The sequence below is a fragment of the Hemicordylus capensis genome, chromosome 1, assembly GCF_027244095.1.
Source record: "Hemicordylus capensis ecotype Gifberg chromosome 1, rHemCap1.1.pri, whole genome shotgun sequence".
Lineage (NCBI taxonomy): Eukaryota > Metazoa > Chordata > Lepidosauria > Squamata > Cordylidae > Hemicordylus > Hemicordylus capensis.
In genome coordinates, this window is record NC_069657.1 from 247,638,649 (window position 1) to 247,710,737 (window position 72,089).

Genomic DNA, 72,089 nt, shown 5'->3' on the forward strand with positions numbered 1-72,089 from the left:
GACCCTCCTCAGATGACCTTAATGTGTGGTGGGGATCATGTAAAAGAAGGCGCTCTCTAAGATATCTCAGCCGTTCAGGGCTTTAAAGGTAATAACCAGCACTTTGTATTTTGCCCGGAAACATATCGGCGCAGGTACAGGTACAATGTACAGGTGTACATTGTACAATGTACAATGCAGGTACAATGTACAGGACAGGAGAACCTTGATATTCATGGGGATTCCATTTTGGGCTGCATCCGTGGATATGGAAACCGCAGATATCAAGTAACTGAATCCTATGGGATCATAGGGGTTGGGTTCCTGGTTGGCTGAAAACTGGCCAAATTTCGTGTGTGTGTGTGTGTGTGTGTGTGTAGGTTCTTACTATGCTCTGCTGCTCCCATTGAGTCGTGCTGTGCCCCCAAATTGGCTGAAAAATCGGCATTCCCCCCCCCCCTCTATTTTTTTTTTTTTAACAAGGACAGGAGCCATTTTGTGGCTCCATCGAAGAAAGTGGCAGCCAGAAATGACCTCCACGGTCATTTCTGGCCACCTCCAACTCACAGATATGCAAGGTCAGGATGTCCCCACCTTTTCCACATATGCCAAGGTCATGTGTCTTTGCCACAACTGTGGATACACGAATCCGCAGATGTGGAATCCGTGGATAACAAGGTCCACCTGTATTGTGTGAATAGGGTTAATGATGCAGAGTAGAAGTGGGGAAATGCACAACATCGTGCTATCAGGGCACAGGTCAATGAAACTAAGGGGCAGAAAGGATGGCAGTTTTTATCTGTATGTACATTGTAACTTCTATCTCCAGTCTTGTCCTCTTCTTCAAGCATGGTACCAATGGTCATGGTATGGTATCTACCCTGCATTCTGAACAATTAATCTCTCTTGGCTTGCCAGTCCATGTGTATAACACACCCAGTCACACCCTCATCCACTAATCCAATAGTTTGCAAAGTATACTGTTGACACAAAACTTTGATAATAATGGGCAAACGTCTCCCTGTTCCCAACCTTTGTGTGCCTTGATTAAGCTGGAACTGATTTCTATTCTCAGCTTCTCCCTATGTGCAATTTAGAATAGTGTGCTGTGTGACAGGATAGCGTGATAGTGTGACAATCAACCCTTTGGGTTGATTGTCAATGGTGGAGGCCTCCAAAACAAATTTGCATTAATATAATTTTTTTTTTTTGCTTACCTAGGGTTGCTAAACCAGACATTTTAATCAACATGCAGTTGATCCAGATGGCCCTGTCTTTCCCCCTTTCCTTGACAGGGTTGACAGTTCACTTCCCCACAACTTCCCCCATGTTTGATACACAACACACCATAGTTTAGTAAGAAGCCATACTTATGATCACAATGCTGTCCAGACCCACCCAAGTCCCCCTGGGACCTGAGGAAGCATGGCAATCCCTCACCTCACCTCCTTGTCATGCTCTGCGTTCTGTGACCCATCTCTCTCTCTCTCTCTCTCTCTCTCTCTCTCTCTCTCTCTCTCTCTCTCTCTCTCTCTCACACACACACACACACACACACACACACACACACACACACAATCACAATTTCCCCCTTCTCCTATGGCACACTTTGCATGCTACACACTAGTTTTCCTTCCTCACCCTCAATTCCCTCCTCCTTCCCCCGCAGTCATCTTTCTTCCATTCCCTCAGCCTTGACCACACACCAATCCTCCATCTCATCTTTCCTAATGTTTATATTGGCACCAGTTACTGCTCCCACTCTTATTGCTCCTCCTTGTTCCACTCCCTGCCTTTTGAAAAACCAGAGGGCAGGGAAGAGAGTGGCAGGAAGTATGCACTGATTCCACACTTCCTGTTGATCCATTGTCCACACACTGCCTTTCTGAAAGGCAGGGGATAAGGAGGAGTGGGGCGGGGCTGCTGCAGCCACCACCAGGTCAAGTGACCTGGTGAGGTTGTTTTTGGAGATGCCTGTAGAGCACTTGTTGCTACTACCTACCCCAGTTTGTCACTTGAGACTGTCACTACACCATGCCTCATTGGTGGGCCAGCCCTGCCTCAGGACTAAAGATAAATAATGCTGGGACCTATTATATCAAGCATACTGGGACCTATTATATCATACTGGAACCTATCATACTGGGACCTATTATATCAAGCATATAAGAAACAATAAGAGCCCCACCATACCATGTACAAATAATAAAGAGCATGGAACAAATTCGTTTAGTATAGTTTTATAATCAAAGATACTTTATATCCCCAGCTCAGGTAAATTCGAGCTGGTTAGGAGGTTCTAAGTTTTTAAAAAATTGTTTAACCAGACTCACCACTAGATCTGGATTGGTGGCAGCAGACACAGGGGGTCTCTGCCATCTCCCCCTAGGGCCTAGGGCCATGCAGAGGCCCATTGGGCATGCACAATGGCCTCCAAAATGGCCACCACCACTGGAAGAAGGGCCAGAACAGGCCCCAAATGGGCGGAACCAGCCCTTTTTAGAGGAGGAGAAGGCTGGTGCTGGGCAGAGGAGATCACACACACACACACACACAGCCACTGCAGACCTGGATCCAGTGGTGAGTCTGGTTTACATTAAAAACCAACACCACCACCACCCCCAGAAACCCACACATCTTAGAATCCCAAAACCAGTTCTGAGCTGGCTTGTGGGGGTGGGTGGGTTCGGCTCGAGGTTGACCCAGCCCGGTTCGATGGCAAACTGGTTTGACCGCAAGCCAGTTCGCACATCCCTAAATCACATTGATAAAGTGAAAATGTATTGCAGTGGAGAAATAGTGAAGTCTATTGTTTGGAAAGTAATATAGTCTGTTTCAAACGTGACAGCACTGGTCCAAATGCTCCTTTATATCTTACTAGACACATGTCACAATAAGTTGTTTCTCAGTAAATTTTATAGAAGTAACAGCGGTGGCTGTACACATTATTGGATTCTGGAGCATTTGGACCAGTGCTGTCAAGTTTATGGAACTTTTATAAGACTATTCTCCACTTGACAAAGACTAAAATTGAAACAGAGATCACTGGGGCACCCTTGTGGATTTGTGGACTTGTTTGAAATAGACTATATTACTTTCCACACAATGAACTTCACTATTTTTCCACCACAATACATTTCGCTTTACCCATGTGATTTCCAGTTGTCATCTTTGGTTGAACTTTTGCTCTATCTCAGGTTGAGAGTATCTTTGATTATAAAACTATACTAAACTAATTTGTTGCATGCTTTCTCTCTATATGCTCTATATATGGTTTGTACATGATATGGTGGGAATCTTATTGTTTCTTATCTGCCTCAGGACTAGACGTAATGTTGTTCTGGGAGCTGAGTTTTTTTGTTCAAATGGAATGGTATATTTCACTTAAAGCCCAGATTTTCTTTTGGATCCATCACTGTGCCTTGAACCACATGCTGTGGTGGAGGCCTTATTGGATTCAGAAGCTATAGCCAGTATGAAGTAGAGAGGTTTCAGAAATGTGCAGTTCCTGAGGAACCAAATAATTTTGCATCAGTAATATGATTTGAGTATATTTTCATTTTTTACACTGAAGAATGATATCAATTGTCACACAGTAAACAAGTAAATTGTACTAGGATGAAATGGTAATCCCTTTGTTATAATATGGTATGGTGATCCCTTTGTTATAAAATGGTGGGTCAAACCAAGCTGTCACAGTGGATTCCATCAAAGTTCTTCCCTTCCCTTTTTCTTTCTCTGTCTTCTTTGAGACTGGAATCCTATATAATAAAAGGCTTGAGTGTGATCCCGTGTGCCCGTGTCTTTTTCAGCAGTTCTGAGCATGTGCGGAGCGCATGCTCAGAACTGCCGAAAAAGATACGGCCGCCCAGACACAGGAGGCCATATTGGCTAAGTTTAAGGGCCAAATTGGCCCATGTATTGGCCCCCGTGGCGCCGGCCGGCCGGCCGCCCTTTTTGAACCAAGCCCCCCCCCAATTAAGGGCCAAATCGGCCCAGGCACTTACCCCCGCGGCTTCTGCCGCCGACCACCCGCCCGCCCGCCTTCCCAGCGGCTGATACCTCCTTACCCCCGGACCACATCCTTCGCTTGATCGGAATATCTATTTACAGAAGGAGAGAGGAGCTCGCATGTAGAGCTCCTCTCTCTTTAAAGTCTCTTCCCTAACTGGCGCTATGGACGTGAAGGACGCAATAGGCGTCCTTGGCGCCCAAAGCACCAGTTCAGAAAGAGACTTTAAAGAGAGAGGAGCTCTACATGCGAGCTCCTCTCTCCTTCTGTAAATAGATATTCCGATCAAGCGAAGGACGTGGTCCGGGGGTAAGGAGGTATCGGCAGCTGGGAGGACAGGTGGTCGGTTGGCGGCAGAAGCCGCGGGGGCAAGTGCCTGGGCTGAATTGGCCCTTAATCGAGGGGGGGGGGATTTGGTTCAAAAATCAGCTGGGAGGGCGGGCAGCCGGTCGGCGGAGGGAGGGGGAATGGCGGTGGGGGGCCAGGAACGCCGTTACTAGTGCCCGTTATTCAACGGGCCGAAATTCACTTGTGTTCTAATATAACATGACTTCCACATCACTAAGCCACCTAATGGTGCAGCGGGGAAGCAACCTGCCTAGAGAGCAGGAGGCTGTTGGTTTGAATCCCCGCTGGTGTGTTTCTCAGAATATGGGAAACTCCTATTTTGGGCAGCAGCCATATAGGAAGGTGCTGAAAGGCATCATCTCATACTGCATGGGAGGAAGCAATGGTAAACCCCTCCTGTATTCTACCAAGAAAACCACATGGCTCTGTGGTCGCCAGGAGTCGACACTGACTCGACAACACAATCTTTCCTTTGTTTTTCCATACCACTAAACAGGTGCTTTCAAATGAATAGCAACTGGTTGCTATTTTTAGATTTAATTCTTGTTACCTTGACACTCCAGATCATTGAAGCCTACCGTCTCGTCTCACCATACCAGCACAAGTGAGCCAGGGGTAATGAGTACATTCCTCACTCCCAGTACTTACAGGAATTCAGTTCAAGGTCATAGTAGTGATTGGTATTGTTGACTAGCCGTCAGCAAAATAGGGCCCCTTCTTGCAAATGAAACATTCCATTCTGAAAATGCAAATGTATACTTCCAAATCAGGGAATTTGTACCCGGACCCAGTCTTCACATAAGTGAGTCCAGAAAAAAGGAAGCACATTCTAATGAGCATCCAAAATATTTTCTTTGGATAATCCTTCTTTTCTTTTTAAAAAAGCAACAGAACTGACTGATTCATTTTGATTACAAACTCTTATTTACCAAAAAAAGCTTTAAAGAATGAAAAATGTGCATACAACTCAGCTTAAGAAAATTAACTATACAGTGTTTCCAAAAGTCTGATAGCAGGGGGTGGGGTGGAGAGGTGGATATACTTTTTATGAAGTATAGCTGAAGGCCCATCACTCAACTAAAAGGATTTAGAGTGTGAAAGAGTAAGAATTACTCACCCCTAGAGGAGCCCATTTTCTGTGTATCTGCTTCCTAATGGGAAGGGGCTAAGTCAAGGGGCTGGACTCATGCAAAGACTGGCCTTCTCATTCTGCTTCATCTTTAGCTCAGATGATCCATTGAATGATCTATTAAATACAGTGGTCCCTCTACTTACGAAATTAATCCGTTCCGAATGCACATTTGTAAGTCGAAAAATTCGTAAGCTGAAAAGCGGTTTCCCATAGGAATGCATTGGGAACGGATTAATGCGTTCTGGAGCCTAGAAAAAAGACCCAGACTCCCAGTAAGGCTTGCAAACTGCACAGGAACATTTCTTTTCAAGAATAAACAGGCAGTAAACAGGCAGGCAAGTCAAGGAAACCGCATGTAAAATTTGTAAGTCGAGGAAACCCCATCTAAAAATTTGTAAGTCGAGGAAACCCCATCTAAAAATTTGTAAGTCGAAAAAACCGCATCTAAAACCGGATCTAAAACTGCCGTTTGTAACTCGAAAAATACTTATGTCGAGTAGTTTGTAAGTCGAGGGACCACTGTATTCCCTATGCACAACTGCATGTAATGTGTGGCTGAGTCCTGAATATCCCTATATACATAGCAATACTATTTTATATTTATCAGTGATTCACATAACAACACTGGGCATTTCTATTCTGCTTTTCAAGTATTCATTGGTTATCTCAATGGCCCTTTTATCAGTCTTATAAGGTAGATCAGTATTATCCTCATATTGCAGATGTACAGGTAGGGGCTGAGGCCTAAGGCTGCCTAGTGAGTTCACAGCAGAGGTGAGATTTGAAACAAGAACTTCTCAGTTTCTTATTATACCACATTAGCGCTAATAGGCCTTGAACTCAAGTCGTTTAAACCCTAAATTCAAAGAATCACAATTGGTTAATCTGTCCTGATGTTCTATGTTTGATATCCATTGGAAGCTTTGACCTCTGCTCCTTCCTTAAATAGCCCCCCACACACCCCTGGTCCCTTTCCCATCTCATGTGAGACTGCCCTTTGATGATCGCAGGAGATCCCTTGCAAGCTACTTTGCCGATCAGGTGGACTGTTGCTGGTAAGTGGTGAAAGCCTTGCCTCTCTCCTTCCAGAAGTTTCAGCTGGCTGCTCATTTGCGGCTGACAAGGCATTGCTGTCTGATGTGTTTCACCCTTCACCCCATTGTGGAACCCCATCTTACAAAGTCGGTGGCATGGTGCTTCGACATTCTGTTCCAAATAACATATAACAACTCTTTGTCACCTCTGTATCATTATATAATAAAGTTTCTTTTTAAAGTGTCGCGTTAGTGTGAAAAACTGTGGATTGCCTTTCCTGTGATCTAAAGAATAGAAATGCAGTAACTCTTTGTCAGAGTTCTGAAGGAAAGTGTATAACGTATGTCATCTAGAGACAGAATCCATATATTCTTGATGATTTTCCATTTACTGGATGCCATCCTTTCTAACAAAGGTTCCAGACTACTGTCACATCAGTGCTTGTGCAGGAGCAGGGAAGATTGCAATGATGGCTGTGTGTTAATGTGGATATTACTAAACTGGTTGCTAAATTTTTATATGGGGCTATGAAACTGACTTCTTGTCATGGGGTTTTATGAGGCCGATTGTGTATTTTGTAGTTATTTCATGTTATATATTTATGCCTGGTAACAATCTAAAGTTTTAATTTTGTTTGGCTTATGGCCGTAAATAAAATGATTCTGATGATGGCTGTATAACCCTCAGGGACAGGTTTTCAGGTGGCACAGAGCACTCCTGAAGGAAGGGGAGGTTGTTGAAATTCACCTCCCTGCATGAGCCCCAGTGCTGCATTAGCTGAATCCATCAGCAGCACTGCTGCTTCTCACATAGCACTCCTGCTTCATCAGTCAGGACATGGGCCACTGATCTTCAGCATGTATTATTTTGTTCTCATGGTGATTATCAGATAGGAAGCCTCCATATTTTTACTCACATTTTCATGATGAGGCAGGGCAAACACTGGGAAGTGGGGGCAGTAGGCTTTCCTCCACCTAGGGTTGCCATATTCAAGTTTCTCAAATCCGGGTGGCCTAATTGGCATATTATGCAAATTATGTGGCAACTAATTTGCATTTTATTTATTTGACAGATTTGTATACTTTCCCCTCCTTTTCTGCCCTCCCATGTGATCGGATCCAGAGTAAAATGTAAACTGGGGTGGAATTTAGCAGCCAGGGAGAGGAGCCAAAACCCGTGGGCTACCCTAAATTCTGGGGGACATGGTAACCCTTCCTCCACCACACCCCCGAGAGCTGAAGGTCTGAAGACTCCGAAACAAGTCTGTGGCCTTGCCAAGCAGAGCACTGGGGGAACTGGGGTGTCTAAGTGTTTTTCCTACTCCATTTTCCGTCTGCTGCCAGTGTGATAATAAAGTTGGGCTGCATGAAATGTAGGGAAAGTGAATAACAAGGTGTTCTGGGAAAATAACCAGTAGACACACTACCAGTCATCCTAATGAAAAGGCATATATGTGGCCAAATGAGACGAAAGGGCTGAGCTGAGCGTGTGCGTCTTGGCTGAAGCATCAGTTACCTGACTGAAATTATTGGTTCTTGTGGAAGCTGTAGTGGCAGCTCCCCAGGGTGTCCCGCAAACCCACATCTCACTCATGTTCCCATTGTATAAATTGCCCATTCTCATCACACAGAGCTACTGGGAAGCTTGCTATTGTAATTTCTAGGCTTCCTTATCCCTGTGGCTCTCTTCTGTAAAATGCAAGTCCTGCCTCCCTCCCAGAGAGAAGGCAATTCGAATCCATAGTGTGCAGTGTTCTTAGCATTGTCTGCACCACCGCAGGAGTAGTAGCCTTCTCTTGTTGTCGGGACTGTTCGGAGTTCTGCTGCACGCAAGCCTTCTGACCTCTGGGCCAGGGGAGTTGTGATGGGAGAAAAACGTGCTGGTGTCTGTTCTGGGGAAATATGTTTGTGTGCCTGGTGGATGGCAGATGCGGTGCACGCGGACTGGGTAGGGACTGTATAGGGTGACATAATCACAGCATTCCCAGGGTTGCTGGGCGTTCTTTGGTGCTTTCGCTGCAGAAGTCATGCGGGGGTGCTTTCCAGCAAGCAATACTGATTTGTGGGAGACACTGCAGTGTTGCCAGAATCACCAAGTATGGCTGCATTAGCTGTGATTCCTGTATTGTTACGCCATTGACTTCTTTGCTGGGAACGCTTGCGATTGTGGCCGTTTCCCTCCCGGCACTAGCCCAGGCATAGCCGCTGCCTGCCTAGTGGGGCTGAGCGACCAGCTAATTCGTGTTAAGAGTGGAAATTAGAAACTGAAACTACTTTCCCCCAGAAATCGACACACTTCTACACACACACACACACACACACACGAGCGTGCTCCAGATAGCGGAGAGGAAATGGCCTATTTCAATAGTCGGGAATATTTGAAACTCTCTTGCAACGGTTCATCTCTTTATTCCCGTACTCCGCTGATGTTTCACTTTGGACGCTTGTATTAGGTGGAACATTTATGCACACAGAAACGGTAAATCTATCTAGCTGCTTCCCCCTTTAAATCACAGACAACGTTTTTGCTTATATAGCGAAGAAACCTGTAGCCCGGTCTTCAGAAGGAAGATACTGAACGAGATAAGGCAACAAGAACAGCACCTATTTCGGTTATAGCCAGACTTATTAATATGCTGCTTCCCCCCTACTTTATATGCCGGAAGCACTTTCTCTCCCCCTTCTCCAGCCACTGGGCGTAGACGTAAAGAGGACTAGACTGGCAATCCCATGGTCTGAAGATGAGACATCGTGCTTATTTTTGATGGTTTTTTCCACTCAGTCTGCGGGGTAAAAGTGATAATTGTCCCTAAAAAAGAGAAATCCTGGATTTTAACATAGCTGTGATTGGACATCCCTATCCAAAAACACACAAAAGTAGAAGCAAGGACAGGCATTCATGTTATTTACAACCCATTCCATCATCTATATTATTCTAGTCTCTAGTCTGATGTCAGTGGAAACCAGTTTCAGAAACTACATATCCCGCAATGCTGCTCGCGTATATTAGCAAGAGGGGGGAAATAAAAACCTCTCCGCCCCATGTCCTCGTTGATTGGCTGATACTATAGTACATTCATGCCGTTCGAGCAAAAGGGGGAATGCATTTTCATCGTGCGTGATTCTATTGGTTAGCGTAGACTGAGCCTGGACCAATGAGAGGGAGGCGGAATTCGTTCCTGGCGGGAAAATATCAGATTTTCGCGCCAGAGGCGGAGTCCAGAGGTCAAGGTGTGCGGGTGTAGAAGTGACTGTCGGCGTTTTCTTTCTCGCGGGTACAAAAAATAGGTTTTGGACGAGTTCTGAGTTGACCACGTCGGGATGGCTGCCCCCGCTGCACCTACACTGGACGATGCGGAACTGCGAGAAGCTCAGCGAGATTACTTGGATTTCTTGGATGATGAGGTGATAACCGGAGAGTTGGTGTTTGACTTTGAACGGGGGGGGGGGCACTAGGAGGGAGTCGCAGACACCGTGACTCAGTCTTGAGATAGTCGGGGAATAATAATAATTAACAAGAAAGTAAAGAGTGCTACTGAGCATGTGTAGAGTGCTTTTTGTGAACAATTGTAAAAAGCCCTCGCTCGTCTGAGATCACAGGTTGTAGAGAATAACTTTTAGGCACAGTTGAGCTGTGGCATGTCACATTTTAGAAGCTAAGCACTGAGTTGAGAGAGTGCAGTCAGTGTTGCCTTGTATCAGTTGCAGGGGAGCAACAACAGGAGAGAGGGCATGCACATAGCTCTTGCCTGTGGGCTCCCCAGAGGCATCTGGTGGGCCATTGTGTTGCTAGTCCAGGATGCTGGACTAGCTGGGCCTTTTACCTGATCCAGCAAGGCTGTTCTTATGTTTTTAATACAACACAGTCTGTGACTCTTTCTAGTGTTGAGAACGGTTGGTTCAGGTTAACAGCCCATCCCTGCTCACTCAGAGGAAATTGATGCTTGTTAGGGACTTATAGAACTCTGTAACAGACTTTGCTAACTTCCTTTCCATAAAAGGGAGTTTTTGTCAGTGAGAATGAACTTTAAAAACTCAAGCATCCCTACGTTCATTACAGGTAACAGTAGATGAAGTACTTTAAAGCACCGCAGACCTTGAGTTAATAGGAGAAGGGTGTTAATTTGGGGTATAAAATATTTATTTCAAAGGAATTTAGTATAATCCCTCCCCCCCTTGTCACTATGGAATTTGCAAACTGTTATGTGAGTGGTGCCTTACTTAAAAAAACTAACCAAAATGTAATCTCAGCTATGGTTCTTTACACTGCCTTTGCTACAGGAAGATCAGGGGATTTATCAGAGTAAAGTCCGAGAGATGGTTAGTGACAACCGGTACCGTTTGATTGTCAATATCAATGATCTCCGCAGAAAGAATGAGAAAAGGGCCAGTCGGTAAGTTTTTTGTATGGTATAAGCATAGATGCATAAGTGATATTTATGTATTTTACATTTATTCTCCCCTTGCCACTGTTCAAGAGCTCAGAATAGCTAGCAGGTCCCAGGCGGTCTGAAGTCCAGATACATTTCAGGGCTTCCACAGAATGACTGTCATATGCTCTGGAACACTGAAATCTTGGTAAGCATTTAGAAAACAGTTGTAACCTTCTTTGTGACTAGTATACCCGCCCACCCCCCACTTAGGTATGCTAGACAGCTAGGGTCCTGGTCATTAGCTAGCTTACAGGTGGGCCACTTTGAGAAGTGGGTGGGAGGGTTGGGCCAGAGTGCTGGGTACATCTCTCCCAAAGTCAACTATCAGCACATTGCACCAGCCACTTCTTCCTCCTTTCATCCCTATTGTTGTAATTGCACTTCTTGGCTGAGTCTGCTCTCCTTAATGGAGACTTCTAGCACACTGATAGAATAAGATAATAGAAGCTGATGATTTGCTCCTTTAGGGCAAAGATTGACAACGGAGTCAAAAGGAGGCTAGTAAACACTCTTCCGAGGGCTTGAGTCCTCCCGTTCTCTCGAAATGCCACTTGCTGACATTGAACACGGCTGATATAGCAACAGGGATTATTTTCTTCCTATGGCACAAACCCTTAGGGTTGATCAGTCTTGTTTGTTTTTTTGCTTTAGGCTGCTGAACAGTGCCTTTGAAGAGATGGTGGCATTCCAGCGTGCCTTGAAGGACTTTGTTGCTTCTGTTGATGCCACGTACTCAAAGCAGTATGAAGAGTTTTATGTTGGGCTTGAGGGCAGCTTTGGATCTAAACATGTGACACCCCGGACGTTGACATCCCAGTTTCTCGGTTGCCTTGTGTGCGCGGAGGGTATTGTTACCAAATGTGAGTGGAAAGGGCTGTAAAAACTGCAAAGCAGGGAAGAATTGGCAAGCAGGAGTGGGCATCTTAACCTTTCTCCCACTAAGCCTGCCTGATGGGCCTATTTTTGTCTTGGAGCCAGGTGGGGCAAAAATGACTGCGTGGGGGGGGGGATTCCAGGAGATATCTGGGCAGGGAAGAATTAAGTACCCTGTCTCACCTGCCCGCATCTTGTTTCCAACAGTGGGCAGATAGATAGGAAATAGCACTTCCCTACTACCAGCTGGTATTCCTACTATCTCTGAACAGGGCCATGTGCTAGCATAGCTAAATCAAGCCTCCAACGATAGACATACCCACCATGGAATTTAGCATTCTTACCTAAGTTTCTTGTTTCATACCCTTCACAAGTCTAGGTACCCATGTAATCACAGGAGAGTGAGGTTAACAAGGTTAAGGATGTCACATCCAGGATAAGTATGCCTATGAATGGGCGGTGGTTATTACTGGGGAATGAAGAAATTGATTTTAGGTCAGTTCTCTCTCCTCTCCTCCCCCACCCCTGTTGTATTCAAAGGCTGAGGGTGGGGTGCAGCACATTTAAAAGGGCCTTCAGCTGCTATCCTTGGCATGTTTGCTTGGGAATAGGTCACATGGAACTTTATGGGTTTTAGTTTTGAGAAAATATGCCCTAAACAGGGCTATTTATGCAACCATTAAATATTAAGCTCTAAAACTGAACTTTGAAATTTAGCTGGGGAACATGGGGTGTGAACACTCTCTTTTTTTTTCAGTCAACATTTCTGTCTTAAAAGAACATGGTGGCTTAAACTAAAGTCCAGACTCTCTGTTCCTGTCTCAATTCAGGCTCTTTGGTGCGCCCAAAGATAGTCCGCAGTGTGCATTACTGCCCTGCTACAAAGAAGACCATCGAGCGCCGGTACACAGATTTGACATCTCTGGAAGCTTTTCCATCCAGCAATGTTTATCCCACCAAGGTGAGCCAAATGGGTTGGTGTCCTTGAAGTTGTCCCCCATGGATCTTGTAATATGCTCAGTTGTCAGCTGAAAAGATACCTGATCTTAATTCAGTCATTCAGGTGACAGTTGAGATGTAGATGTCCAGAACCACGGCACAGCTAGAATACTGTGTTTTACATTTTAAAGGAGGTGGGTGGGTTTAGTCTATTTTAAAATAAAATACCATTTCCCAAGGTAGCCTATAAAACATGACAATAATATAAAAATTAACACATACTGTAAACCAACAGCATTATTATATGCCAAAAAAAATGTCCAAGCCAGAATAATTTCACATTACTTCAACCCCAATCAAATGTCCATCTGAACAGCATCAGTAGAGACTCCAAGGGTAAATAATTCCACAGTTAGGACTTTGCTGCTGAAAATGTCTCAGGAATTAGTAACCTTCAAAACTCAGGAACATAGGAATCTGCCTTATACCGAGTCAGACCATTGGTCCATCTAGCTCAGTATTGTTATACAGACTGGCAGTGGCTTCTTCAAGGTTGCAGGCAGGGGTCTCTCTCAGCCCTATCTTGGAGATGCCAGGGAGGGAATGTGAAACCTTCTGCATGCAGATGCTCTTTCCAGAGTGGCCTCATCCGATAAGAGGAATTTCTTACAGTGCTCACATGTCATGTCTCATTCAAATGCAAAGCAGGGTGGACTTTGCTTAGCAAAGGGGACAATTCATGCTTCCTACCAAAAGACTAACTCCTCTCTATTAACTTAGTTAATGTTTCTACAGTTCTGTCAAATTTTAAATATCACCAATAATACAAATAATTTAATTGCAGGACAAGATGTAGTTAATGAGCTTCTGTCGGGTCTGCGGGGAGAGTGGGCTTAGCCCGCTCTCTCTGCAGACAATCCTGCCCATCATGGAGCCAGCAGGGGTGGCAGGGATCGGGGTCTGGCTGGCCCCTGGAAATCAGAGGGTGCCCCTCAGATGCCCTGCAAGTGTGCGCAGGGCATCCTGGAAAGCCCTCTGGGGTGGGAGACTGCTTGCAGCCTCCCAGTTAGGGGTCTACTCATGTGTTGCCATGCGCCGTGGTGACACGAGCAACAAAATGAGGTTAATGGGGCACTCGTTCCGTTAACCTCATTTAAGGGGAGGGTGTTTTAGGTAGGATAGCTGCCTTGGGAGCACCAGGCTTACCCACGAGCCCAGTGGTTCCCACGATCAATGGAAAGTGGGCGCCCGCTTTCAGTTGATTGTGGGAATAGCCTCAACGCATTGCAGTTAAATGTCCAGAGCCTGATCATTTGACCTCAGAGTTCTATTCAGAAATTGCCTTATTGCAAAAGGTCCTGATTTTTGCTACAATAACTTTAATTCAAAAACTGAATAAAGACTGAATGAATGTGGCATTTCTTTGACCAATATAATTGAGTACTGATTAATAAAATATCAGTTTTATCACCAAATTAGATTGTAACAAATTGAGTATATTATAATTATACCAAGAGACTTTTTTTTAAAAAAATACATGGGGGATCATTCAAAAATGGCATCCCCACCTGCAGTCTGAATCAGTACAGCATTTGGTAATACCTGAGGACTTTTATTTCTTTATTCCATTACATCTGCAGGCTTCACTTAAGAGCTGGACAGTAGCAACTCAGACTTAGATGGTTGAATTGGATGTTGGAGCTAATGGAAAAATCTCTCTGTAAATCCAAAACTAGAATGCTGGGTAGAAGGTTCTAATATATACTTTGCCTTGCTTTGCTTGCTTGTATATGTGTAGGGAGTCCTTTTCACGTTGGGTTGCCTTCAGGCATTGAATTATCCACCAGCCTAGCATCAAATGCATGAGGCCCATGAGTGTGTAACTTGGCTCTTAATATGTATGTCAAGCCTTTCATCTTCAGTCCTCCTTAGTCTCTCCTGTCACTATTAGCAGGCAGTACATGTGATGGACTTCCCATGTTGTGACCAATGCATACTGGAGCCTTTAGGCCCCATGGGTCTCAATGGCATCTTCGATGCAGGGCTGTTAAAAGATAATAGCTGGAAAAGCAGCAGCTCTTCACCAGAAGGTAACAAACTGCATTGAAGCTTGACAATAAAGTTGTAACACCCTCTTATGGAGCAGGAGATTTCTTCTGCTGCCACAAGCATTTCAGTGACTGCTGGTGGCTTATTAAACACAACATTCTCCTAGGTGATAAACAGAGGCTCAAAATAGACAGGTCACTGCCAGAATGGCTTACCATGCAATATACATAATTCAGAAGGCATACAGGACTGTGCAGGGAAGAAGAAAGCCCAGAGAGTCAGAGGTAAGGTGTGATGAGTTTGCAAACAATCAGGTGGGATGGCAGCTGGTAAGAATCTGTTCTGGGTTAAAGCAACATCTGTTCCAATTTTTTGCTTCTCTATACCCAAGATGACTTGTGCCTATATTGTCTGTCTAGGATGAAGACAACAATCCTCTTGAGACAGAATATGGCCTGTCGACTTACAAGGACCATCAAACGATCACAATCCAGGAGATGCCAGAGAAAGCGCCAGCTGGGCAGCTCCCTCGCTCCGTGGAAATCATTTTAGATGATGATTTGGTGGACATGGTGAAGCCTGGGGACCGAGTGCAGGTCGTTGGGACATTTCGTTGTCTGCCAGGAAAGAAAGGTGGCTACACTTCAGGGACATTTAGGTAATCTATGCAGTATGCAAGCTTACTCTTCCTGTGGAGTCATAACTCTTAATTACTCAGCAATGGTTTGTTGCTAACTTAGTGTCTTCAAACTTTCTGACAACTTCTGTCCAGGTCTAGTGAAGGTCCTGTACTATCTACATATAGCTCTTACTGTTTTCCCACAAAAAAGTTTTTGCAGGTAATATTATTTTCCCTTGTCCATACTGTTTACATCCTAACAGTTTATAAAAGACTGGCTTTTAGTAGATAAGGTGCTTCTGGGTCAATAAAAGTTATGCTGAATTTATAAACAAAGTTTTATAGTAATACACAGTAGAACATTATATAAATGACAAAGCATATAAGTTCCAAATAACTATATAAGACAAACATATGAAGCAAATGTACTACATGAGGCAGAACAATACTATCAAATTCTAAAATGGCATCAGGATATTCAAATGTAAATGCTATATCTTCTAATGTTACAATTAAATCCCAGCTGAAGGCCAATGTGTTGGATTTTTTGGGACTATGGGATCCCATAATTTGTTCATGGGAAACATTAAAAGGTAGACACAACATCAGTTTGATCGATTAATGATGGATTGAGAATTGAGTTCTGCACAAGCATCCACAAATCATTAGCTGGGTTACTGCTGTCTGCACTGAGTAGATAAGAACATAAGAACAGCCCTGCTGGATCAGGCACAAGGCCCATTTTGTCCAGTATCCTGTTTCACACAGTGGCCCAGCAGATGCCTCTGGGGAGCCCACAGGCAAGAGGTATATGCATGCCCTCTCTCCTGCTGTTGCTCCCCTGCATCTGTTATTGAGAGGCATTGTGCCTCTGAGGCTGGAGATGGCCCACAGCCACCAGACTAGTAGCTATTGCTAGACCTGTCCTCCATGATTCTGTCTAAGCCCCTTTTAAAGCCATCCAAGCTGGTGGCCATCACTACATCCCATGGCAAAGAATTCCATAGTCTAATTGTGTGCTGTGTGAAGAAGTACTTCCTCCTGTCGGCCCTAAATTTCTTGACCTTCAGTTTCATGGGGTGACCCCTGGTTCTAGTGTTGTGAGAGATAGAGAAAAATTTCTCTCAGTCTACCCTCTCCACTCCATGCATAATTTTATACACTTCAATCATGTCTCCCCTTAGTTGCCTCTTTTCCAAGGTAAAGAGCCCCAGATGCTGTAACCTAGCCTCATAGGGAAGGTGCTCCAGGCCCCTGATCATTTGGGTTGCCCTCTTCTGTACCTTTTCCAATTCTACAATATCAAGATGTGAGAATGTGATTGAAAAGGCTTCCTGGGCTTTGTGCTTTCACCAAGGTCCCACTGCGAATGGGCCAGGAATTCATCAGCTGAGATCTGTGGACAGTTTCTGGAGCAGTTATCTTCTGGAGCAGTTACCTACTCAGGTGCATCTGGGTATCTAGATGTGTACTAAGGCCATGGCTTTGTTGTCTTTGTCTTCTCTAGGACTATTCTGATTGCTTGCCAGGTGAAGCAAATGAACAAGGAGACTCGTCCTGAGTTTTCAGCAAGTGATATTGCCAAGATAAAAAGGTTTAGCAAAAGCCACTCAAAGGTAAATTAAGTTTTGATGTCGTGGCCATTCCACTAGGGGTGTGCACGAACCGGTCCGGAGGCCATGTAAAAGGCCTCCGGACCGGTCTGGAGCCGGACCGGTCTGGTGGTCCGGCACCGAGGGGTGTGTGTCTCCCTTTAAGGGCGGGGTTTTTTTTTTAGAACTTACCCCTCCTGCCGCTCTTCCCCCTCCGGCGCTGTAGCGTAAAGTGAAGTTTTTGGGGTGGCAGCGTTCCTCGCTGCCGCCCCTGACCCCGTCGTCGTTAGTAAAGGCTTCGTAAGAGCACCCTTAGAGCAGCACACATGCTCTAAGGGTGCTCTTACGAAGCCTTTACTAACGACGACGGGGGCAGGGGCAGCAGTGAGGAACGCTGCCGCCCCCAAAACTTCACTTTACGCTACAGCGCCGGAGGGGGAAGAGCGGCGGGAGGGGTAAGTTCTACCCCCCCCGCCCTTAAAGGGAGACCCCCCCCCCTCGGTCCTGGTCCAGACCGTGCACATCACTACATTCCACACAGTCCAGTGCTCAAGCTGATCCAGGCTTGCCGTGGTATGCGCTCGGCAAGGAGGCACAACCAGCCTTGGCTCCTTTGAGAGCACCCCTTTATGGTATATGTATATGTCACATTCATACTGAACACTTCTCAGATGTACTCTTAAGGTGTTGATGCCCACAGATGCAATGTGCTCAATGACACTTTTATAAAAGCCTGCTTTAAAAACTAGGCTGTCTGTGATTGTGAGCTTAGGTATGTAAGGTTTCCCACCCCCCACAATTGCCTTCAAAATATGTATTTTAAAAAGATGCCCTTTTCCTCCTCCTCCTCCTCTCCCTCCTCCCTGCAGTGAGCTCTAAACAGCACTGCATGCTTCTTGCTCCAGACTGGCTGGGGTCCTGAACGGGAGCACTCCTCTTAGGGGCTGGGAATGAACTGCAACCTCTTGTATGGGTCCCCATTTGAATATATTTTAAAATGCAAACTTTAAAAAAGGATATGGATGTCTGCACTGGGATTGTTGAAGTGCTTCTGCAGAACAGTGCCCAGTTCTAATACTGGGCAATGCATTCCGTTTTTTCAACTGATGTGTATAAAATGTCTGATCTTGTATGGGTGTTGCCTTTTCACTTCAGGTTTTAGTGAGGCATTAGGACTTTTCACACAATACTTGGTGTAAATCTTTCCCTTCTTAAATTTTTATTTACTAATAAATTATGGAAATAATTCATGTCCAGAGACCTTGAGGTTTCCAATAATGAGTTTTGTAACAATGTGTATAAACATTTTTCCTGCTTGCAGGCTTCCCAGATAAACCTGGTTGGTAGTTACATGATACGCCCAGATAAATGAGGCAGGATGCTGGACAGGATGAGCCTTGGCCTGTTCCAGCAGGGTTGCTTTTTTGTTCTTAAGCTGTTAAATATGCAAATACATCCTAATCAATGGAGTAGATGAAAACAATCTGTGAAACAAATAGATAGACAGGGCTGCTCAACTTTGGCCTTCCTGTAGATGTTGGCCTACAACTCCCATAATCCCTGGCTATTACACTGAGATCATCAGGAGAGGTCCGTCTGCATTTGCCACGGGCTTGTCTGGTGGCTACTCAGGGATGGGCCTTCTCCGTTGCTGCCCCGAGGCTTTGGAATGCACTCCCTAGTGAAATAAGAGCCTCCCCATCTCTGACAATTTTTAAAAAAGTCTTTAAAGATGCACCTGTACACCCAGGCTTTTAACTGATACTGTTTTGATTGTTTTTAATGTTTTAGAATATTGTTTTAAAATTTTTAAATTGTCATATTTTAAATTTTTTGTTTTTAACTAATGTGTTAATGTTTTTATTTTGTTGTAAAATGCCCAGATATAGAAGTTTTGCGCGGTATAAAAATAGGTTGAATGAATGAATAAAATATTGGCCACTGTGTTTGAGGATTATGGGAGTTGTAGTCCAAAAACAGCTGGGGGACCAAAACCGAGCCTGAAATAGTAGATCACTTGCCTGGAGTACAAGATCCATTCATAGCCTTTATTCAAACCCTGAAAAATATAATAAAATTGGCATGTGAATTCCAGTTCTGCAGCTTCATGATGAAGTTGTGTTTTGAAACTGCTGGTATAAATCCTGTTTGCCTGATATACTAACCATTGTTTTGAAAAAAGCACTCTCACTGTCATCCTTCGAAACAAATGTTAGTTGTCCTTAGACACTCCATTTCACTCTTGTGCTGCGCGTTTCTTGGGTATAGGATATTTTTGATCAGCTTTCAAGATCTCTGGCTCCCAGCATCCATGGGCACGAGTACATCAAGAAGGCCATTCTTTGTATGCTTTTGGGTGGAGTGGAGAAAGTACTGGAGAACGGAAGTCGCCTCAGAGGAGACATTAATATCCTGCTAATCGGTATGTCTGAGGGGGAAATGTGTCTGTAATACTTCCAAGGGGTGCTCAGAACCTATAATAATAGAGAGGATACGGGTGGTAGCGTAACCCAGGGACTCTGCTTCCTCAGCATCATTGTTGTTAACGCTATAATGGGATCCTGCCTCAGTGGGCTTTCAACCGAAAACTGACATGATGAGGATACAGAAGAAAAGGAGGGAAGTGGAAGCGGGGGTGTACTGATGAAGAATATGTGATTGATAGGTCATGGTCTGTTCCGTTTTCAGGTGATCCCTCAGTTGCAAAGTCTCAGTTGCTGCGTTATGTGCTGTGCACAGCTCCCCGGGCCATCCCCACCACCGGCAGGGGCTCTTCTGGAGTGGGTTTGACTGCTGCTGTCACTACGGATCAGGAAACTGGTAAGGAACTCCCTGAGTGGACCAGGGGAGCATTTACTGTGCAACTGAAAAATGAGTTGACAGCTTCTCTGGAAGCTGGGATAGTGAGGGTTGGGAATTTCTGCATAGCAGCAAGCCTGGAGCTGGAAACCTCTACAGGGCACAGGCCAGAGCAGCGTGGAGAGTAGTGATGCTTTGGAGCACAAAACTGCTACTTAGGAGAGGAGAGCTGGTCTTGCGGTAGCAAGCATGACTTGTCCCCTTAGCTAAGCAGGGTCCACCCTGGTTGCATATGAATGGGAGACTTGATGTGTGAGCACGGCAAGATATTCCCCTCAGGGGATGGAGCCGCTATGGGAAGAGCAGAAGGTTTCAAAGTTCCCTCCCTGGCTTCTCCAAGATAGGGCTGAGAGCGGGATGTAAAATAATAATAATAATAATTCCTGCCTGCAACCTTGGAGAAGCCTCTGCCAGTCTGTGAAGACAATACTGAGCTAGATAGATCAATGGTCTGACTCAGTATATGGCAGCTTCCTATGTTCCTAGGCTTCTCTTTTCCTAGGATCATCTGGGTTGTGTTCCTTGGTGGACTTGCATTGTGTTTCTTAATGACCCCTACCATAAAATGAGTAGATATGAATGTTTTATGAAGATGTAAATATCTGTGAATAAATATATTGATGGGCTCACTTGGACTATCTTTGCCCAACGGGTATTGAGTTAACTATGTAATTGGAACATTTCACCCTCCATGTAACATGCAGGGGTGGCATGGCTAGTTTTGGGAGAGACATAAGCATACTTGCTCCATGTCATCCAATGGGTGGCCGTGTTGCACATTGTGTGTGCTGTATACTATCCTACATGGTTATCCTCTTCAGTGGTCCATTTGTTTTGTGGTGAACCCATCGGTAAAATGACCTTGTTCCTTATATTCAGATTCCAAAAATAAGCCTTTGTTTATAGCAATAGCAATAGCACTTACATTTATATACCGCTCTATAGCTGGAAGCTCTCTAAGCGGTTTACAGTGATTTAGCATATTGCCCCCAACATTCTGGGTACTCATTTTACCGACCTCGGAAGGATGGAAGGCTGAGTCAACCTTGAGCCCCTGGTCAGGATCGAACTTGTAACCTTCTGGTTACAGGGCGGCAGTTTTACCACTTTGCCACCAGGGGCTCTTATGAAGCTTCTTGACTTAGAGTATTGGCAGTTTCGTATCTGGAAACAGTCCTCCGAGACCTAATTCTGCTTAATGGGACTGTTCTTTGAAAGATGGTCTGCCACTGATCTCTTTGGTCAGCAGCCTGTGGCTAATGCAGCTGCTTAACTTCTCACTCTTTCTGACATAGAGATCAATAGCCATTCTCTAAGGCCAGGGTGCACAGCTTGGGCTCTCCGGCTGCTGTTGGACTACAGCTCCCTGATTATTGGTCACTGTGGCTCTGGATGATGAGAGTTGTAGTCCCACAACAGCTGGAGGGCCAAAGCTGTGCAACCCTGCTGTAAGGGAAACGAGATCTGTGTGTCCGGTTTCTTTGGGGAGCAAGAAATGGCGTAGACTGCCCAGGCTTCTCTGTAGGAGGCATGGAATGGCAAGTGTTGACAACAGAGAGCCAGCGGGGTGTAGTGGTCAGAGTGCTGGACTAGGACAGAGGAGACCCGAGTTCAAATCCCCATTCAGCCATGAAACTAGCTGGGTGACTCTGGGCCAGTCACACATCTCTCAGCCTTACCTACTCCACGGGGTTGTTGCGAGGAGAAACTTAAGTTTATGTCATAAACCGCTCTGGGCTCCTTGGAGGAAGAGCCGGATATAAAATGTAAAATAATAATAACAACAACAGTGCTGGAGCTGCTGCTTGTTGGTGGCAGATGGTACTATAATTATCACCACTCAGTAAGATTTGTGAGCTTTTATTCTTTCAGTATTCTCTGGTCACTGAGTTAGACAGAGGATGTTTTGTGTCCAAATCATGTATCTTTAAAAAATAAATAAAATGTAAATCTGCCTTCAGGGGAGCGTTGTCTGGAAGCAGGCGCCATGGTGTTGGCTGACCGAGGTGTGGTGTGCATTGATGAATTTGACAAGATGACGGACATTGACCGCACAGCTATCCATGAGGTGATGGAGCAGGGCCGTGTGACCATTGCCAAGGCAGGCATTCAGGCTCAGCTCAATGCCCGCTGCAGTGTTCTGGCCGCAGCCAATCCAGTGTATGGAAGGGTGAGTACTCAAGGAGGCTGACTCAGTCTTGTGTGTCTGCTAGAACATCTTCCAGAAAACATTTTGATGCCTTAATACATGGATTGGAATCTGATTCAGCATGTTTGTTCGGCTTGCGTTGGGTAAATCCAGTGTAAGTATACATGCTGTATATACATCTCAATATTGTTATTTTCCCCAATAGTCACATTCTAAATAGAGCTAAAATATTTGATAGTAAAGCACACTTAATGTGAGTTTGAATTATATTCAGGCCTATTCAAAGTGTGCACTTTCTGTACATTGTTCAAATCGAAAGGAGAGGGGGGAAATGAAGGCACTTAAAATGGTAACATACTCATTTTGGCATGCTCAAAGAGCTGTGAGTTATATATGTAAACTCCAAAGTACTTGTTTTTATTGGCTGTGCTTGCTTCTTTTAGGAGCCACTGCGCAAAAGGTGAGTTAAGGGGAGAGTCTCTTCTTCAAGTGGATATATGCCTTTCCACATCCCAGTGATGAAGCTGCTTGGCATTGCATTTGGCAGAATTCTCTAGTCAGAGCTGATCGACATATTCCATTATCCATAGCCGCTGGCATCCTGGCGGAGTACTCGCTGCTTGAATGTAGTTCAGTGGCTTTAACTACTTTCATCTGGGGATCGCTGAGATTCCTTGGAAGCTTATTAGGGTCTCCTCAGTATAAAGATCGGTAATGGCAGACAAGCTTCCCTAAAAGACAGCTTTCTTCTACTGAAATTCAGATACATTTTACAATTGGGTGTCTTTATGCTGGTCAAGGACCGAAATAAATCATATCTACCTATCTGTCTATTTGGGTGTGTTGCAGTGGTGAATTTTATTATCTGGACTGTGACATGAGGAGAAAGGGTGAGACTCCTTCCGTCACCCCTCAGTTGGGCAGGGGGCTGCAGCCACTATTTACCTAGAATACACAAACTTAGTCCCTGTGTTCATCGGACAGGATCATACAAGGAAATAAAAAACATGTTCCTATAAACTTGGAATTACTGTCCCGATAGTTCCCAAAATGACTTGTCCTCTTGACCCTTGCCAATAGGGAAATCCAATAACTGATTTTTCTTTAAAACTCTTTTTGCAAGCCATGGCTGATGATCGTGTCATTATTTAATAAAATGACACACTGGATAGAAGACAAGCACGAAACAAATCCATAGTTTTGCTGACGTTTTCCACACAATTAACTTTCAAAAACAGTACCTTTCTACTTATGAGTCGTACAGTGTTCCTAAGCTTTTGGTTTCAAAAGCTAACCCTGAATATTTTATTTATTTATTACATTTATATACTGCCCTATCTAGAGGTGCCCAACAACGAAACAAAAAAACTCACACTCATTTAAACAATCAGCTTAAAATGAGATAAAAACAAATTTTAAATCAGTAAAACCTTTAAGAAAATTTTTATTCTTATTATATTTCCCACCATGGGTGGTGTTCTCAGGAGTCAGACTAAACTTGACATTTCCCCTATAACTTTACAGTATGACCAGTACAAAACTCCCATGGAAAACATTGGCCTTCAGGACTCTCTGCTATCCCGCTTTGATTTGCTCTTCATTGTCCTGGATCAAATGGATCCCGAGCAAGATCGGGAGATCTCGGACCACGTCTTGCGGATGCATCGTTACAGAGCAGCTGGTGAACAAGATGGGGATGGTGAGTCCCCTTCTCCTCCCTAGAGAAGCGTGATTGGGGAGGGGAGAGCCAGTTTCTACAGTTCTTGCTATGGTGGCGTAGAAAGACCCGAAGCAGCTGGCAGTGGCACATGTCCTTGATGGCACTGCCAACCGTTCCAAAAGTTTCTCTGTAATTGGTATCTAAAGCTTGTTTTTGCTGCTTGCAATAAAAAGGATGAGATCACGGTATGTCTCCTAGGTATGTCTCCAAGTCACTCTTCCCTTTCATGTCTAGCGATGCCTTTGGGCAGCACGGTGGATCTGCTGGCTACTGAGGATCCCAGCCTTGCAGAAATAGAGGGTCAGGAGCTGCAGGTGTATGAAAAACATGATAATCTGCTGCATGGGCCTAAGAGGCAGAAGTAAGTACTTCAAACACATAGACAGAAGAGCTCCTAGGATTTGGTGTGCCCAGTGCATTTTGATTAAAATCTTTATCAAAGGAATATTTAGCTCCTTTATAAACCAGCTCAATAATGCCCTACATAGGAAGCTGCCTTCTGCAGAGTCAGACCATTGGTCCATCTAGCTCAGTATCGTCTACATAGACTGGCAGCGGCTTCTCCAAGGTTGCAGGAAGGCATCTCTTTCCACCCTACCTTGGAGATACCAGGGAGGGAACCTGGAACCTTATGTACACAAGCATGCAGATGCTGTTCCCAGAGTGGCCCCATCCCCTAAGGGGAATACCGTATTTTACGGACTATAAGACGCTACGGACTATAAGACGCACCTTAATTTTAATCCAGTTTTTCAGAGTTTTAACATATTAAACTGTTAAAACATATAAGACGCTCCTGAATTTTGGGGGATATTTTTCGAGGAAAAAAGTGAGTCTTATAGTCCATAAAATACGGTATCTTGCAGTCCTCACATGTAGTCTCCTATTCAAATGCAAACCAGGGTGGACCCTGCTTAGCAAAGGGGACAAGTCATGCTTCCTACCAGCATTCCTACTAGCAAGACCAGCATTCCTCCCATGAAAGTTTCTTCAGAGCTCTATAAAAACTGATAGTCTTACGTCCCCTTTTTCCAAATGCAAATCATGAAGCACTAGAATGTGCTTGTAGGGAAGATATCCTGTGAGTTCCAGAACAAGGAATTTTGTATTCCTCACCATTCTATGTTGATGATTCGTCCTACTTGGGTTGACATACGAAGGGAGGGCAATTCCACTCTTGGAAAGTGCTTCCTCTGATATCTGGAGTTTAAAAAGCAGCTTGGGGTATGTGTATATGGCCCTCTAGATCAGGCTTCCCCAACCTGAGGCCCTCCAGATGTTGCTGAACTACAACTCCCAGCACACCCAGGGATGCTGGGAGTTGCAGTTCAGCAACATCAGGAGGGCCTCAGGTTGGGGAAGCCTGCCCTAGATTATGGCTATATACTCCAGGGATTTCTGTCAAAACTACCTTTTCTCTTTGCTGCTCTGTAGAAAAGACATAACTTTAAGTTTCTCTAAAGAAGGAAACATTATTGAAAGAGTCAACTCTTGCTTTTTTCATGTTTATGTGGTTACGGCTGTATGTACTCCACACTTAGAAATATGGCTAGGCATGGTGTCCTGTGGGGAAGGGCCCAGCCTGAGCTTGGATCACTTTGTGTTTGCCTACCAGGGAGAAGATCGTTAGCGTGGAGTTCATGAGGAAGTATATCCATGTTGCCAAGAACATCAAGCCAGTCTTGACCGAGGAGGCAGCAGCCTTCATAGCACAGCAGTATTCCTCCCTTCGCAGTCAGGATGAGATCAGTTCAGATGTTGCTAGGGTGAGTAGTGAATTGGGTCTCTCTGACTGGGAGGAGGAGCAAATGGGAGGTGGGGAGAAGACCTGAATTTACTCCATGCTTCCTGTTGGCTCCAAGACTGAGAAAATAGTATGCTGTTCACTTGTGGTGCAGTAGTTAGCATGTTGGGTTTGGACTGGAAAAGGACAGCGCTGTAGTAGAGCTGCAGTGCTGCCTAATCCTAAAAGGAAGGCATCTATAACCTCCAGCAATGGGCCTTAGGGCAGCCCTCCTTTATATAAAATGGCCTCTTTCTTTTCTCTCAACAAATCCAGTCTTTAAGAGTGGATTTACTGGAGAGGAGAGCTGGTCTTGTGGTAGCAAGCATGACTTGTCCCCATAGCTAAGCAGGGTCTGCCATGGTTGCATATGAATGGGAGACTTGATGTGTGAGCACTGTAAGATATTCCCCTTAGGGGATGGAGCCGCTCTGGGAAGAGCATCTAGGTTTCAAGTTCCCTGCCTGGCTTCTCCAAGATAGAGCTGAGAGAGATTCCTGCCTGCAACCTTGGAGAAGCCGCTGCCAGTCTGTGAAGACAATGCTGAGCTAGATAGACCCATGGTCTGACTCAGTTTATGGCAGTTTCCTATGTTTCCTATATTCCTAAGAAAGAGAGAGGACTCTCTAGTCCATCAACACAACCCACTTGCATTCCAAGTACTCTTGAAGCATGCACGTTAAAAGTTGGGATGGTGATATGGGGGATCAATGCTGGCTAATACATACCTTTTTAATGGATATGGGGAATTGAATGCTTTTCCTTAATATCCTTCTTTTTTCAAAGGCACACATTTTAGCCGTGTGTAGTCTACTGTTTGGGTTAGCATGTGGGTACTGTATGCCGTATTTTGTGTGTCTTTCACATTGTAGAATGTCTGCTGGTACTAAGGGGTAGAGTGCCAGCGGATGCTTGTGCTACTGATGGAATCAACAGCGATGTATGCTGGGAAGTTTCCACTGCTGGTCCCTGCAAAACTCTGTTCTTGCTCTGTGGACATGTCCTATTCCTCGCACCTTCTTTCTTTAATTAACAGTTGATTGGTTTTCTTATCTTCCTTGCTGGCCTCTGCCTAGCTTCCCAGCCTTAGGCAATCAATCCTTCATGTCTGGATTCTCTTCTGTTTTCCTTCAGTAGCTGAATAGTCCTCTCCTGTTTTTCAGACTTCCCCTATAACAGCCCGCACTCTCGAGACGTTGATTCGACTCTCAACTGCCCATGCTAAAGCCAGGATGTGCAAAACAATTGACAAGCAGGATGCTAAAGCTGCATTGGAACTGGTGCAGTTTGCATACTTCAAAAAGGTATGTGAACAGCTGCAGGGCTGTCTGCCTTCATATCTAAGTGGGGGCAGGTATTGGGTAGGAATTGGTTTGTCCCCTCTGAATGGGGTCAGTAGTGTCATGCAGTGTTTGATTGATTAACTAATTCAATTTCTATACCGCCCTTCCAAAAATGGCTCAGGGCGGTTCACACAGAGAAATCACAAATAAATAAGATAAACAAAATGGATCCCTGTCCCCAAAGGGCTCACAATCTAAAAAGAAACATAAGACAGACACCAGCAACAGTCACTGGAAGTACTGTGCTGGAGGTGGATAGGGCCAGTTACTCTCCCCCTGCTAAATAAAGAGAATAACCACATTAAAAGGTGCCTCTTTGCCAAGTTAGCAGGGGTCGCAGTTGATAGCAGGGGTTTAGTTGATAGCCCTAACTCTTTTTAAAAAAAATAACTTTTAATTCAATTTTTCACAACATAAGATACGCACACGCACACACAAAAAGAAAAAAGGGAAAAAAAGAAAGAAGAAAAACCACCAAAAAAGACAAGAGGACTTGCATCTCATCATTAAAACAAGTAGCAGTTACAATACCCAAGTCTTGCCTGTAATTTAATCGTTCTCCCCCCATTAAATCGTACGAAAGTCAGCTCTAGGGCATTTGAAAAACATTTTTGTTACCACTCAAAAGCCTGATAGAAATCTATTTTATAATATGTTTTTTGGTAAATAAGAAAAGGGTCCCAGATAGCCCTAACCCTTCATGGATGTTCAACCAGACCAAGTTCTGGCAAACAGCTGGTGAGGAAGGAGCGCTTTTCCTCCAGTAGCAGAGGCTCTTTATGGTGACCCTGAATCCTTCACAGTGTGGATTTGGGGCCTGCGCAGTAGCCCTGGGGAAGGGTTTCATAGCTCCTCTTTGTGCTCTGAAGCTCTTCCTTGATTAGGTTATACCTTCTACTTGAGGTAAAGCTATGCAAATGACGGTGCCTGATCCCCTTCAGTTGGAGGAGCTCTCCCGGTTCCAGTCCTGTGTGCTTCGAAGTAATAGGACTTTCCCAAAACTCCAGCTCTGAAAGGTTTTTGCCATGTTAGCAGAAAAACTCACTGTTGACTGACCATGATGAGAGAAGCTTGTGGTCCATGGCTGCTGTACGGTCCATGGAAGAAGTTGCTGGCCACATGCAGGAGCAGAACAAACTCCCAGGCTTGTTCTAGCAAGGAGGCACAAGTATCCCATGTAAGGTGCATCTTCCTTTCAGTTGGCAGCACAGGAACCTTCATCTGCTAAGAGTATTGACTTGGTCCCACCCCACAATAGAAGAGCTACCTGATGAGGGGACTACAGAATTGTTCAGAATCTTCCTAGGCTCTTGAGTCTCTTTAATCTAAAGCCACTACACGAGAAGCAGACTTGTAAGCCCAGAGGGGCCACGGGAGTGTTTCTAAAGGCAACAATGTAACAGCCTATTGGCTCTCCTTTTAGACATGTAGCCACCATGGCTACTACTAACCCACTCATGAGTTTATATAAGCTCTCATGGTCCTCCTAGTGGATGTCTCTGTAGTTGCATGGTTTCCTGATCCTGACACAGATATTCCAAAAGATGGGGCTGTGACTAAAGAAATCATATTGGCTTGTGCAAGTCTCATGAGGCCTCAACCATGAGGGTGGCCCCCGTCAACTCTCTTCACCAGGATTTTAAATTCATGGGTACACGCTTCATATGCTCCTTAGATCAAAATATAACTTAGACTTCTGTAAAGTTTATATAAAATAGGAACAAAGGAAACTGCCTTCTACTGAATCGGATCATTGGTCCATCTCACTCAGTATTGTCTACACAGACTGCCAGCGGCTTCACCAAGGCTACAGGCAGGAATCTTTCTCAGCCCTATCTTGAAGATGCTGCCAGGGAGGGAACTTGGAACCTTCTGCATGCTCTTCCCAGAGTGGTCCTATCGCTAAGGGGAATATCTTGCAGTGCTCACATATAGCCTCCCATTCAAATGCTTAGCAAAGGGGACAGTTCATGCTTGCTTCCACAAGACCTGCTTGCTTCCACAAGACCACCAAATAGCCATGGCTGCTGCTTTTTTGACTGATATAAGCTTAGATATTCTCTCAAGCTTGCATCCTGGTAGCAGATACTGTGATCAGACTAAATTTATGAGTTTAAATAAGTGGAATGTGTACACTACTTCTAAGGAAAATCTAGCTAGAAACTCTTGCCTGGGAAGAGGGGTATTCCTTGGAGCATCTTTCAGAAAATATCCCTTGCTAACTTGGCAAAGAGTCACCTTTTTAATGTGGTGGTGCTTTATTTTTATTTTTTTTTAAGCAGGGGGAGAGTACTTGGCCCTTACCACCCCCCTAGCACAGTACATCCAGTGACTGTTGTTGTGTCTATCTTATGTTTCTTTTTAGATTGTGAGCCCCTTGGGGACAGGGGGGCATCTTACTTATTTCTTATTTCTCTGTGTAAACTGCTTTGGAAACTTTTGTTGAAAAGCAGGGTGTGTGTGTGTGTGTACGTGCGCGCGTGCACACACACACACACACACACACACACACACACACACAGCAGGGCTGCACAACTCAAATGCCCTGGTGGGCCGGAACCACCCACAACTTGGTGTGCAGGGGCCAAGGTCACATTTTTAGCACATTATGACATTAAAATTAAATAAATATAATTAGTCACTTGTGGCTCTATTTCCCCTGTCAATGGACCCATAGTTTTAATCAAGGATAGTTGGCCAGAGAATAGGTCCTGTCCTTGCTCAATCAGTGGGGCCCCTAGAGTGCATGCCAGCCCCAAACAAATGCCAGGTCCTCTCCTCTCCCTACATTGTTGTTGCTTTCAGGCTGCAATTCTAGGCATGCTTACATGGGAGTAAGCCTCACTGGGTACACCATGGAGCATATTACTGAGAAAGCATGCACAGGATGGCGCTATAAGGCAGTTAGCAGCTCCTGTGTTGCTAAAGGATACTTGGGGGCCAGTAAAATAGTCCCTGCGGGCCAAATCCGTCCCCCAGGCCTTAAGTTGAGCAGGCCTGATATATAGAGAGAGTGTAATAGAATCAACAGACAAGAACAAGGTTCTGTCTGTAGTCCCTAAATAAGAGGAGAGGCCACCTTGTAGTTCCAAGCTGCCTTATTGGTTGTTGTGTCATTCCAAACACCAGTTAAAGTCTAGGGAATTATGGTGGTACTTAAGTGGTTAAATATGCACATTATAAGTTAACACTTGGTAAATGGTCCTCTTTATTCTTCAAAAGTATTTCTAAAGAGCTTTCCCTTACACTCTTAATGCTGACATGGAAGATGGCATACATTCATGCAGGTGGGTGATTGGGTTCTCTGGAGGCTAAAGCTTTATTGAGGCATCAAAGATTCCCTTTCCTGTGTAAAGTGCCCCATTGCTAATAGGCTACTTCTTTGAGTCTCTGGCACTTTTCTGCTCTTGAGCAAATGTCTGATTGGCTGACCCAGTCTATAAACCGAGTCTATAAATGAGTCTTCTCTCATTTCAAAGGTTCTGGAAAAGGAAAAGAAACGAAAGAAGCAGGCTGAAGATGATATAGATCTAGAATCAGATGGTGAAGTTGTACAAGATAGTGAAAAAAGACAGAGCAAGAGGTAAGTGCAGGGAAGAAATGTGAAGCATTTCCAGACAGTTACATGCAGCTTGTCTTTGATCTGCCCAGAAGTTCTGGGTCCCCATTGGGTTAAGTACCTCACATATGTGCAGATTGCAGAAATAACAGCATATACACATGGTGTTGAGTATTCTTAACCCAAGATAGATTGGCTAACAAGAGCTTTGACTTTTTAATGCTAGATGTTTACAATGATGGTCCAAAGGGCCACCATTTCAGACATCCCCATACAACACATGAGTTGCAAGTTCCTTATCCAACTCTGAAGGATGTTCTCTAGTAAACCAAACCAATACACTTGGCTTCCCCTCATCTCCACTCCCAAAAGGAAGGCCAGTAATTGCCACAATTGCACCACAGTCATGGAACATAACTTCTCGTGTAACATTTGGAATAATTTGTGGCTTCAAAGCTGGCTTCAAAGCCACCTGGTCATAAAAACTGAACTTGGAATTTAGTGCTTAGAGACTGGAAGGTGCTGGGAGGGATCAGTCACTTAGCCCCTGTGCTTCTTTCTGCCTCCCCAGTACTTGCAGTCCAACTATCATTTTCAGTCCCTGAATTGGTGATAGAGTGGGAAGAGCAAATGAAAGGTAACATGTTACATTCTAAAAAGTAACTCAAGCTATGTTGTGGGGTGGCGATGGGAGGAATTTATCATAGAACAATAACTCCCCTCCCCTCCCCAACACACATACACTCCTTCACTCTACTAGGGATAGGTGAACTTGCCTTGTGGAGATTCAAAAATGGGTGATTAAAAAAAGAGCTTTTACAAAGATAAATTGGGTGGAAAGCGCTCCCCCCCCGCTTTTGATCCATTCTCATTTTTAGTGCATGTGCATTCCTAAAGCATGCTTTGAGGTTCAGGATCATAAACTGTTCTACCCAGGTTTGTGAGCTGTGTGTGCTCCCAATTTTTGGTTGTGTGGAAGCAAGGTAAGAGGAAAACCTGGGTAGAAGGGATTGTGTGGAAGCAAGGGAGGAGGAAAAGCTACCCAGGTTTCAGTTGCAAAAGAAGAAAATTCATTCCTTCTAGCCTGACTGAGTAACGTGCACAGTATAGCCCCAGACAGCACCACCCACAGATTCCAAGTTAAAGGGGAAAAAAGCATGCAAACAAATATCAAAGTGCAATGTTTCCTCAGTGCTACTGAAAATTGATAAGTTGCAGATAATCTGCCTTGTTTACAACTATTAGCACCACACAGTCAGAAAATAAAAGGAGAACCAAAGGAGCAAGCTGAATCCAAATTCTTAATGAGTGGTTATTGCTGGCATTAAAAAAAAATTTTTTTAAAGGACCTAGACTCCCAGTTCAACAGGAAAACGTTGGCTGGAGGGGAATAAGCAACTATACTTCACATTTAACATCACTAGAACACTTACTTTCCCCGTCCAAGGTCTGCTTTCACATGTGGATGAATGGAGGCCTTGCAAACGAAAATGTGGGGCATCATTACTAATGCCAGGTATTCCATCTCCCTATTTTGTGTTGGATCTCAAAAGTGGATTTTATTTAAATCACTTTTCAGGAACTTTCTATTTAATCATCACTTTCTAGTAAAAGTGCATTCTCGTCTGATAAAATATGAATACATATTCATCACTTCTCAGATGTAGGTTTCATTTTTAGAAGGTACTCTAAATACATACTATATTATGTACTATTTAAGCAATATTTTTCAAATTAATTTTCATCCAAAAATGGGATGATGATGATTTGGTCATTTTTATTTAGTATACACACTTGCATGTTCAGACATGTTCCCTTCAATATCTTCAAGGAAGGAACACTTCTCATTATGCTGATTCATTCAGGCAACCAGGCCTTGCATTTCTTTGTTGCACTGTTTGCATTTTGCACACATTCCTCTCTTACCCACAGGTACCAAAACTTCATTTAAAATATTTCCAAATGGGGTATTTTTAATGGCCTGTTGCCAATGGAGGGAAATATTTTCAGAATATTTTCTTCAGGACTTTGAGGAAAATGAGTGAGCCTGAATATGTTCTGCTCATTTTTTGTTTCTGTTCCTCACCCCTGACCCTTGCATTTATATCCAAACTCCTGCTTGCTCAGATCTACTCCATTCCCCCAAATCCTCTATTCAATGACCTTCTTTGTGTTTACACTTTTAGAGAAAGAGGTAAGGGCTTGACTCTCTCTGTGTGTGTATGTATGTATGTGTATGTATACCATATGCGGAATAGGACTGATCAGGTCTCTCTCATTTCCATGTACTGTACTTTTAAACAAGTATGTTCTTAGAATATAATTAGAAGTTATAATTACTGTTCATGCTATGTTTGATCTAGGCTCATTTATTTACAAATTGTTTTAAGAAAAAATTAAAATCTAATTTAAATAATTACTTGTCTGCTACCTGGAGCCAAGGACATCTCTGATTGGGTTATTCTTCCCACGTGCTCCCAGGCAGGACTAATTGAAAAGTATTACAAGCCTTAAGAGCCCGGGATGAATAACCCCGCCCAGTTGTCTTAGTCCTGCTGCACTCCTAGGCAGATCGCCTTCTACTACCTTAGAATTACTTCTTCAAAAGAGACTATTACTTCCTAAACAAAACTTCTTATCTCCATTCTAAACTATCCTTATTTTCTTCATTCTCGCTTAGCCTCTGTTTAAAAAAAGATTTGACTACTCCCTTCCGCTCTCCCTCCATCTATGGAGCAACGACAGGCTATCAGACATCTTATGCTCCCAAGGGGAGCAAACAGGACAGGATTTCCCTTCTCAACTAGAGCCCTGGGCTCTCTGTCTCCTGTGCCGCCACAATTTGCTGCTGCGCCACAAGGCAAAATGGAGGACGCCATACCAGGTTCCTCCCAGACCACTTGGAAGGGCGCCGCTCCAGGTCCTTCCCAACCGACAAGAAATAGTCGGAGCTCAGCCAGAGCTCAAGGGGAGGAGCCGGACAGCGTGGGCCAGGCTTCTGCCTCGTTCCCACTGCTGCCGAGCTCATCGGAACAACTGCACGCTCTTCCTGCCGTAAGCGCAAATAGCTCTGCAACTTTGGCGGGAACAGTGGAAGCCGCCTCTAGCCAAGTCCATGCCTCCCTTTCGGAGGAGGGACAGAGACTTCAGGTCTCAACACCCCCAATGGAACAGATAGCGGGGGGCTAGAGCATACAACCAGAATCGACAGGGTTTCGCAAACCAGCCAGACCACAGAAACAACAATGACCCACTGTTAGTGAGTCGGGGGGGGGGGGGGGGGGGCGGGCGCACCTGTCAGCATATTTACAGAAATGGAGGATGACTACCTCAGACCAGTGGGTACTGAATACCATTGCAACAGGGTACACTATAGACCTAATAACCACTCCCCCAACAGATTTCTCCCCATACTAAGATCACATTGGCCTATCAAACACATAAGTCTTCTAAATACGATACAAGATCTCCTGGACATAAATGCAATAGAGTTGGTTCCATCCTCTCAACGAGGCAAGGGAATTTATTCAATCCTATTTACAATACCAAAAAAGGACAAGTTGGTCAAGGCAGTACTGGATTTAAACTTTCTGAATCATTGGGTTCCCAAGTGCAGGTTTCGAATGGAATCTCTGAGCTCCATAACAGAGGCATTGCAACATCTAGATCTGTTAACATCCATAGATCTAAAGGAAGCATACTTACATGTGCCAATTCACACCGGTAGTTGACACTTACTACGCTTCAAGTATTGTGGGGTACGTTATCAGTATAAAGCCCTTCCATTCTGGCTATCAGCCCTAACGGTATTTACCAAGACACTGGCACTGCTCATCACGCACCTAAGACTACAGCGTGTCCGTATCTTTGTCTACTTAGACAACCTTTTAAAATCTCTGTCCATGAGGCAGCAAGGGATCTTCAGTTAACTAGCACTAGACCAACATGGGTTCCTTATGAACAGATAAGATCCACCTGGTACCGTCCTACCAAATACTACACCTAGGCGTACAAATAGATACGCAAAAAGACAAACTTTTCTTGCCAGAAAAGTGCTTACTTACACTGCAACAGGAGGTAGCAACAGTAATATGGGCTGGAGAGGCCAAGCCACTATCACTAGTGCGAATTCTCGGTCTAATGGTGGCTACACTGGATTCCATGCCATGGGCCAGGTTTCACTTGAAAAGTCTTCAGTGGTCCCTACTTCAGTTTCAGAGTCCTATAGCATGAAAGATCAACATACCTCGTCCATACTTTGACGGACGCTAGAGTCACTACAGTGGTGAATGATGCGTTACAGCCTCCAGCGGGGAAAAGAGTTCCTTGACTGACCCCGGGTTATCATTACAACAGATGCTAGCAAGATAGGGCATGGTACACTGTCTACACAGTTCAGCCCAGGGACGTTGGTCCACAACAGAATCCCTACACAGTATCAATAGTCTGGAGCTGAGAGCTGGATACAATATAGAACAAACACATGTTGATCAGGACCGACAACATGACAGTGAAAGCCCACATAAGCAGACAGTGGGGACCAGATCGAGATCACTGCAGGCCAAGTCAGAGATGATCATGTATTGGGCAGAGTCATCTAGCTTCAGTCATGGCCTACCATGTCCAGGGAGATCTCAACTCGATTGCAGACTGGCTGAGTTGAGAACAGCTACTACAGGAGGAGTGGACACTCAACACAAAAGTCTTCCAGAGGATCATGCAATGCTTTGGGAGACCCCAAGTGGACCTATTTGCATCAGTTCTCAACTCTCCAGATTCTTCACTCACTTTCCGTGTCCACAGGTGGAAGCAATGGCTGCCCTATCAGCGCAGTGACCATTGGGACTTCTGTATGCATTTCCTACGGCACCACAGGAGGAAGCAATGGATGCCCTATCAGTGCAGTGACCATCGAGGCTTCTGTATGCATTCATCCCGACACCATTTCTGATGCGATTCCTCCACAGAGTCTGACAATTCAAAGCCCAGGTCATCCTGGTAGCTCCATACTGGCCCAGGAGACCATAGTTTCTAGCACTGTATCACATGGCCACACAGGAACCATGGTTCCTTCCAGTGTCAGGAGACCTATTACATCATGGTCCAGTACAACACCACAATCCAGGCTGGTTACAGTTAGCCGCCTGGAGACTGAGGGGGAATACTGAGGCAGTACAGTTATACAAACAGTGTGTTGACTACCATGTTAGCCTCCACAAGGGACTCAACAAAGTGTATTTACCAGTACACATGGAGAATCTTCCTGTGTTGGTCAGCTAGACACGACATTCCCTATGGCACGGCGATGATTAAACATCGCCTAGATTTCCTTCAAGAGGGTTTGAAAAACAGACTCAAAGCTAACATGCTGAGGCACCATGCGGCATCGCTGGCTGGAATCATCACAGCGATTTCCCTTTTAAGAGATCGCAGATTGACCTCAGGTCAGGAGAAAGTGGAGTTTTTACTTGCAGACTTGGATGATTTCATCTCGACAAAAGTAGCCAAGTTTCTTTGTATTGCAAGTGAACTCCGCAGAAGACATGTTGAGAGGTTAGATGTGGGCATAGTATAGTAGGAGGGTGAACAGATTTTATCTAGACAAAATTCTTCATGTATGATACTCTCACTGTGCTGTTTCTATTGCAGTTTCTTTTGCTGTTTCTGAAGTGACGTGTAGTTTTGTGTGTGGTTTTGTTGTATTGAGTGGCCGTTGGCTGTAATAAAGTACTACTACTACTGCAGCGATTTCTAGACAAAAGGTTCTGAATCATCCACATCTTAATAGATTTCTGAGGGGAGCAATACTGATATTTCCCATTGGTGGTCCATCAATTTCCATCTTGGAGCTTACACACAGTACTCAGAGCACTACAGGTATCACCATTTGAACCAATAAGATCAATATCTCCTGAGAGTCCTATCCTACAAGACTGCTTTTCTGATGGTGGTGGCTTCTGCATACAGGATATCGGAGCTACATGCCCTATCAGCTCATAAGAATCTCTGTATCTTCTCCACTGACTCGGTCCATCTGATGCCTGACCCCTTTTTCCGGCCTAAGGTGGCATCATCTTTCCATCACTCACAGGATGTCATATTTCCTATGTTTTGTCCTAGACAGATACACGCAAAGGAAAGAGAGTGGCACAAGTTGGACGTTTGGAGATATCTTAAAATGTACAGAGGGTTTCGGACATACAGAGGCCCTGTTTGTTAGTTTTCTACCAGCAGTCAGGTATCAGTTCCTACTGTTGCCAGATGGATACATGCTTGTATTTCACTAGAGTACAAGTCTCTACATTTACATTCCCCAGAACACATACTGTGGCACACTCTACAAGAGTGGCAACCACTTCTGCGGCCTTCTCAACAAAGGCCCCAGTGCAGGAGATATGCAGGGTGGCCACATGGAAGGCAGCATTGACCTTCACAAAGCACTACAAGGTCGACTCGTATGCTTCCTCCCAAGCGGCATTTGGCTGTAGGGTGCTTCATCAGGTTCTCCCCACCCTACCCCCCAGCCTCAAAGGCAGGATGCCTCTGAGTACCAGTTGCAGGAGAGATGGCATGCCCTCAACTCCTGCCTGTAACTTCCAGTGGCATCTGGTGGGCTACTGTGCACAACAGGATGCTGGACTAGATGAGGCTTGGGCCTGATCCAGCAGGGCTGTTCTTATGTTCTTAATAGGCAAGGATGCTCCCTCCCAGAGAGTGTTTTGGCCAGAGCTGGGGTATGTCCCAATCAGAGATGTCCTTGGTTCCAGGCAGCAGAGAAAGGAGCATTGGTTCACTTACCGTGAAGGCTTCTTCTTGCTGCTGGAGCCGAGGACATCTCGGCCCTCCCAGGTGGTATCCCCGCCTACTCCATGGGAAACCCAAGCATGCTGAAAATCAATTATATCGTCACAATGGCTCCGGTATTGTTTTGACATTATCCTATTTTTTACTTCCTGTATGTTATGACTTTTCTATAGTTCAATACTAGTTATGTACGTCAATACTAATCACAAATTTGGCCTAAAAGAACTGGGCGGGGTTATCTGTCCTGGGCTCATAAGTCTTGTAATACTTTTCAGTTAGTCTTGCCTGGGAGCACATGGGAAGGATAACCAATCCGAGCTGTCCTCGGCTCCAACAGCAAGAACCCCTTCATGGCAAGTGAACTCATGCTCCTTGTTTTAAAAAGAAATCATGGATTCTTGTCTGCCCTGAGAAAAGGTATAGGTGTATGGAGGGCAAGTTTTAAGCAAGTACAATTTGTGACATCTCACAACATCATTACTGATCATGTGGCACGCCTGTTAAGGCATTAGCCTTAGGACCCAGTTTCCCAGCTCTGTGTACCTTGAGCCGAAATGAGAGAGCCTGAACTTTGATCCTAAACTGGCAAGTTTTTTGGCCATCAGACAAGAATTATGAACGACATAGATTAATTCAACGGAAAAGCCAATTATGAGTTGCTGCTGCTGCATCACACACTACAGGTATACTTTGCTAGCAATATTTCCATCATGTACATACTGCTATTAATTTTCTGTCCTTAAATAGAAGGAAGACACGTTCTAGTGATCAAGAGCCCATTGATCCCTATGACTTCAGTGATGCTGAAGAGGAGATGCCAGAAGGTAAGTAGATTCCCTCCTTTTCAGGTTGGTAGATGGCTGTTGCATGACATGTCCCCTAAGCTAAGCAGGGTCCACCCTGGTCACATATGAATAGGAGACTTGATGTGTGAGTACTGCAAGACAGTCCCCTTAGGGGATGAGCCGCTCTGGGAAGAACATCGGAAAGTTCCCAGTTCACTCCCTGGCATCTCCAAGATAGGGCTGAGGGAGATTCTGGCCTACAACCTTGGAGAAGCTGCTGCCAGTCTGTGTAGACAATATTGAGCGAGATGGACCTATGGTCTGACTCAGTTTCCTGTTCTTATTCCTCTCTTAATGCTACTCTGTGCACAATCAAATATGCCATTAGTCAGGAAGGGATTAGAACATGTAATTGGCTGTGAAAGCCGGAACTTTGAAACTTAATGGCTGTGTGATGGCTTTAGTCATCAGCTAAATATTTTCCCATGGAACTCTTTATACTATCACAGATTGGCCTTTTAAACAAGTAATACAGGGAGCTTTGGGCCGCTTTTCCTAGAATAAAAACTCTGTTTTGCCCATTTCATCATATCCACATCCTGCTCGAAGCCTGTCCACAAGTACATCAAAACTATATAATTGTGCCTTGTGTTACTTAGAACTCACCGCTCTGTGATTAAAAAATGATTGCCGGGGGGTGGGGGCAGAATCGCTGTTCATAAACAACAAAAAGGTACTTAAGTGTATGAAAACTGACTAACACTTGAATATATGAGAGAACAAACTGCTGGACACTGCACAGATTGCTCTAAGAATGCAAGTTTCTATGCAGTTCCTCTCATTTATCTTCTCAAAAGAAACTTGTGATGTGTAGGGCTACGGCTATGTGTATGTTTATGGATGAGAACTGAAACTGATAGTAGGTCATGGCTGCAATGGCATTTTTAGGGGCCCAGGGCAGTTTGGCTGAGTGGGGGCATGATTTTCTTCAAGAAAAAAGGTAAAGGATTAAACTCTTCTACCTCTGAATTGAGGCCCCTCCCCACCCCCGGCAGCTGTTCTAGAAAGGAACTCCATCAAACTAGGCAATCATTTATTTATTTATTTATTTATTTATTTGATTTATATACCGCCCTTCCAAAAACACAATCATGTGTTTTAACGCTTCCCCTACTTTGACCCTAAGTTTATTGCTCAGATATAAATTGACAGATGAGTCTCATGTCTCAGTTTAATGCTTTCTCACACTGGTATGCTTTACAACAGGATACGGAAATGACCGTTGTAGATTGCTTAATTCCATTCTTCCTTGATGTTTTCTAGTCCAAGCACACACACCGAAGACTCCTGAACCTTCAGGCACTGAGGAGGCTAAATCAAAGTTAACAGACTCAAGGTGGGTAGCATGCAAAGAAATATTGTAGGATGGAAAGTTGAATGATAGGCAGGGTCAAGCTGCTGCTAAAGGCACTCTTATATGACCCAGAGGGCTTTCTAGAATTCAAGAAATCTCCAGCTCTCATATGTCTTGGTATTTTTGGCGATGTGGAAGTAAAACAATTTAAAAGAAGTCCAAATTGATTCACTTGATTTGTTAAGTTCATTGGTTTAAGATTTCGTTTTCTGAGGCTTACTCAGGTTTTCTGTATTTGTGGGTAGCAATTTTGCAGTGAAACTGGGGGACTGGAATGTTCCTGAAAATGATATGCAAATATGCTGGTTACACGTGGCTGAAGCATGCAAGTTAGCTGTGGTTCTTTTGGCTCTTTGTATGTAGCACTGTAGGCTGAGCAATAGATACTCCCTCCTTCGTCCCTGCATCTATGGGTGGATATCTGAAGCGTTTCCTTTTGTGACTTCATAGATGGCCTTGTAAACTTGAAGGTTAAAGTCCTAGTTCCTACCATTGAGCCACCTGCCCTTCTCCTGCCCACCCCTGTGTCCATCTGCATCAAGGAAATGGACAGAGATGGCAAAGGCAGCAACCATGGCATGCTGCCGTGTTGCAGAAACACAGAGCAGCCACAGTGTGTCACTCCCTGTGCATTCTTGGCCTCCTCCAAGCAAAAGTGAGGTGCGGGGGTGGGGGTGGGGGAAAACTCAGACACAGTAACTCGAGCCTGCTGCTATTTCCCCAGCTAAGGAAACATTGGCAAAGCACTGTGGCTGTTGTGCATGCAAACCCATTTTGACACGCCACAGACAAGTTCCTAGTCTACAGTTCTATAGCTTCTTTAATAATGTCTAGCACGTGAAGACCTGGCAGCTGTTCTGAAGCACTGGGGTGCTCCAGGTAGAAGCTGCTTGAGTGTTATCTGGTCAAACAGTATTACTTAGTCTTGGTCTAAGTTTGCCTTAAACCAAGCTCTGCTCATGTGGGTGTGCTAAGAAAAATATTTCAACTGCGGTATTTCCATGTTCACCCATAGCCCACTTTCCTCTTGGAAATAAATGAAATGACCAGGCATCTACAGAGAGGGTTTTTCTTTGAGGGGCTGACGTGGGAGTGAGAAGGGGAGAAGCAGAATAAAACATTAGAAAATAAGTGAGATCCTTGTATTGAATATGTACTGTGTTCTGTCTGAAGCAAAAATCTTAGTATGCATGTGGATGCAAACAAGGAAGCAACTAAAGTTGTAAAAATATTTATTTATTTACTTACCATATTTGTATGCTGCCCAAAACACAAGTCTCTTAACGTTAACCGCCAGACTTGTTCAGTCTCTTCTTTTAATAAGTCCTCCTGTTGTCCACGTATCCCTCCTTCTGGCCATGTGCTGTCGCAGTGTGGTGGTTGCATTCCAGTGGGGATGAAATTACTGCTCTTGGGGTGTTCAAAGTGCAATAGGATCCTCTTGGATTAAAGCTGCTTTATCCTATCACTGTCTTCGATAGGATCTGCTTGGCTCATAAAAAATATCGGTTTTCTCACCTGAGAGCAAAGCTGTGCCTGAGGAATGTTCATGAGGTACTGGTAGGGTTTACTCTTTGAAACTGTGTTCTGTTTTCTCCTCTGTGTTTTGTAGACTTAAAGCATTCAAGACGGCCCTTCTGGAAGTGTTTAAAGCTGCTCATGCACAGTCTGTGAGTTTGAAGAATCTAATGGAGTCCATCAATCGGGACAACCCAACCCCCTTCTCACCTGCTGAAGTCAAGGTGGCCCTGGGGCAGATGCAAGAGGACAACCAGATCATGATGTCTGATGATATCATTTTCCTGATCTAAACCTGCACCTAGAAAGAAGCGGAGTTTTTCCTTTTGGATACTAGGGTTGGAGACTCTTTTCAGCACCTTCAGAAGGACCATCCAGAAACTGACCTCAGCCATCTAGATCAAGAGGATTTTAACTTGAACTTGCAGTAATTGTTGGGGGGAACTGATTCCTAGATTTTGTTGATAGACTTGTGTGGCTGTTGTGTGTTGCTGTTTATGTCGAGCGAGGGGAATACTGCTTTTCAAAGCCCACCTACTAGTTTGTTAGCAACTTTAACTGGTTTCTGAACAAATCAGTAGTGGGCATTTTGGAAGATACATCAATGTCAAGCTCTCATATTCAATTATTTCCACTATGGAGATTTATAGAGCACAGCAGTGCAACTGTAAGCGGTCAGCTTTGTCTCTTTGAATCCTCGGCAAATTAATGTCTAAATTGTCTGCCAGCTATATAATGTATACTTTTTCTTACTTGGTGTGGACTTCTTAATAAACCACATGTTGTAATGAGTGTGAATCAGGTTTTTATAATCCTTTAGATTTTCTCGCCCCGTACCTGCGGCTATCTGGCAGCTGCTTGCAAACTCTCGCGAGAGCTGCCACACATGGGATTAGCCACGGGTACATCTTAGAGAAATAAATATAAAGATTAGTTCAGTGTGTAAGTGTCTCTACAATATATGCCAGCAGCTTTTCTACTTTGAGCAATGAATGGGCTGGGTCCCGACTGGTGCCTGCAAAATGGTGCGTCTTCATTCCCATCTCCCACTGCAGCCTCTTGAGCCCCGACGAAAAGTTACTCCTGAGGGTCACGAGATCTTCAGGAATGACGAGATGCGGCATAGGAGGCTTCAGGGGAGGGAGATAGCCAGAAGCCCCAGGAAGGAGAACCTCTAGCTGAGGTGCTGCTCCATGCATGGTTTCTGGGTATCGCTTCTCCCACTGCAAACCATTTTGCCATATCTCATGCCATTATTGAATATCCTTTACCTCTCAGCAGTGGCCTTTTGTGGGGTTTGGGAAACTTCAGTAGGAAGCGGGGAAGCTGCCTTGTACGGGCAAATGTTGTGCCAACAGTAGATGCTATCATCTTGGGATAAAGAATAGTGATTATATAAGCTCATATAGTGTTTCTCGAAGACAACCTTTTTTTGAAAAATTTGCCTCAAAACAAACTCAAACTTATAAAAAGATGTGTAATGATCCTGTTTGATTGTCAAACACTTTTTTGGGTTACTTATTTCAAGCTTTTGATCATTGTTAGCAATAATTTTTTGACTACTATTTTTTTTACTACTTATTTATGGTTACCTATCTAATGAAATCAGTATATTTAATTGTTCTAAATTAAGCAAAACAGCCTTCTTATCCTAAGAAATCTGTTGCCCTACCTGACATAACTGAGTAGCCTCATAGTAATGAATGAGCTTAGGTACAGCTAACTCTCTTAATTCGCCTGGACGTTGTACGTACTTCATACTGGGATCTTTCTCCTGCTTGGCTAAATTTGGTTAGCAGCCTAATGCTGCAATCCTATGCACACATGGGAGTAAGCTCTCTTGAACTTGGTGAGATTTACTTCTGAGAAAATATGCATAAGACTGCACTTTCAACCCTTCATAGTGGAAGATGGAAATGTTGCTACACTACTGTTCTTTGATTTGCAGTTTATCTGCATTTCAGTGGTGTGGTGCTAACATTGCAACATTGATATTGGGCAAAATATAAGCTAAAACAATCCAGTACCTGCTTAATTTTGCTTTCAGTTGTGTCCAGAATATGATCACATTTAGGTGAAGCTTGATGGAAATAATGGTTCACTTAATGTGCAACTGCCATTGACAGTACAATCTTACTTTTGTTCAGCACTCAGTACAAAAATACAAGGTATGGAACAGAATCATAAGATGTTGTGAACAGACTGAACATAGTTTCTCATTGAAATCTGTATTTTGACAACTCATGCTTTTAAAAACCAATCAAAGGTTGTGCCATTTTAAGGTAATATGTATTCCATGTATCCATCTTCCCACCATGAAATGAAAGCATTGTGTATGTTGTCTAGATTCCAAACAGTGAAATCTTGGGAGCAACCTTTTTTTCTCTTCCCATTCCACCCACTTTCTGCTTAAGGACTATTACAGCCCCCCCTTTTTTTCTTCCTTCAAACTTTGCTTTCCTCTAGTTATGAATTATGAGGTGAAATTGTGGTGCCAATTCTTGTTCTTCAGGGTCACACCTATAGGATTTGCCAGCATTAGAAACATCTAGAGTGTTGGCCAAGAAACTGGTGTTTGCACAAACAAAAGATGATGAATGCCTTCTCACTCAGTTGAACTGAGTCAGTTCTCTAACTTTTGAATGAACAGTACTGAACTAAACCAGGGCCATAACATCTTTGGCCCTTCAGCAGATGTTGGACTAAATCTCCCATCGTATTTATCGGCCACTGTGGCTGAGGATTATGGGAGCTGTAATTCAAAAACAGCTGGAGGACCAAAGTTGTGCATTCCTGCACTAAAGAAAAATGGGAGTGATTTTACAATGGAATATCTATTTTGCAGATAATTATTGGTGATGGTTGCAGTTATCCCATCATAAGTTCAATTTAAAATAAAGGACAGTGAAACAAATGGGTTCTAAACAAGAAGTATGATGACAACTAAACAGGAAAAGGAAAATTTCAAAGGGCAAGTGGAGAAAAGTCAAGCTAAGATTTCCATATGCCTAGATGCTTGATATATTTAGATGTTTGAGCTGCAAAAATCCTTTTGCCTTACCAAGGCCGTTTTCTAATCCACCCTCTCTCTCTCTTCAGGAGCTGTCTTTGGCTATTTTTTCCTGTCCCCTTACATATTGGGCTGGTTTGCACATACAAACTAACTGTATTTAGCATTAACTGGATTTAGAATTCCTACCTCCAATTTGTGCCGCAGACATACAACTAAATGCTGTTAGCCTAACGAGTATAAGGAGAGGGGATCCCTTCCCTGCTGCTTTCCCTCACAGCCTGATCCCACCCGGCTTGGTGTCCAGACTGGGCAAAGTTTAAGTGTGTCATTTGCTTGGCAGGAATTGGACACTATCTCCAGTAGGGCATTCCCTTGGCACTCAGCTCTCCCAGGTTTTGTTGGGCAGCCTAGCAGACAGCTTAACTGCTTTCTCTCCACACTGCCACTGATGCTGGTCTCTGCAAATGAGCTTCCCTAAACAGACCTGCAGGCAGAGAAATCCACTGCTGTGGTATACATATCCCCACTGGTGTGTGTGTTCTGCTCATGGTGGGGGGCAGCCGTCTGTTTCAAACCTCTGCTGTGGGGGTATGGCAAGGAGGTGAGGAGATGGTATAGTGTGCTGTGTATAGTACTACTTTAAAGTGGCTTCCACCCCCAACACCACTTCCAGATTCCTTCCCACCCACCTCGATGGCTGTTCTAGGACTCCTGAATTGCTGTTGCTCAAAGCTGTGGACAGTTTTTATACCCACAAGGTATCCACTGCAAGTGTCTGCCCATGCTCCTTCCCTCATTGCCCAGCATTGTAGCCCATGACCCATTCTGGGTCAGGAGATGCCACCCCCCTAAAACCACACCCCACATGGAGAGCATTCTTAAGGCCTGACAGACCTCCCCTTCACTATCTGACAGCATCTCTGATGGCCTCTGTCTTCACCTTCTCCTCAGCACCTGTGGTGGGTACATCAGCAGAGCGGGTGTGAATGCTTGATGCTGGTTGGCTATCTGCTCAATGACTGGAAAAGCGCTCCAGGTATTTGGTGTACCAATCAAAGCGCTGCTCCATGGCCATGTTGCTAGGGATGTGCAAACAGGTTCACCCTGAACCTGTTCGAGGTCGAACCAGTTTGGTTTGACCATTTGGGGTCGAACTGAACCCCCTCCCCAATTTGTTCTGACCCCGGACCGAACACCTCCTGAAGTTCGGGTGGTTTGCGAGCTTTGAATTCCTCGAGGGAGTTCCTGAAGGCGGCGGGTGAGGAGGGAGTCCGTTGAGGTTCCCCGTCCACCTGCTGGCCTTCGAAATGACCTCCTCACCTGGTTTGGGCGCTTTTCAGCCTTCACCAGTACATCTGAACATATGGCCTCTGTGTGGCCCGGTAGCCTGCAAGGTTTCTGTGTGCTGGGATACCAGGTCCTTAGTGAGCTGCAGGTGGTCAATCTTCCTCTTATTCCTCAGCTGTTCCTCTCGTCCCCATCACCCTCTTCCTCCTCTTTCACGATGTGCAGGGCCTTGGAAATGAGGCAACCCGTCTGGCCCATGGAAGGTGCATGCTGTAGCTACACAAGTCCCACGGATGCCTTGACCATGGCCCTTGTGACTTCGAGGACTGGGAGTTGCCTGGCACTCGGTCTCTTGTCTGCCAAGGTGTGAAAAGTCCCTGAGGTGTTTCCCAGGACCATATCGGTCCATCCTTTCCCCCAGAATAGGTATGAGCAAGTTGTCGTGCGGCATGGTCATGGGTGGGAGCCTGGAAAGTCTGTTGTGCAGCAACACAAACTTGAATTTCCTCTTAACAGACTGCAACCTCTCCTTCAGCTGGCTTACAGACCTGGTGTAGCCCTGCCGTTTCTGATCAGAGATCCACACGTAGGTGGTCTTGTTCCTGAAACTGGTCTTCAGCTGCTGCTGGACCCTTTCCCTGGCCCACAGCTCAATGAAAACTCCAGACTCAGTATTGGACCAGGTCTTCATCCTTGCCTTTCCCTGCTGCTCAGAAGTCTGGTTGTTGCCTGTGGTGGTGGCCTTGCCACTGACTGAGGGGCCCGACGAAGATGGCTGCTGGGGATTCATTTTCGGGCGATGGTGGTGAACCTCCATAAACCCTTAGACAGTGGTCTACAGAAAGCAATGATCACGTGGCCCTTCTTCTGGAGGCTACATGTCCTTGACCTTGCCGCGTAGTGCATACCTGTACATGCATAGGTGTGATGGGGACATGGGCACAGACATGAAGGCGTGCAGCCAGATGCGAGTACATGGAGATCCCGTGGCCTTGAGGGCCTCACGAGTGCTAGCATCTCACAACCAATGGATGTGCCAGGTGTTGGGGCTAGGACAGTTGGAGAGCATGTCATTGATAGATTCACACTTTACCTCCCTAGAACCTTCAAGGCATGTGTGGGCAGGCCAAGGACAGCATGGCGCTGCATCCCTGTTGCCCATTGTGTAAGCCCGACAAAGCTGAAGCACACAACCCCACCCCCCAACTCAGGAAAGCACAGTTCAGGGAAGCTCAGCTCCCTAGCACAAAAACCTGCATTCCTGGTCCCTGCAGCATTAATGATTGAACTTCTAGACAATGGCCAGACTATGTAGTGTTGATGGCGCACTTGGGGAGTGACTGCAGACAATAACGCCCCCAGCCCTTTATCTGTGTTTACAGGCAGGCCCTATCTGCTTACCGACTGTTGCTGGGGAAAGAAAGAGTTGCTGAGCATAGAAAATGAAGTGCTAGGGTACTTTCCTGTGGCCAGAAGGCATCTCCCCTGCTGTTCAAGGTGCTCCCAGTCCGCAGGATTTCTTCCTCAAGGAGGTTTGTTGTTCTCTTTTGTAGGGTCAGTAGTCGTGCATTGCTGCATCACGGCTATTTCTTGGGGGATGTGTGATCCAAAGGTGCCTGAGTTTCATGAACAGCGTTCTGAATCAATGGCAATGCCAGTGTGTTTTTCCCTTAGTGAACCCCCCCCTTCTTGTGTGTGATATGTTGTTTTTTAATCCATTTTTTAAATGTAATAAAGTCCATTAAGATTGTTACTACCAAGTGTGTGTGTGCTGTGTCTCTTTAAAACTGCAAGCAGGTGTCACTGTTGCTGGGCAGAGTGGGCAATTGAGGGCGGGGGAGGTTGTGGGCCTCTCTGAGGGCTGGCCACCGACATTTGACATTCGTACTGCTCACATGCTCTCAGGTGGTTCTAGGATGCCAACTCTATAGTTAGGTGCTTAACCGTGGTTAATGACGTGTCTGGCTTCGGGCATAATGCCACCCCTTCCCCGCTTTCGCTATGAAAAGAAAAGCTCCCAGGAGTCCTCTGCGTGCGCACACATCACAGAAACGTGAAGCGTGCGCATATTGTGCATGTGCGCAGAGGACTCCTGGGAGCTTTTCATAGCGAAAGCGGGGAAGGGGCGGCAGGGAGGTATCCTGCCGCCCCAATTACTACTAAAATTATGGGCGCCAGAGCAGGAAAGCGGTGGGAGGGGTAAGTAAACCTTCCCCCCACTCTTAAAGCAACCCCCCACCCCAGTGCTGGACCGCAGTTTTGCGGTTCCGTGCACACCCCTAGAATTCATGGCAGACATCCTGACTAATTTAATACACATGCAGTGAATTGAAGTGTGGTGGTTCCAGACTTCCAGAATGGAGCAGCATTCCAGATTAAATCAGTGTGCACTCTTGTGCACGGGTGTGTCTTTCTAGACTTCCCCTTCCCTCTGAAGTGCTCTGTGCCACCCCAAATCTGTCCCCTTCATAGGGAAATGGAGATAGGTTAAAATGCATTCCCCCCAAAAGCATCTGCACTGCTTTAGTCAGGAATGCATTTTTAATGTGATGTGTTAGGCTGTTGGCCCATGTATTTCTGTAGCTTACTATACAGGTGAAACTCAAAAAATTAGAATATCATGCAAAAGTTCATTAATTTCAGTAATGCAAATTAAAAGGTGAAACTGATATATGAGATAGACGCATTACATGCAAAGCGAGATAAGTCAAGCCTTAATTTGTTATAATTGTGATGATCATGGCGTACAGCTCATGAGAACCCCAAATCCACAATCCCAGAAAATTAGAATATTGTGAAAAGGTTCAACAGTCTAGGCTCCAGGTGTCCCACTCCAAACAGCTAATCAATCCATAACACCTGCAAAGGGTTCCTGAGCCTTTTAATGGTCTCTCAGTCTGGTTCATTAGGAATCACAATCATGGGAAAGACTGCTGACTTGACAGTTATGCAGAAAACCATCATTGACACCCTCCATAAGGAGGGAAAGCCTCAAAAGGTAATTGCAAAAGAAGTTGGATGTTCCCAAAGTGCCGTATCAAAGCACATTAATAGAAAGTTATGTGGAAGGGAAAAGTGTGGAAGAAAAAGGTGCACAAGCAGCAGGGATGACCGCAGCCTGGAGAGGATTGTCAGGAAAAGGCCATTCAAAAGTGTTGGGGACTTTCACAAGGAGTGGACTGAGGCTGGAGTTAGTGCATCAAGAGCCACCACACACAGATGGATCCTGGACATGGGCTTCAAATGTCGTATTCCTCTTGTCAAGCCGCTCCTGAACAACAAACAACGTCAGAAGCGTCTTACCTGGGCTCAAGAAAAAAAGAACTGGTCTGTTGCTCAGTGGTCCAAAGTCCTCTTTTCTGATGAGAGCAACTTTTGCATCTCATTTGGAAACCAAGGACCCAGAGTCTGGAGGAAGAATGGAGAGGCACACAATGCAAGATGCTTGAAGTCCAGTGTGAAGTTTCCACAGTCTGTGTTGATTTGGGGAGCCATGTCATCTGCTGGTGTTGGTCCACTATGCTTCATTAAGTCCAGGGTCAACGCAGCCGTCTATCAGGAGATTTTGGAGCACTTCATGCTTCCTTCCGCAGACGAGCTGCATGGGGATGCTGACTTCATTTTCTAGCAGGACTTGGCACCTGCCCACACTGCCAAAAGTACCAAAACCTGGTTCAATGACCATGGGATTACTGTGCTTGATTGGCCAGCAAACTCGTCTGACCTGAACCCCATAGAGAATCTATGGGGCATTGCCAAGAGAAGGATGAGAGACATGAGACCAAACAATGCAGAAGAGCTGAAGGCTGCTATTGAAGCATCCTGGTCTTCCATAACACCTCAGCAGTGCCACAGGCTGATAGCATCCATGCCACGTCGCATTGAGGCAGTAATTGCTGCAAAAGGGGCCCAAACCAAGTACTGAATACATATGCATGCTCATACTTTTCAGAGGTCCGATATTGTTCTATTTACAATCCTTGTTTTATTGGTTTCATGTAATATTCTAATTTTCTGGGATTGTGGATTTGGGGTTCTCATGAGCTGTACGCCATGATCATCACAATTATAACAAATTAAGGCTTGACTTATCTCGCTTTGCATGTAATGCGTCTATCTCATATATCAGTTTCACCTTTTAATTTGCATTACTGAAATTAATGAACTTTTGCACAATATTCTAATTTTTCGAGTTTCACCTGTATATCTAATCTTCCCCCTCTACTGCACTTTCTGTCTATGTACTGTTTCCCCATCTTCCAGCCCCATGATCTGTTTTGCAGATAGAACTCTAAATCTTTTCAGCTGTCATATGCAAATACAGCATATGAAAATGAAGAAACCTATTTAAGCTGACAAAGCTTTTGATTCTCATCACATAGAGCGAAGTCAGCTATCATGTGCAGGTTCAAATGGTAGCTTTATAGGAATCCCTCAAGCTTGCCACTGAAGACAGGTTGCTCTAGCTAGGGGTTCAGGATTGTGTTGGCTGTGGCTTTTCTAGCTCACTTGTTCAGGCTGCGGATATCACTTTTACTCATATCTGCAAACCACTGCAGCTTTCATATTAGGTGGTAGGCTGCTCCAGCCTGAGGCTAGAATTTTGGTTCCACTAGATACAGCTTCTAACTACTAATGGCCGATGAAGCGCATAGGAACATCAGCTGCTTTATACAGAGTAAGACAGTTGGCCTTTCTTGTTCAGTATTGTCTGTGCAGACTGGCAATGATTCTCCAAGGTTTTAGAGGGTATAGCCGTCCAGAAAAGTCAACAGATCTGCTATTTCCTTGTCCATCTCTCTGGGCACAAGCCATCCACCAGAATGACTAGGGCCATTTCAATCTCCAAACCAAGCTGGAATTCAGATTATCTATCTTTCAGTAAGATAGTTGGAATCCTAACTAAAATATCTCCTGTCCTGATGAAATTATGTTGTGGTTCTGATACATCCCTGTCAGAGCTTCCCATTGCTGGCCTGTTCCTGTCCCCTCCCCCCAATCTTTCCTCATCTCCCTCCCTTACCTAGGACCCTGTGGGGGCAGGGGGCCGCAGGTACTGCAAGTCTCTATTTTCATTAAAAGAACTACACCCCACAAACCATCACACCAGGTCCTAAGGCTTTTTCAGCCTTACAGGGGGCAGGGAATGGGCATGTTGCTTGACAAGCCATGCAAAGGCAAGTGGCTGTGGTGCTGGCTCCAGTGTGCCATAGGGAGTGAAGAGGACATCATGCATGCCGTCCTTGCCCACCCACCCCCCACAGTCCCAAAATGGGGGGGCAGAGAAAGGGCTCTGGTAACAGGCCAGTGGAGGGAGGGAACAAACCTGACAAAATGTAGAGTCCAATCCGACCTGACTTTGACCCCACCAGTTTTAGTGGGGTCATATGGCCCCTTCCCACAATTTTTCTGGCTTGGGAAATTGGGTCAGATTGGGCCTGACACTGTTTTGGTGCACAGCCCTTCTGTTGCTATGCCCAGTGGCCTTTGGCTTATAGGGCGCTGTAGAATTCCATCTTGTCCCCCATCTTGTTCAACATCTGCATGAAACTGCTGGGTGTCTCAGTGTGAGGCTAGATTGGGAGCCATAGAGCTTTTAAAACAGATTGACTGTTCTTTGTATTCCCAAGGTGCTCTATAATGGTACTTGAATTATTGATTAGAGATGGCTGAGGAAAACCAGTGCTTGATATGTGTTCCACTGGTAGATGTGTTGGTTTTTATTAATTTTGTATGAGCTTTAAAAAAAATCTTTTTTTAAAAAAATGAGCTTTTAAAAAAACACCTCAATGAGGACTGATGTTTTGTCATTTCTATTGCTTTTGGGAAGTGTGGCATATGGAATTATTGTAGGAAGATGTTGCTAGTGATCCTAACACAGAATTGTATGTTGGGGCCAGGCCAGAGTGGCAGCTGATTAATTAGGAGATGCTTACAGGGATAAAGCCAGCTTTGGGAAAACTCATCAGGCATGTAACCTAGGTACGATTTCCAAAAGTGCTGAAATTTGGGATTCCTAATTTCCTACAGATGGAGAACCAGAGCAGGTGGTTCTGCAGCAGAGCAGGGCAAGTGGGAGGTACCAGCAGTCTCAGGGTGACTCGTAGGTATGCTGGTGTTAATTAATTTTTTTTAATTTAAAAAACCCACCCAAACTGCTCCCATGTTAGTCAGGCTCCCGTGTTAGTCAGTTTGTGAACTCAGACAGACAAGTAGGTGGGTGGAGATAATGGATAAAGGGTGGGGAGGAGGGCTTGAACAAAAAGCAGGAAATTTATCAACTTGGGCTCTCTTTAAAGACTTCTGCATCTGATGGGGATGTGTCTAAAATACTTGTTTTCTCACCAGTCATTTCACAGCTTTGTGTTTTCTGAGGGGGGAAAGGCTTTGAAAAGGAGCTGGGACAGAGCACCAATCCCCCTTCCCCCCTCGCTCCCGCAAAAACCACCCAGAAAATTGGGGGGGGGGTGGAGTTGCATGTGAAGTAAGACCCAAGTTAGAGCAGGGACTCCTGCCTTTGTTGTTAGCTTATGTTCTTTCACCATGCTCAGCTGCAGGCTCAGGTAAGACTTGCACACTGGGGATACAGGCATACCTCATTACCCTCGGATCCAGCATCCGTGGTTTCGTGTATCCACAGTTAGGGAACTGACATGCAACCTTAACATATGTTAAAAAAGAGGGGGGGAGGGTTATATTTGTGTATCCATGTGTCAGGGGGTGGCCAGAAATGACCTCGGAGTGTAGGAGCCATTTTGTGGCTTGTTCAGTTTGTTTACAAAACCCTTTTCCTGTGAAAAATCGCAGAAAAATGGCAAAACTCAGTCTTCTGAGGGGCATTGCTGGACTGCTGGAGGCCTACAGGCCACAGCAGGACACTCTTGAGGTTTTTTTTGCCCATTTTTTGTTTAGGGGAAGATTTTCAGGCCTCCAGGAACATAACCCCGGCAATCTCATAGTCCTCCATACCTCTGTATCTGCGGTTTCAGCATCAGTGGTATTATCATTCATTCATTCATTCATTCTATTTCTATACTGCCCTTCCAAAAATGGCTCAGGGTGGTTTGCACAGAGAAATATAAATAAGATGGCTCCCTGTCCCCAAAGGGCTCACAATCTAAAAAGAAACATAAGATACACACCAGCAACAGTCACTGGAGGTACTGTGCTGGGGGTGGATAGGACCAGTTACTCTCCCCCTGCTAAATAAAGAAAATCACCATGTTAAAAGGTGCATCTTTGCCAAGTTAGCAGGGGATCGCTGAATGGAACTCCCGTGGATACCGAAATCCCTCTGTATTCTGAAGAATTTTATTGCAGATCCATTCTTGTTTTTCTTAATCATGATTAAGCTAATTCTAAACAGAAGCAGCAAAAAGTACTTTTCTGACCACAGAAAAGCAGTAGATTACCTCAGCAGTAATCTATGGCTAAAATAAAAGATTACTTTATACCGCCCCATATGCAAGTCCCTGGGTAGTTCAGAATCTAAAAACTCAACAATTAAAACATTAACACAATTAAAACAGTTTAAAATACAAATAAAAACTCTAACTTAAACCTTTAAAACTATAAACTAAAAGCCTGACTAAACAGGTATATCTTCAGGTCCTTAAAAAGGACCTGGCACTCTGAAAGAATTCACACACATGAGGGTTAAACCACCTTTGAGTCTCTATTGTATTCTATCCAGTATCTTTTATGTTTTGTTGTTTAGAAGTTTGTCCCAGTGGGTATCCAGTAGAGAGTGTGGGGAGTGAAGGGGAAAAGGAGGGAAAGGAGAAGGAGGAAACAGAGTTTCTGAATAAAATAAAGTTTAATCTATATAAGATTACTTTGTGTTTTGTGAAGAGAGCGGATATAAAACAGTCTCCTCTCCTGCATTTAACATCCGATTATTGTTCATGCAGGCAAAGTTGTATTTGCAACACACATGAGCAAGCATGCCCTTGCTCACACCTGTATTGACATTTGCTTCATTCATGTCACAAAGCTATTGAAGCAAGAACTCCTTTAAGGATCATGTGTGAAATGTCTTTTAATGCTAAGTTATGGAAGTTGTTGTTGAGAAAAATTACTTGAGGTAGCATCCAGCCAAAACTGAGCATTCTGACTGCTCACTGACTGGGAGAGTTCAGCATGTGTGTTCTGATTTTCTTATTTTATTCTTAATCACAAGCACATTAATTAGAGATTCCTCATCAAATAAATAGTGTAATCCATATTAACACATAATCACAGCATGCAAAATACAATGTTTCTAGCATATACTCCAATCAATTTTCATTCTAGCTTTATTCATAAACAAGTGTTTGTGTGTGAGAGAGACAGCATCAGACAAGTTCTGGATTTTAGAAGGATGCAATTGTTGATCGCAACAAAAAGTATATTGATTAACGTAAGAGAAGTACAGATGACATGAAGCAAATCTTTTCAGCTTCTGACTTCTTCAGGTGCTCTGATAAGAATGGGAGGTTCTGGGCTTCAGTGTATGCTATTGCTAGAAGATCTCAGATATTGTCCTCCAGGTTTAAACAGCAAAACAACAACGTAAAAGATCTGAGATAGAGTACATAAAACCAAAACAACAGATCCGAGTAATGTATCCAAAACAACTTGTTGTTTATACTGAATTACACTGAAAGTAGATTAATAATTAATGTATAGTTTATGCATTTATCCAGATCACTATACATTAATTATAGATCTACATTAAATATAATTCACATTCACATATTTATGGTTTCTTGTTTGTTGTTGTTTTGGATACATTATTAGGATCTGTAGTTTTGGTTTTATGTCCTTCAGGTTTAAGCCATGTGGTGTTAAATCTACATGTCCAGAAATATTGCATCAAGTTTTTTGATCAGATGGTATTTCTATTATTATTATTATTGTTGTTGTTGATGTTTTATTTTATTTTACATTTATATCCCGCTCTTCCTCCAAGGAGCCCAGAGCGGTGTACTACATACTTGAGTTTCTCTTTCACAACAACCCTGTGAAGTAGGTTAGGCTGAGAGAGAAGTGACTGGCCCAGAGTCACCCAGCTAGTTTCATGGCTGAATGGGGATTTCAACTAGGGTCTTCCCGGTCCTAGTCCAGCACTCTAACCACTACACCATGCTGGCTCTTCTATGGCAATAATAGGCAGACCCTAATGGTTGTGATTATCTTAATTAAAAGTTGGCAACTGCTTGCTTCAGTTTTGTGTTAATTTTACAGAGCAAGTGTGTACTGAATATGGCATCCTGAGTGCTCCACATCCTATTATGTAAATTACATTATATAATTTTATTTGACACTCACACAACCTCTTTAGACCAAGGAGAAGCTCCGCTATACATTTGTATCTACATTAAATATATGTTTAATAAAATAACTATAAGGTTATTATAAGATAGCAAGAAGAAAATAAAATTAAAGAGTGTTTACAAAAGATTAATGTGGTCTAAAAGCTTAACATGAGGGGTGTGTGTGTGTGTGTGTGTGTGTGTGTGTGTGTGTGTGAAGACCTTTTTATTCTCCAAGACCTTTTAGAGGACTTTTGGTGCTGTTTTAATCTGCAGTGGCTAATCATACATATTTGTTGTTTGAACTACTTGTATTGATGGTGTATTAAATGTTTTAAAGTAGCTGAAAACATTTTAAATATACATGAACTATCTAAGTGCTATCCATTTTCAGACCATTGTAAGGAGCAGACCTTCTGCATTAATATGTATCCATGTCAGCTCTGACCACCCCTGCCCCTCCCAATGCTTATAATAAATCAAATTGACGCAAGTAAATAGAATGGAAACATGTGGCCATGAAGGGCAACGTGTTCTGCAATAGCACCCAGCAGCAAATGAGGAAGGCAGTGGTGGAAAATTCATTAAGCAACCCTAGTGACAGTTGTGCTACCTGTAATAATAATTTCCATTTGATACACTACCTGCAAAAAATGAGCCAACCATGTACTCAGTCTGTGATACTCACTATTTCTTTACCTCAAACAGTCAGTTAGAAAAATGAAAATAGGTCATTGTCATTCAGTCTCCCTCCTGTGGTTGCAGTTACTGAGCAGAGTAGGTAAAGATCCACCACACACAGGGTCTCGATGGGTAGCAAGCGAATATTTAACACCCCCGGCATCAGAAACAGATATTATCCAATCAGGGGAAATGTACTGTCATGGTGACCTGTAATATCTAGACTGATTAAGAAATGCTGTGGGACTTACTTAATTTTTATTTCCCAAGAGGAATGGGAATAGTTTTTGTTCATTACTGGTAGTTCAATAACTGTACAGTCACGGTGCGGGGAAGAGTACAGTGAGGAGTGAAGGCCTTTACTAACTAAACAGACACTCCGCCATGTCCTACATACATGAATGGGGTGGTGAATGGACGGGACTGGCTCCCAGGCAACTTATGGTCTCACTCAGTTTCATTTTTCAGGAAAACTTTGTTTTAAAAGGGAGGGATGCCAAATGAATGGCGGGGAATGTTGAAAGTGGTGGGTAGCCTTCCACTGCCGCCTTTCCCCCTTTTGAAATGGCGACATGTATAGCTATGTGGAGAATAATCCGTTTTTTGTTTTTTAATGGACTAACCCTTGTCCCTCAAAAACGGCTCCATGAGTGGATGTAAAGGTGTGGGTTGTTTTTGACACCCAAGGCAATGCTAGGTACTTAAAACATTTGGGCCCTGGATCCATAAGACCTCACTCAGGCCCACAGCTGCCCACCATCTTGATAATTAAACCCTTTCAGTCTATCTGAAGGAATTCAGTACTCTTTCCAAGCTCTTGAAGCCATTAATCAGCACTACATTGTTTTTTCTGGTGTGTTTTGGCAAGGGGCGTTGTTGTTAGGGTTCTATTAAGATTGGGTCCCTGGCCCACAGTGCTTGCTTGATCTTCAAATTTCCCTCCCCTTTGTAATCATGTCTTCTGGCAGCCTTGCCACTGTGTGAATTTTGGAGCCAGGGAGGCTCCAAAATTGCACAGCAGGAAAGCCACCCCTCACATACAAAAGGCTGAGGGGTGAAATGTTAACACACAGTAAGCCTGCCCCGGCTTACTGTGTGTTAACATTTCACCCCTCAGCCTTTTGTATGTGAGGGGTGGCTTTCCTGCTGTGCAATTTTTAAAAACAGTTCTTTGGGCGAAGGCTACCAAATTCCTCCTGGGCCATCACCACCACCCCCTTCACTGAGCATAGCAGCTGGTTGCTGCTGGGCATGAGAGTGAGGGCCCCACACCCTGAAAGAGCTAGCCCCCAGTGCAAGTGCCTCCCCCCATGGCATCCCGTTCATTCACCACCCCATTCATTTCTACAAAAGGGAGGGGAGAGAATGGAGGAGGAATTGGGGAGAAGGCACTCAGCTCTGTCCCTTCCCTGGAGTTGGGGAGGACACAGCTTGACTAACAGGGAAGGTAGTGACCAGACCAAAGTGTGCCTGCTTGCCACTGTCTCCTCCTTCATCCAAACAAGGTTGGCGCCTGGCGGTGGAAGGCACAGTGCAGCCAGCCAGGCAAGAGGTTTGGGGCACCCAGCCAAACATTTAGGGCCCATGCCCCTTTTGCCCTTTGCTAGCAATGCCAATGGCTGATGTTATCCAACAGGTAACAGCAACAGGTCAGTCAGCACATCCATTGCAGCAATGTTGGTTATGCTATTAGAAGCTAATTTCATTTTGCTGTCCAAGTGCTGCTTCAGGTGCTAGAACCCATTCTGACCTGAAAGCATAACAGGTTACCCAAGTGAACATTGTTGAAGAGATATAATCTCTACAATACAACCTCCCCCAACTCCCTAGAACTATTTGTTATACACTCCTTACCTAGTCCTGTTTAGACACAAATCTTTCTGAAATTTGTGTTGAAGCTATTTGGTTGATGGCCTCTCTTTCTGCAGGCCAAGTGAGATAGTAAAATTAGGTAATCAGTTTTAATACAGATTATAATGCTATGCTATTTGTTCTTCTGAGCTTGCTCAACACACAAATTAAAATGTCCATTTTTTCTTGCTAGGGTTTTGTTTTTGGATCATGTCATGTATTTTTAAAAGTGGTGCATACATTCCATTTGATTTATGTGCTTAGACATGCAGGCAGACTTATAAACTGCTCAACCATTTATGAATGGTTTTTTGTGTCTTTTCATAAGTAATGTGAGAAGAAGCAGTCTTCTGGGTAAAATGTCTTTTTGTTCTTGTTTGTATGGCTATCTAATAAAAATTCTTAGTTTATTAGTTATTTAATAAATTTTTATACCGCCCACTACCGAAGTCTCTAGGCGGTTTACAACATAAAACAAACCAAGAATTTTTTAACAGTTAAAACATTTAAAAGATCAAATTAGAATACTCATAAAAACATACCAACTAACTGAAAAGCTTGGCTGAAGAGATGTGTATTTAGTGTTTCCTAAAAGCCAACAGGGATGGAGCAGCTCTAATTGGTACGATAAGGGGGTGGCTGATTGGTGGTTGATCTGCCCCTTATCCTATCACATGCAGACAATAGGCTGCCTCAATGTTCGTTTCTGAGATTCATGGGTAATTCTGGAGAAGGAAAGATCTCTCTCTCTCTCTCTCTCTCTCTCTCTCTCTCTCTCTCTCTCTCTCTTTCTCTCTCTCTCTCTCTCATAACTGTGGGCTTTATTAACAGTTAATGGGCTTTATTAAGGCTAATGATCACAAGTGTAGGTGATTAGGCATATAGGCAAGTAGTTATCCATTTCACTTTTCTATGATTGTAGTGAAGACCTACAATCTATGATTTTCTATGATTGCAGTAAGAGCTAAAATCATTCCCCACTTTTGTCAAAATGCAGAGCTAATAGCTAGGAAAGAACGTTTTTGGCCTCACCAAGAAACAGGCAGTCGCGTTATCAGCCAGCTGTGCAAGAGTGCCTTATCTTGTTGTTATGTAGCAACAAGCCAAAACAATTCCCCAACCTCACAATCAGTGTTTCTCCTTTAGTTTGGTCTAATAATTTCTATGACAATTAACTCATACCACTAATAAATGCAAGACATCTTTGACTCATAAAAGAAAAAGCATTTCTTTCTAACCCTTCTACTAAATGCTGAATAGTTTAAAACAGTTTAATTTCATTAAGTAGCTGAAGGCCTTTTGCTATCTCTTGATTGTTCCCACAACAATCCTAGAAACTGTGTTGGCAGAGAGGAAAAGGCTAAAGTGCAGTTTCCAGGGAGGGAGGGAGACCGACAAGAGGAATGTCCATTAAGACAGCTTAGGAAGAGAGGAGGAGGGACCAGGGGCGTATCTAGGGTAGGGCAGGCAGGGCACGTGCCCTGGGCGCCACTTGAAGGGGGGTGCAAATTCTTAAAATTATTTTTTTTAAAAAAGAAATGGCCACCAAAAACAAAATGGCCACTGCACATGCTCAAATGGCCTCTGTGAGGCCCTAGGCCATGCCAGGCCTCACAGAGGCCATTTGAGCATGCACGGTGGCCATTTTGTTTTCAGCAGCCATTTTTAAAAAAAACAACACAATTATTTTTAAAAATGGCCACAGCACATGCTCAAATGGTCTCTGTGAGGCCCTAGAGGCCAGCGGTGGGAGGGGAAACCTTTGCAGATGCCCCCCTCCCACAGCCTATAGGAAGCGCCCCAAAGGGGCCACAGGTTTAAAAAAAATTAATTTAATATAATATAAGTCACTGTACACATATTCAGTTTGGCACTATGTACAGAGAATCAGGGCTTGTGAATACAGAGCTGAAACTTATGAGCAAGGATTGTATTCATTTGCTCTTACTTTGCTTCTTATGATAAGTGAGTTAAATGTGGTGTCTTAACAATATGGCTATTAATGGTGAGTTTGTCTTTGAATCAGTGTGAAATCCTTAGTATTAAGGCCCACTGGGAGTTTCTTGCTCTCTTTCTCTCATTTTAACTGTCTTTCTGAAATACTAGAATATATTCCAAGCAGTGACACAGTTTACTCTGCATATCCTTTAATTATTTTCAGAGTATCTGGGAAAAGCCAAATTCTCCATTTATTTTTAAAACTGATGTAATGTGATGCTAGTTATTTGAGAAGTCATTTCCATTTCAAGGCAAGACTATCTTTTTGCTTTCATTTTCTAAGATTGTATCTACTTTGCCAAATACCTTTATGGATGGGATCTACTATGAGCTTTTCCAGACAACCCCCAAAGTGCTTGCTTATTGTAAGTGCTAAAATTGTAATAGCTCTGTTCAGGAATGATCTATTCCCATGAAAAGAAGGCAGCAAGTAATTTTCTGTGGAGGAATAGCTGGGGTGAGCGTCTTTCTTAAAAAGAAGAGACTAATCCTAGCTATTCCTCCACAGAAAATTACTTGCTGCCTTCTTTTCTTGGGAATAGCCAACACACACACACACACACACACACACACACACACACACACTCTGCAGAACATCAGCAGAGAGTAGATGGCAGACGAAGAAAAAATAACGGAAATGGTTAGTAATACTACTTCTAAAACTGGCATAGATAGGGGAGGAAAAACTTTTGTTGCTCATTGATGTGATATCATAAGAACTAGCCAAAAGATAACTGCCACACAAGTCATTGCAATTTTACAACATTAATTGCTATGAAGGATGTGGCTGGAGGTAGGAAATTCTATTTTCAGACTAACTCAGCATATGGAAATTGCATTTGCAATTTCTAAGGAACAGATGGTGCTGTTGGAGAATCTCCTTGAACCCAATGAAGCATGTATTCCCCGTGAAAAACCAGCATTGTTTGAAGAGACAGAATCAGTGTGGTACTGTTTTTAGAATCTTGGATCTAGTGAACTCAGGTTCAAATCCCTGTACAGCCAGGAAACTCACTGGGTAGCCTGCCTGGGCAAGTTACTATCTCTCAGCCAAGCCCAACCCTTCAGCTTGTTGTAAGGTTAAAATGCTGGTCTGAGCTCTTCTGAGGAAGATGTGCAATGACTATTCAAAGATGAACGTGGTGACACAGCTTTTGTGTGGTGGCAGGGTTACTTGTTTCATATATATAAATTTATAATAATAATAATAATAAAAAAATAATATAGAGAGGGTTATATCATTGCCCATCCATTATCCAGTATAGGCACAGGGTTCATTTGTTCGTTCATTCGATTTCTATAACGCCCTTCCAAAAATTGTTCAGGGTGGTTTACACATAGAAATATTAAATAAATAAGATGGATCCCTGTCCCCAAGGGGCTCACAATCTAAAAAGAAACATCAGATAGACATCAGGAACAGTCACTGGAGGTAATGTGCTGGGGGTGGATAGGGCCAGTTATTCTCCCCCTGCTAAATAAAAGAGAATCACCATGTTAAAAGGTGTCTCTTTGCCAAGTTAGCAGGGTTGTTTGTAAAGTCCAGATGAGGTGTAACAACTGCATCCCACCATTATGAAAATTCTATCAATCTGTTCCATCATAGCAGGGATAATGGAAATCTCTGTTCAAAATGCAGCCAATAGAGAAAAAGAGAGAGAGATGCTTTTCAAAATGTAGGGAGGGACATTTGGTTCTATTAAAGGTCCTACTGAAATAAATCCAATCCAATCAATCTTTTCAAATTGTTTCAAACTTGGCATGGAGCAACTAGGTGAAAAGTGCTGCTGCTTTCTCAAATTTCATGTAGATCCTTTAAGAAATGACAGAGGTACAGCAATTTGAACAATGACTCCAATTTGAGCCTCCAGTTGTGAAAAATGGAGAACTGATCTTCAATTGTTGGTGACCTTTATTATCTCCAAGGTAACCTTCCTTCCTTTCTTTCCCCCATGTCCATTTAAATGTTTCAACAACAACAAAAGATCCATAACAGAACTCACCTCCTTTTTGTTTTGTTTTGGGGGGAAATCTGTTCAGTGGCTGCCATCCTGACAAATAGTGCACCTGTTGAAGGACATTCCGCTAGTGCTAGTACATTGTGTAGGTGAGTTCTGCTAAGTCTGGAGCTTAGATTCCAGACTAGTGTTGCACCCGCACAAGCATGTTTGCATTTGTTCACAACCTGCGGGACAGCTCATCTATGCAAATCTGTAAATCTCCATTATTTAAAATGCAGTCTTCTTGCACTACTGCAGATTTGTTAGTTATGCAAGCACTTCATTAGTTAACATGTTGGCCAGTATTTCTGAAGTTATTAACTTTTGAAGACCCTATTATATCAGGGTAATCAACTGAGGGCACACGTTACAGCAGATGTCAAATGTCCCTATTGATTCTTCCCAGTAGCAATCTTTTCCCTTGAATAAGGTGGTTAGAGTGTACATTTCTTCTCGGCTGTGTGGGCCAACTGAACCGCCATAGCAAATTGAGCTGCGTGTCTGATTTGACCCTTCTCCAGAGTAGAGATGGCTGGCTTACTGAGGCTCTACTATATCTGCAGCAGCTGTCTAAGAGTACAGCCCTTTACATGTTTACTCCAGAGTAAGTCTGATTGTTAATAAGGGAAAACAAGTAGTGGAAAGTTACCTGTAAAAATAGGGGGATATTTGCGGGGTGGGAGGGAAATAATGAAATCCCTGTGAAAAATGGGGAGGGACAAAAAATGGAAAGCTCCTTTTAAACACATGAAGTGAATAATGGAAACGTCTTTTAAAAAACAACACACACACACACACACCAAGAAGTTGGATAAAGAAAATCCCTATTCAAAATGGGAAGAAACTCCTAAAAATGCAGAGAAGGACAATGGAGAGGTCCTTTTAAAAATGGGGGTGGGGGTGGGAGAAAAAATGGAACAAGCCCTGTTAAGCCAGTGATGTGGGAGTGGGGACCCATCTCCCTTTGTCTAGATCACTTACTGTACTCATTTAACACTGATGTTATCCACAGTAAAAGGGGATGGGATCTGTTAGTAGATTTTTTTTTTTAAAGAAAGAGAGAAATCCAAGAAACTGTCCCTTCCTATTCAATACATCAATAAAGAGATCATAATAATTAAGAGTGACCCTGGGATTTAAAGGAGAGAAAATTAATTTGTGTACACTCAGAGACTGTGCTATTGACAACTTGTACAACATGAATGAATCATACTTCATATTTGTCTTTCTGTGTTGACGATAGGTGCCAGTAAGTGGTAGCCTTTTTGTTCCTTGTTGCCCATAGGGCCTAGTGAAAAGAAGAGAAATGCACCCTGTGTATGCTCAGAAGCTGTGTTCTTTGACAGTTTTAAAAATGTACTACTTTGTGAACAGCAGGGAAAGAAAGACACTGATATCAGTAAGTGTGATTAAACATGCCACAACTTAATTAAACCAACATCAACTTAGCAACCTATTATCAGTGTGAGGGAAGTACCTGTAATTCCTTCTGAAATTTTGCTAAAGCTTGATGGTATTGAGAATTATCCGCAATGCTCCTGGTACTAACCTTCTGAAACCAACTGATATATTTCCAATTGCTAATATTCCTTCTGGGGAGAGGAATATATTAATATGAAGTAGGTTTCAGTATGAATGACCATTAGAAAACAGCATTGTGGGGCCACTGTAGAAACTACTGTACAAATGCTGGTAGAGTGCCCAACCCAAATCCTTATTCTGAGCACCATTTACAAACTTTTGAGAACAGTGTGGAACACCTTGCAAATTATTATAATGCTCTTCTCACCTTCTTAGCTAACTTGACTAACAGTTCTTGATATTTCACAAATTTCACTAAAAGAATTCATCTCCGTCTTTTAACAGACAAGTGGAATTGGCCCATTTTCTTCAGCTGATTAATCCTGACAAACAACCTCCTGCTAAACTGTTCTTAAGCTGCAGAACACAATCCAATGGGGCTGTTCACATGAGCAGCCCTACCTGGCTTGCACAGCCCTATCCAGGAAGTGCTGCTTGTGTGGAGTGCTGGGATTGGGATCGATGCAGGTGATGCTCCATTGGGTAGCCATGTTTTTTACTCAGGCTATTACCAAGGTAGATGGGTGCAAGTACGCCCTTCTACCCCGGCCATGTGTCTGCTTGGGCTGCCTGCAGAGTGCCTGGAGTGCCTGGCTTGTGGGGAAATCCCCCCAATGCACATAAATCCTTGTGCTGTCCACTGTGGGATTTCTAGAGGCTGGGCTGCATTTCCTAGCGTCCAAATTGCCGCACTTCTCTTGGCAGCACTGTTAGTGTGGGCACACGCAGAGGTGCACTGAAGTAATTTTGGAGCCTGGACCTAAAGGTCTTTGGAGGCCCCCCCTCCACTGGAGGCCCCCCTCCTGCTGAAAGTTAAGCATCATCCCCCTACACCCACACATGTGCACACACACACACACACATTGTGACAAACATAGTATTTTTTAACAGTTGGGGTATATTTATGCAAATATACAGAAACAGAAACATTTCAACACGCAATGTAACATATTCCCAAATATACAGAAATGCGGAAGCATTTCAACACGCATCTTAACATATTCCCATCCTACATATTTCTTTCCCCACTTCCCCCTCTGTCTCTAAAGCACCCAGCAGAGGTCATAATCACACTCGGCCGTCTGGTGCAGTGCAGGCCAGCAGTGACCACACCACCCTGGACAGTTTAAAAAGGATTTGGGGGCCTCCAGGGGGAGTGGGGACTTGTCCAAAGTCCAGGGGTAAGAGTGCCACTGGGCGCATGAACGGTGCGGCCAAGAACATGAGGATCATCAGAGGGAAGGGGGAGGTAGGTGCAATTCTGCCTATCCTCCCCACCCCACTCACAGGTTGTGTGAACAACCTTTATGCATGTTTAAAAAGATAACATAGGTGAAGTGGATTAAACATCTTAAAGTGCTATAAAATTATAGAGATAAAAATATTAACATGCACACACTCACATTGTGCTGACATGAAGGTTTTGTTTCCAAAACCTCATGTTAAAAAGCAAGGAGATTGCAAGTTAAGGTGTTCACTTTGACTTCCATGCCATCTAATCTAAGAAGCAAAAACTTTGTCTGGTCTTGTATAAAGCTCATGCTTTATACGTGAGTGCCATACTACCACACTTTGCCTTGGTCTTTCAGCTTGACATTGGGTTGTGGAGAGATGCATCCATGTAGGAACTGAATAAATGCAGCTTCCAAAATCAGTTCCTAGAGATGCTCCTGATGAATCTCTGCCCGATGAATCTTTACAAGGCACAGTGCTTCCCCCAAATGCCACCTACTATAATCAAAATCAAGGTTGAAATTCAAGAGGCATAAGTAGCTTCATTTTTCACTTCTCCAATGATCCTTTGCCATTACTTTTTACATTAGGCAAAAATCAAGGTGACCACCTTAACTTGCAATATGTACATAGATCATGAATGTATGGTGCAGACTTAGAGTAACCTATTTAGCCATAGGGACAACATAACAGTAGAATAGACTCAGAAAAATGTCACCAAAAAGAAAAAGGCTGATCAGGCATGCTGGTATCTTTTAGGTCATCTGTCGTTTATTTAAACAAATCAGTTGGTCTAGATTCCCATGACTAGAGAGCTGGTACATTGTATGTATTTCCCTTGCTATCCCCTTGTGTGTGTGTGTCACACAACTGAGGAAGTGGTATAACAAAAAATGATAACGTCAACCACAATTACCCTAGAACCACAACTCAGGATAGGAAAACTATCTCTACACAGCAGTGGAAAAGATACTGTGTATCTCTTTCTCAAGACAATATAAAAGGAGGCCGCAGATAAGCTATAGACACAATTCAAAGTCTTGATAGCAACGTGTGCAGCATCAAACAAGAGACTTTCTCAGCAGAAAAAGGGATATCATGACTTCTGAAAGATTTTCCTCACTGGTGAGTATACTTATTGTGTTAACGAATACCTGATTGTGTTTGTAATCAGTCGCTGAATAACTCCTAATTTTAAACCCTTTGTCATCACCTGAAGGTGAATCTATATGTACATCTGTGTGTGCACAATAGGAATACAAATCTGGTCAGATTTTGATTTATCTCATCTCCATCAAGTTGCTAATCTGTAAATACTGAATACACAGGACCATTTTATTTTGTCACGAAGTATTAAAGTATGTTATAAATCTTGCTTCTGTGTTCAAGATTGTATTGGCTTATGCTTTTTCTATGTACGGATTGTTGAAGCTATTGGTTGACTAAACAGGAATTCGATATCAATCTCTCCCCCCCTCCCTCCCAGGTTTTCATGATAGTTTAATTCTTGAGGCTATACTTAACTTTCTGTCGCAAGTAACTCCTGATGCCTTCCAGATACGCTTTCTTTCCATGTGGGGATGCAGCGGCATAACTGCATCCCGGGGATCTTGTTATGTGCCTAAGAAGTCTCCCTTTAAGCCCTTTTAGAAGATATGGAGTTCTGGTCAGAGCTGCCCTTTACCTACCAGGGACAGCAATGATGTACTCTTTTGACTACTATGGAGAGTCAGGCCCCTATTATATATTTGTGTAGTGATTTATTACAATGCTTGTATAATCACACAGAGAGCACAGCAATTTATAGCGGATGGGTCAAGAATCTTGAGGGAGAGTCTCTAGCTCAGCAGCCAGATCAAGGTGGCAGCATATGAGCAGTATTAAAGCATTGGAAAAGACCATTGGGCCTCAGGATAAAAAGCGCTTTGAAACAGGCAGTTTTGCAATACATGCATGCTGACTCATGGCTAGGGCTATCTGATAAAATGACTATAATAGATATGAATCTCTCATTTCTCTTGCAAGCAGCAGTTTAAAGCATGTAGCACAGGTTAAAGAATTTTACCATTTTCTTGATCTTTTCCTAGATGACTTGTCCTCTAGTAGGCTAGCGATCAAAGTTCCTTGTAGGATTGTGATTCTAGCTGCTTAACATACTATTCCATACAACTAAATGTGTTTTGTCATGTGGTAGACAGTGGACATGTTAGCGTGGGTGTTTCCATAATATTAATTTCTAGAAATGAAAGGAGATTGAAATACATTTAATTCTTAGAGATTTCATAGTTTTCCTTGTTTATTAAAATGTTTTGTTATTTAAAAATATTTATACCCCACCCCTCCAGTACACTACTGCTCAGGGCAGTTCACAACATTAATAAAATAGATACAATATAAAGTAAAATAATAAAAATTAAACAAGTTAAAAGACCAAGCTAAACCACAATTAAAATTACAAATGTTTAAAAGTTTCAAATTAAGTTTATTAGTAAAAAGCTAAAAACTAAGACCTAAAAAGCGGGGGGGGGGGACTTAAGTACTACTTCCCCAGAAATCCTTATTGATACAGAAATATTAAAATCCTCGATTGTTTATGAGAAGTGCAGGGTTTCCTCAAACTTTAGACAAGAGGATGTGGACAACCTGTTTCGGACTGTGCATCCTATCACCTGCTCTCTTTACCTTTGCCTAACTTGATTTATTTTATCTAACAATTAGATTATTGGAGAAGGTCTAGTAAACATCATAAATGCTTCTCTGAGTGAGGATAGGATGCCTCTTTGTCTTAAGGAGCTATCATTAGACCATACTTGAAAAAACCTACATTGGACCCCTCAGAGTTTGGCAACTATAGGCCTGTCTCCCACAGTTTGAGAGGGTGATGGCATCTCAGCTCCAGGGAGTCCTGGAGGAAACTGATTATCTAGACCAGAGATTCTCAGTCCCCAGATGTAATTGGACTTCAGCTCCCATGATTTCCAACCAAAGGCCACTGGGGCTGGGGATTATGGGAGTTGAAGTCCAATAACATCTGGGCCCCACATGTTGAGAAACCCTGATCTAGACCGATTTCAAACTGATTTTCAAGTGAGCTGAGGGGTTGAGGTTGCCTTGATCAGCCTGATGGATGATCTCCCAATTAGATGTTGCCAAAGGGAGTGTGACTCTGCTGATCCTTTTGCATCTCTTTTCTCAGGTGTGCATTCCAAATTAATTTGGAATTAATTAACTGAATTCCAAATTAAAATTAATTAAATTTAAGTTTAAATTGTTTAATTGTTTTAGTATGTGAAATTGTTTTAATTGTTTAACTCTGTAAACTGTTTTTAATTGTTCTGTGAAAGTGTTAATTTTATTTTTATATTGTAACTTGAATTGTGTACACTGCCTGGAGATGTATATATCAGGTGGTATATAAATGTGAATTTATTTATTAATTAAGTGATTTAATATACCGCCTAATCCACATACTCAGGGTGGTGTACAGGCAATAACAGCATCCAAGATTTAAAATTTAAAGAGAGAGATTGAGAGATTTAAAGGGCAAATGCCTGGTGGAAAAGAAATGTCTTCAATAAGATCTTAAAGACTGAAAGGGAGGAGGCAGACCAAATCTGGTGGGGAAGAGAATTCCAGAGTGAAGGGGTGGCAACAGAAAAAGCCCTTCCACAGGCCCTAGTACTACGGACCTCTCTGAGACTAGGGGCTGAAAGAAGGGCAACCTGAGAAGATCAGGTGATGAACAAATAAATAAGATTTGATCTTTATTTCAGACCAATTTGTCTGCTCATCATAAATCCACAACAATTTGTCAGCCCAACTACAAAGCTACCAAACAGGGCTTAACCCTGAAAGGATTAAGCTGGGTAGAGATAAAGTAAAAAAGAGGCCCTCTCAGCATGCACACAGTATTGTCACCTAGGCAAGCATTTCTAGACTTTCTAAATCTTGGATTTAGGAAGAGGGAAGGTTTTAGGGTCACATGTGTGGCTTTCAATCAAACCTGAGCTCTGGCACCTCTCATTTTGGAAATTAACCACTGCTCCCCACCAACTGTATCAGTAGCTGATACAGAGCATTTTGACTCCTTAACTATAGTATTAGCATAGCAGGCCACATAGCATAGTCTGTGTTTTGTTTGTGCAGGATGCATTCTTGATGGTGGACATTCTAACGTCTCACCAGTTTCAAACTGCACCATTTGCTAGTCTGTCTCTGATATAACCTGTCATTTTGTGACATTCACCACATATCCAAAAATTATCCTCCCTTTCAGATCAGATTGCTGATACTGATGCTTGTAGTAATGCATCTATCCCATGGAAATGCAATAAGGCCTAGAAAAACCAAGGAGGGACCCTTGGAGAGAATTAGTGACAACTGTCCAACCCTGGAGGACTCTAAATTCCCTGAGAGTGTGAAGGTTCACATAGGCATCACTCACAAAGAGCTAGGCCATGAGAGGCCTCATGATGTCAGCAACAGATCTCTGTCTCCTTGGGATTACAGGTACTGTACATATTCTCACTGACTGAAATGCATTGACTATGATATAATATGTAAATTATGAACCTGCTGTGCTTTTTCAGATCTTCAAAAAGTCTAGGCAGCAAGAGCTGCTCAGTGTGACAAGAAAGGGTGCAATTTTGTTCTTGTTATAAAACTCGGAAGTTGGCCAGATTTTCTAGGAACCAGATTGGAAGGAAGAAGAGATGGAAGCCTGAGGGCTCCCATAAGCATAGGGGTCTTATCCTTGCTGATGTTTTCTGATCAATGCCTCCTTCCTCCGCCCCACACACAGTTTCAGTAGTGCTTGAGAAATGCCAAAGCCCAAATCTACCTGCAGCTTGTAAGCCTCTGACTTAGGAGTCCTTCTTCCAATGTGTAACTAGCAGTTGTAATCACTCATTGAGGAGGGAGGGAAAGGCACTCTGCATATGTTTGCCGCTGCTATTATTACATATCTTGCAGAGCTGAGGCTTAGTAACTGGCTGGCACCCAGATATTTTTCAGCAACATGAGCACCAGTTGCCAGCTACAGATTTTAACTCACCAATGCCTAGGCGTTCCTCTGCTTCCAAAGCTTTCTCAGCCACAACTGTTTTCAAATAGCACTTTTCGCTAGGATCCATTGTTCATCTCCATTAATGATGGAGAGGAACAGAAAATTCTGAAAGCTGCTCACGGTGACTTCATATATTTTATATTTGGTTCTCTGTGTAGAAAAGAGGGAGAACTTGTGATGCTGCTCTATCTTCCCAGGGACAGACCTGGAACGTTGAACTGTTAGTTATCAACACTTCTTGTTGGTAGTTAGCATTATCTAACTTATGGCAATCCGTCTTTTTACACTGTGGGTGGCTAGGTTTTAGTGTTCCATTTTGAGGTGCCATGTATTCTGATGAACTAATATTTCTGCCATTTTATGGACTGAGATTTACTCTCCATTTTCTGTGTAAATTTACAGAATTAACGAGGATCCTGACAGGTTTCCCCATGTGATCACTGAAGCCACCTGCCGTCTTAGTGCCTGCCTGGACTCCACAGGGCGGAGTCAGAACTATGGCCTGAATTCTGTTCCCATTCAGCGGGAGATCTTAGTCCTCAAGCGTAAGCAGATGGGATGCCAGCACACCTATTGGCTGGAGAAACAGGTGGTTACTGTTGCTTGCACATGTGCCATTCCGACCGTCAGTGCCTTTCCCAAGTAGAATTAACAGGACCACAGAGAACTGACAAATGGGTAAATGATCAACTGTAGGCTGAAGTGGTGCTTGGATGACTGAAGAAAAAACAACAACAGAAAACTACCACAAAGAAATGTTTTATTCATTTTATTATTGGGTGATGCAACTTTTAAAACGTCAGTGGTTTTTAGAAAATTTGAAAATTGCATGAGAATGCCAAAATGCAAAATGATTGACTTTGTTAAAAAAATGTACGAAATCTGGTGTCCCTCACATCAAGCTTACAGAGGTTAAAAGAAAGAAGGGGTCCTGTGACATTGGTTTGTTTCAATAATAGTAATAATAATAATACCGCCCTTCCAAAAATGGCTCAGGGCGGTTTACATAGAGAAATAATAAATATTTATTATTATTATGTTTTATTGCATACAAAACATGAAAATGTATTAGAAGGAAGAATGAACAACACATCTGTATTATCTGTATTTATAAATCCTATTTATAGAACCGTATTTATGCCCCTGCAAAAGTATGTTAAAAATGTTGTAGTTTATTTGTATTTATTCTGTAACTTATATAATTAATAAAAACTTAAATATTGAGTTGTCTGTTGACATATTCATTCATTCATTCATATCGCCATTATTCTGAATGGTGAAACAATTAAGATAAAACAATTACTGTTTTCATGTTACTATGGCGCCAGCCAGATCAAATAGTTGTGTTGGGTGTATGGAGGCACCTTCTGTCTGAAGTTTTAGAAATTGTCTGACTCTTGATATTCAGAAGACAAGTAACAGCCCATACAGCCCAGTCCTCCATCAGATTTCTCCACTCTTTCACTCCAGTAGCACCTGTTTCTGTCTTAAGGTGCCTTTTTGAGGTATTGAGGTACAATCGAGGTACATTCCCCAAATTGTTTGCTTGTCCCCAAACAAAGTCATTCAAAGGTGACCTGTGCCTTTGAAGAAGCATAGGAAACAATAGAATTTCATCTCTTCTTATTTCTCCACATCTCTTCCAACTAATAGTGTGCTTTGCCCAGGGCCTAGCAGTGAGGCTTTTTCTTTAGAAGGTTATGTGATTTCCACAGAAAATCAGCCAGTGTCAAGGAAAGTGGAGAGTGGAGAGATATTTACAATCAAGTACATATTCATTTTCCTCCATATCTTCAGACTATTTCCTCTGATCCCCACTTCACTCAGCACCTTGTCCCACTTGTCGTTCCCTAGAACCACTATGTTTTGCATTTCTTCTTCCCTAGGCCTCGTACCCTTTCCTTTCAGCTCCTTCTGGAACATCACAGTAGGGTTGCCAGGTCCAGATGGTGAAAAAGGTTTATGTCCATTACCAAAAAAAGTGGATCTCTGCTAAATATAAGAGAATCACCACTTTAAAAGGTGCCTCTTTGCTCAGTTAGCAGGGGAGAGCAACTGGCCCTATCCACCCACAGCATCCCTCCAGTGCTGCTTTCCTCACAAACACCAAGTAATCTTTTATATAGATTTAAACAACTCAATTTTCTACTTCCCTTTCCCTCCCTTTTCCTTTCTGACTCAACCTGCCCCCTACTCTCCCACACACACTCTCTCTACAGGAGCCCACTGGGATAAACTTCTAAACATCAAAACATAAAAAGATACTGTATAGAATAAAACAAAAGGTTCCTCAGGAAAGACTTTCAGCCACCACACCGGCTCTGAGTTGGGTTTGTGTTTTAAGCAGTCAGACTAAGCACCTCATCTCTCCTCTTGTTCTTTCTGGGGAAGGTCTCAAGTGTGCTCCAAGCATGCTTCAGGACATCTACACATCAATGTTGGTGGCACTGTGTCACTTTTAATCTGACATTGTTTACATCAGTCAGGCCAGAAAGCCATGAATGGTGCAACTCCAGACATTAGTTGTTCTTTCTGACAATCTGCTGAGGCTATTATTTTCCAGAATCTCCATATGATGTGCCTTAATTTTATACAGTACATCCCAATTTTTACTATTGTGGCCAGTAACTACCATAAAAGTGTCTTCATAGAAACGATCCCTGAGTTTGGTGTAAGGACGCAGACAAGACCTGCTTTTCACAAATATTTTGGAGGAGAGATCTATCCACTGAATGGAAGCTTCAGGAACGGCGTACTCTTTAACATACTCCCTACCCTCTCTCTTCTTTCTTATAGCTATAGCATTCACAGTGCATGCATATACATTAAAAAAAATTGGATACCATCCCTAGCCAATCAATGCAGCTTTTAAAAGTTGGTTTAAACATTATTTATTTATTTGATTTATTTATATACCACCCTTCCAAAAATGGCTCAGGGAGGTTTACATCAAAACAAAAACAATTAAAATCAAAACTAAATTAATAATTAAATCATTTAAACATTAAACTTGTTAACATTAAAATAATTTAAAACCAACATTAAAAATGTAAAACCATAAATCTAAAAGCCTGGGTGATTAAATGTGTCTTCAGTGCCTTTTAAAAAGTTGCCAGAGATGGGGAGACTCTTATTTCAGGGAG

General features: G+C 43.5%; 2 protein-coding genes across 2 annotated transcripts; both read left to right on the plus strand.

The window, feature by feature from the left end:
* The first annotated feature begins 9,668 nt into the window (after positions 1-9,668).
* MCM3 (minichromosome maintenance complex component 3) lies at positions 9,669-41,742 on the plus strand. The gene is made up of 17 exons (XM_053286885.1): positions 9,669-9,910; positions 10,787-10,899; positions 11,590-11,798; positions 12,642-12,772; positions 15,219-15,457; positions 16,926-17,034; positions 19,279-19,432; positions 19,699-19,830; positions 21,831-22,039; positions 23,543-23,717; positions 23,973-24,099; positions 25,354-25,504; positions 26,685-26,825; positions 30,344-30,447; positions 37,975-38,051; positions 39,336-39,408; positions 41,039-41,742. Exons 1-17 carry the CDS (start codon positions 9,827-9,829, stop codon positions 41,235-41,237), a joined length of 2,427 nt encoding a protein of 808 aa, XP_053142860.1. The 5' UTR covers positions 9,669-9,826; the 3' UTR covers positions 41,238-41,742.
* Positions 41,743-64,966: 23,224 nt separating this feature from the next.
* Positions 64,967-69,592, plus strand: LOC128335148 (interleukin-17A-like). Its single transcript, XM_053273088.1, has 3 exons — positions 64,967-65,006; positions 68,158-68,390; positions 69,349-69,592. Exons 1-3 carry the CDS (start codon positions 64,980-64,982, stop codon positions 69,590-69,592), a joined length of 504 nt encoding a protein of 167 aa, XP_053129063.1. The 5' UTR covers positions 64,967-64,979.
* Positions 69,593-72,089: the final 2,497 nt, after the last annotated feature.

Coding starts and splice junctions, on each gene's coding strand:
- MCM3 (XM_053286885.1), top strand. CDS start 9,827: ATGGCTGCCCCCGCTGCACCTACACTGGACGATGCGGAACTGCGAGAA. Junction 11,799..12,641: donor GGAGGGTATTGTTACCAAAT/GTGAGTGGAAAG, acceptor GTCTCAATTCAG/GCTCTTTGGTGCGCCCAAAG. Junction 22,040..23,542: donor CCAATCCAGTGTATGGAAGG/GTGAGTACTCAA, acceptor ATAACTTTACAG/TATGACCAGTACAAAACTCC.
- LOC128335148 (XM_053273088.1), top strand. CDS start 64,980: ATGACTTCTGAAAGATTTTCCTCACTG. Junction 65,007..68,157: donor CTGAAAGATTTTCCTCACTG/GTGAGTATACTT, acceptor CCTCCCTTTCAG/ATCAGATTGCTGATACTGAT. Junction 68,391..69,348: donor CTGTCTCCTTGGGATTACAG/GTACTGTACATA, acceptor GTAAATTTACAG/AATTAACGAGGATCCTGACA.